We start from the raw sequence: 72,089 nt of genomic DNA on the forward strand, positions 1-72,089 counted from the left end.
GCGTCATGCTGTGCGGCACTGATCGCGCACTCGGTTATAACGTGTGCTAAATTCCTTGCCATAGAGATTGCATGCATCCCTATATAATGCAGTTTATACGTGCGTGCATGCGCGCTCATGCAAAATGGGCACTGTTTTGGCACTAATTCATGAATTGCAGAATTACTCTACCATATTGTTAGTCTTCATATACCTATAATATAGAGACCCAGAAGTAGTGGTGCACTTATTCAGAGTATCAAACCCAAATTATACGCCATTATACAACCCTTTTGTTGTAAACAACCCCCACTGAACAACAGCTCCTTTTTAAACAACTTTCTTTAAACAACCCAGTTGGTGTAAACAACCCCCACTGAACAACAGCTCCTTTTTAAACAACTTTCTTTAAACAACCCAGTTGGTGTAAACAACCCCCACTGAACAACAGCTCCTTTTTAAACAACTTTCTTTAAACAACCCAGTTGGTGTAAACAACCCCCACTGAACAACAGCTCCTTTTTAAACAACTTTCTTTAAACAACCCAGTTGGTGTAAACAACCCCCATTGAACAACAGCTCCTTTTTAAACAACTTTCTTTAAACAACCCAGTTGGTGTAAACAACTGAACAACAGCTCCTTTTTAAACAACTTTCTTTAAACAACCCAGTTGGTGTAAACAACCCCCATTGAACAACAGCTCTATTTTAAACAACCGTCTTTAAACAACACCAGTTGTTTAAATTGAGATTTTAAACAAGTTGTTCAAAATGTTGATCAACTAAGTGTTTAAACTTTAAACAACTCGAGATGCTTAACATTTTAAACAACTTTCAGATCAGGTCACCCGTTAATCAAGAGTTGTTTAAACTTTTAAACAACTTGTTCACAAAATTTTTAACTGTGTACATCCTTTGTTAAGTGGACGGCAATCAGGTTTAGACCCGGGCATCTAACTCTAACTTGCTTGACTGAAATAGTCGAAGTTCTACTTGACAATATGGACAAATGTCTGGTCACTGGAGCCATTTTTCATGACCTGAAAAAGGCGTTCGATGTTATACTACATCCATTGATTATTCAGGAAATTTTATTGTATGGTATTGGGGGAGTTGAACTTAAGTGGTTCGAATCCTATCTATGTAATAGGCAACAATGTGAATTCTTGCAAGGGACGAAGAGTAATTTTCTAACTGTGAAATCAGAAATTCACAAGGATCAATACTGGGGCCATTAATTGTTTGCCTCTATGTGAATGATATTTGTAACCTGCAACTCCATTCTAAGACAAAGATTATATACGGATGACGCGGCAGTGTTTCATCATGGAAAGGATTATACAGTTTGTGAATACAATCTCCGAAAAGACTTTCCAGTATCTTGAAATGGCTAAAATAAAATGGACTGTTTTTTAATGCAAATAAAACCAAAACAATACTTTTTGGTTCCAAAAGAGTAATTCAAAATAATAATATTTATATTGATTACAGTGACAATGTACTCGACTCAGTCGAAAGTATTAAATATCTAGGTGTAACACTAGACAAAAAACATGAGAGCTACATGTAAGAGAAGTTGTTTAGAAAGTATCGGGTACGATTGCCTACATTAGACTTATACGCCATTATATTTTCCGTAATAATCTGCTTACATTATACTATTTTCTTATTCTACCGCATTTAAACTGCTGTAATTCAGTACGGAGAAATACTTCTAAACAAAATCTAATAAAATTGCAAAATTTACAAAATAGATATGCACGATTAGTTTTTCGTGCCGAATATTTTACACCCCAAAATCTTTTAATGAGTAAATTGAAATGGCAATCAGTAGAGGAAAGAAAAAAATATCAGAAATGCATCTTGATTTTTAAAATCATACACGACCTATCACCACCAAATCTAAATATAAATCCATGTATAAGTAAAAGATCGGTATTATATTCTACTCGTTATGCTCTAAATAGTCCATTATTCATTACAAAATGTGAAACAATTTTTTAAATGAAAACCTTAGCGGTTTCAGGGGCGAAATTATACAATAAATTACCCTGTCATATTCAAAACTATAAGTCTCTGCAAAGTTTTTAAAAGAAAGTTCAAACTTTTCATTTTTTTTTGTAAACATCTTTCCACGTTAATTTGACCTTTATTAGTTACATTTCATTTAATTTTCTTAATTTTATAGTTGTATTTTCCCCTTATAATTGTTAATGTGTGTTTTTATGTTACCTATGTTTAATCTTTCTTTGTTTTCCCTTTCTCTTATCTACAGAGTGAGTCAGAAAAAATGTCCCACTGTTTAAAAGTTGTATTTTTTAAAGTATGAATATTTAATCATGGGTTTCATGATATGTCTCGATAGAGTTATCCTCCCAGTACATTAAGGTACCATTTTCATTGGAATCTCTGCATGCATGACTGAACATTAGGCAATCTTTACAAGACTGCCAGATCTCACTTGCGCGAAGTTGCTGGGTGAGGAATAAAATAGTGTTTTGGTGGTAGTTATTTTGCCTGACTGCTAAGAAAGCATAAATGCTTGTAATACTATGGTCACATTACCCAAAAGTAGCCTGCTCGGCGGCCGAGCGGCGAGTTTTTTAACCAAATCTGCCCGGCGGCTGCCCGGCCACCGAGCGGTGGCCGCCCAGGCACCGCTCGTTTTTAGGGCATCGCTCGGTCGCCGCTTAAGTTTTAGCGCGGAGTTAAAATTTGGGCGTTGCCTGCTCATTTTTCACTCGCCGCCCAAAATACGCTCGGTGTCCGGGCGGTCGCCGCCCGGGCATCGACCTAATCGCTGAGCGATGCTTAATTCCAGCAGCGACCGAGCAGGCTACTGATCGGTCGGTCTCTGCTCTGATTTGTGACCATAGCTTAAGCAGCCAGACGGCCGACGGCTTTAGGTCCTCCCCGAGGGTCCTGGTAACGAGGATTAATGCCCTACCAAAGGGCACTAGCGCATGGCCTTGGTTTCGAACCCAGGTCACCGGATTACAAGAACACTGCTCTACCGACTGAGCTATCGCGCCTCCTCAAGAAAGAACAAAGACAGCAAGGCAGACGAATATACACACACTTGCCGATACCTTGCGTTTGCCATAGTTTTTGTCAACAAGTTACGGGCGCCGCAGGGACGCCTTAAGGCGACCGTGCGTCATCACTTCAAAGGCCGTACGGCAGTCGCAGATTGTCTGTCTCTACAAATTCAAAATACGCCGTGCGGCTACCTTAACATATGTGACCGCTACCGTAACGTGATCGAAGGAATGCTGCGGCGGTCCTGTAATTGCTAGTGGCAGTAGATATTTTACACCGCACGGCCGCCGCAGCAAATGTGACCTAGGGATAAGTCACGAATCACTCTCCTTTTCATCACACAAACATTCTTTTCTATAGCATAAAGCTGTGTTTAAAGATAAAGTTGAGTTCTGGTCATGAGATTGCATTGTGAAAGAAACGTTGTGAAACGATCAAAAAAGGTTGATCATCTAGCATATAAGTATTGCTGTGTACTGCAAAGTTCTGGAATCATCAAAATGATAAGAAATTTGGCCCAATGTTGGTAAAGTTACAAGAACTGTACACAGTAAGATGTATATGGGACTACACGAACGTGTTGCATTAAATTCCGTCCCGATTTTTATGATGTTACAGGCCATATTTATAATATTAAGGCATTTGAAGAGCAATGCTTTTCAGGTAATATTTTTACTGTGATGTTCTTTCACACTTGCATATTATACAATAATAACACTCACAGATTATTGTTCACCTCTTCCCAGAACTCAACCTTCTCTTTAAGTCACTTATGATATTTTTAATTTAATTTTTTTCTATTCTCTTTTTCTTGTATGTTGTACACATTTAGTACATTGTATTGTTTCGAAATGTATCATGTATATGCTTATATTGGAACGGACAAAAAGTAAAATGGCAATGAAATCAAATCAGATACATGGTGGCCATTTTCATATGATTAAAATAAAAACATAAAATACTTACCATTTTACAGATCAATGTTCAAGGGCTTCCAAAAATGATCAAACAGCACGATGATAACCTAACGTCTTTCTCGGATAATAAAAATAACAAATCCGGAAGCGAAGAATAAAGTTGCTTGATTTACAGAGAGGCGGGAATTATTAACCGTAAGATTCGAATTGTAAGCTATAGCGATCGATCAACGGAGATCAATTGAAATCGGAAAAGACATGTGACTTGATATCTTCCTTCGACCAATTGTAAATGATAAATGATACGTTATTTTTCCTTTTTCGCGGGCGGTAAGCTCGTATGAGAACGGGATCGATATTAACAGACAGATTAAAAAAGGAAGAGTGGATCGAAATTATGGGATAGCATTAAAATATATATTTTTATACCATCCACCATTTGTGTTGTTGAAGTGCACGTTACGATAGAAACAAGCTGATTAATTTGATAGGTAATATACAAGGCAATCAGACTATTAATTTGATATCGATCCTTATCACATTAACCTTCACGTTAATGCTCCCGCTTTGGTAGAATAATGGATAATAATAATAATAATAGGCATTTGTATAGCGCCGTCTATCTAGACAATGCTATTCCGAGGCGCACAAGAAAAATAGAAAGAATGAGAAAGTTTGGACGAGAAAGTTTGGATGAGTGTCATAGTGCCAAGTACAGGTATTATTAAAAAAGATAATATTTCAGCTTGGATTTAAAGGTCTCTAAGGAAGTTATGATTCTCAAATTAAATGGTAAATTATTCCAAAGACAAGGTGCTGCAGATGAAAAAGCCCCTTCACCACAGGCTACTCGTGTCTTTGGGATCTTAAGAAGATGCTGGTGTGATGATCTTAGACTACATGTATGAGCTGGTGTATAAGGCATAACAAGGTTTTGTAAATAGTTTGGTGCTAATCCGTTTACAGCCTTCCATGTGAGGAGAAGGATTTTGAATTATATGCGCTTGCGGATTGGCAACCAGTGCAGTTTTTTGAGAACAGGAGAAATTTGATCATATTTAGATGTCCCTGATAAAACCCTGGCAGCTGCATTCTGAGCACGTTGAAGTTCGTCAAGATTGCGTGAAGTAATATTGAAAAGAAGAGCATTGCCAATATCTAATCGAGATAAAACAAATGCATGTATAAGCAAAGCAGCAGACTTTATATGGTCAATGACTTTTCGAATGCTACTAACATTATGGATGTTATAATAGTATACACTGATTGACAGATTTATTTCACGTGGGCATCCATGCACAGTTGATGTCAAATATAACACCGAGATTTCGAACTGATAGAGCAGCCCGAATCTGGGAGTTACCAATCTGTATATTACGGTCCTTGATCAAATGATGTTGCGACTTAGAAGTAACTATAAGCAACTCTGTTTTACTCTCATTTAATTTCAACCTATTTATGAGCATCCATGACGTCATATCTTCTACAGTAGCCTGTAGACGATGCCTGACATAAATTTCACTTGCAGGGTCGGATGGGTCGAAGGAAAAGTACAATAATCTGGCACCGTTTCGTTCCGAAGGTTGGTACTTTCAAAGGTTCGTTTATTCGAATTTTCAAAATGACTAAGGGTTCATTCTACTTTGAACCGAGGTTTGCAATTATTAAAATTAAAAGTTATCTCTTCGTTTCGGAAGAGAGAACCCTATATTTCATCTTTCGACTTATATCATCATTTGAAATGACGAGCATTCGGAATTATGAACTTCGGATTCAAGTGCGGAAGAAGAAAACATTCAGAAACGAAAATGGGCTATTCAATTCCCACGCCCACCCCTTCGGAGCAAAACACTTAGCTTTCGGAACAATGAACACACTGGTAAAAAAAAGGGTTAGGGTGTTCGTAATTATTCTTCCTCATACAAAGGACATACGAGTACCCCTGGCCGCTCCCAAACTGAAAAGACAAATAGCCAGTATGACATTGGTTGTCTTTGTGAAAGTTTTATTTACCATTTTGAAAGATGCAGTATCTACATTTAGCATAGTTTATTATCTCATCGCCATATACAGGAATGTTGACCCTAAAATGGACATCCTTTGCCATTTTAAAACAGCCATAGCTCTGTAATTTGTGGGTCAAATTCTTTGACTTTGACACATTTAGAACAGTTATTACGTGATATATCTTACAAGAAGGAGATGAAACTAGAGTAAACTTACATTGGGTGATACATAGATTGGTAAGAATCTGCGAGTTGTAAACGATATATTTTCCGTTTTTAATGAGAAAGATGCAGTAGCCAGCATAATTAACTATCTCATCGCCATATTTGAAAATAACGAAATAAATGATGCTCTCACCTGGAAAGATCAAAATTATTTCTTCTGGAACAATCAAAGAAATAGAGGAGTGTGCGAAGATAGCCACGAGATCCAAGATCCATCTCAAATATTGTTGTTGATATACTTTGCATATGTTTCTTATCAACCTACTCATTTGAATTAGACGCAGGTAGACTTGGTGCACTATAGAACTGATAAAGAAATTCACTGAACTTGATCGAGAGAAGCTGATTAATTGGTCACTTTTGGAAGGGTTTCTCTCCTCTCAGATGCAGGTACTTGCTGTTTAGTCTGTATTGGCCTTGAGTTTAAAGCTTTGAAGTGGCCATTAAAGAGTGGATCTGAACAAACTCAAGCTTTTGGGGGCAAAAATCTACACTGCAAAAATAGTACCAGTGAGAGCTGCGGGATGCAAAGGTGAATAAGATTCCCCTAATTTGGGATGAAATTTATTCACTGACTTGTGCATGTATAGTGCAGGTAATCGAACGCTTATCTATATGTAATTTAGTCACGGACTCGTGGTGTACTGTCATTTAGACATCAAATTCTACTTGAGACTGTAACGTTCATGCCCAGACGTTTCAATTATCGTCGTTATTATTTACCATTTCTTGCCATATTTGAAGTGGCATTTACAGTTCAAGCTTTGTAATATCAAGTAGATATTATATATGACCCGTGAAGTACTACAAAGATAGCTGCTAATAATGAGTATCATTTTACATATACCGAGTTGTATGACTCTAAAATAACGTTGTTCTTTGTAATATGTAGAATACAGTGGACACTTTCGTGTAATTGTATTGTTCGATCCCCGACACGGCACTAATGTCCTTTGGCAAGACGTTAATCTACATTTGCCACTCTCCACCCAGGTGTTCAATGGGTACCCGGTAGAATGCGAAACTTAAAGATAAAGACCAGTTATGTTCATGCGATTGCATTGTGAAAGAAACGTTGTGGAATCGATCAGAAAAGGTTGATCATCTAGCATCTAGCATCTGCAAGGTTCTGGAATCATCAAAATGATAAGAAATTTGGCCCATTCTTCGTAAAGTTACAAGCACTATACACAGAAAGATGTATATGGGACTATCCTATATCTCTCACAGTCCATGAGAGAAACAAATTTACCAAATATATGAATTAGTAGGCGGTTTCCCCGGCAAATATTTTATCATTATGTATTAGTCAAAACATATTCTTTCACATACTGGTCTTTACCTTGAATGTGGTTAGGGTACGTTTATGCTCAGTTTTGAAGGCAGAATGAGCGATTTGAAACGCTCATCGTAAACGCTCATCGTAATCGCATTTCTACGGTGTACTGTTTATGCTCACTTCTTTGGCTCCTCCAGGCAATTCTGGCTGGGTGGCCTTGCAGCTGGATTCGCAAACCTGCACTGCGCATGCTACGTAGACCCACTAGAGATCAGTGCGTTGACCCCATTTAAACGCGTTTATGCTTCCCCAAAATCGCTGATTTTGCAGAATCGACGATCGTAAACGCACCTTTTTGTGAGTTTACGATCGGCGATTATGATCGCCGTTTTTCGGTGAATCTACAAAAATGAGAAAGGACGCAACCGTGTTTTGAACTAAACGCATAACAGATGCCTCATTCTGGCCAGAAAAAGCTGAGCATAAACGTACCCTAAGATGAGCAAGTGTGCGTTTGTCAAAATGACGCCTGGCCGTAATGCTCCCAAGGGAGTGGAGAATCTGCATGCATTGTGTGCGGGTAAGACTGAATCCGATGACTAGGGTAATAATGTGTACTGCGCCTAGAAACAAAGTATTAGACGCATTATGAATGTAAGCTATTTTTAATATTATTTATATGTACTTTAAATATACCTACTCGCCTTAATTTTGTTTTTCTTGGCTATTAACATCGACACTTATATTTTATATGTGGTATGTGTTTAATTACGCTGCAACGGCTGGCTCAATGCGTTATTTTTGTTCAATGGTAATTGAGGAAGAAGAATGTAGTTTTTGAATCTTCAACCAAAAATCACAAAATGTATCATTTTATCAACATCATAGAAAGTGAAGTTTAGGTGGTATATACAACGATGTCTGCCTTGATGATATGTAAACGAGGGGACACCATTATTTGAGTATTTACTTAATTCAAGTTTTTTGGTACAATCAATTATTGCTTGTACCTATTTTATTTATTTGCCCAAAAATGTAAGAATACCTAAGTAAATAAATTGGTTTACCGAATTTTGGGTGCCACACATCTGCCCTATTGTTACATGTTTTGTTTGCAAGATTTTGTATTTCTATAAAATACTTTGCTCTTTTATGTGATTATATAGATTCATGTTAGTCAAAGCGTGCATTATTTACATTAACCTCTTATGTATGATAACAATTAAGTTGCAAAAAACAGTTTGATAACCTCTACTGTAAAATAATATGATTATTGACTTCTCTTTTTGTGTCAATCGGGTGTGCGGAAAAGGTGCGTGTCGAGGTGAGGGGTGAGTGACAGTGTGTGAGTTCGTGCTTATGTGCGTGTGGGGTTCGTGTATGGGGTTCGTGTATGTGTGGGCGTTCGTGCGTGTGCGTGTGCGTGTGTGACAATAATTAAACATTGACGCTGTTTTCACGAAATGACGGTAGTGAAAAAAAATGCATTCACTTTGCGTGACGATTTTCTACAATGACTGTCTACGTCACAGTCCAAACCAGAAATATGTGCCTTGAACGTAGCAGACGACACTTGATTGTGATTAAATAATTTGAGAAGGCATCACTTCATGTGAATTTTCTTGAATATTAACCCCAAAAAACTTATTCATATCATTAAACTCGTCACACATGCGTTATAATGGCAATATATAGCTGGTGATCTATTTTAACGAAGCTGAGGTTTCCAATTAAAAGGAATTTGATGTGATTTTCGTTTTAAAAAAATAAAAAAATAAAATTAATGATTGGTTTTGTACAAGTCAGTAAGCTAACACGTTATGGTGTGGGACTTCGCCAATAGGAGGCGCTGTCTAGTGAGACTAATCGTAGGTATAAAGCTTCTTTCATCTGTTCTTTCCGTTCATGGTAGAAAATACTAATTACCCTTTCCCAATGCTGGGTTGTATATAACGTGATAAAAGAAGTTCTTTAATTTCATTTTTATATCCGCACATTATCTCAGTCTATATATACATCACGTCTATTCAAATTCTCTCAATCATTTATACCACTTAATCTTGTGTAAAAGAAATTTAAAAAAATAAAATGTCTCTCCCGTTATCATCTTCTTCCAATCTGTTTACAATCTTTTTTTCTTCCATTCAAATCCATTTACCTTTTTAAATTTCTATGTCTTAAAAATCTCTTACTTTAATATCTTCTCACATTCTCTCACTCTTTTGTTTTCCTCTCTTTTAAATCATCTCACTCCCTTTCATTCACAAATTCTCTCTCTTTTAAATGATCTCACTCCCTTTCATTCACAGATTCTCTTCCTTTATAACCTTCTCATATTGTTGCAATCTTGATCTGAGTCTTCCTTTCAAATTATATCACTATTATACATCTCTTTCATGACAAATTTCTTTCATTTTAAATCAATATCTCCTCACATTCTTTCACTCTTTATCTCTTCCTTTCGAGTTCTCTTTCTAAATTATACATTTCTTTGTTTACAACTTCTCTCAATTTCTCCTCTCCACTCTTTCTTATGTACCGTGTATCTCTCTTCTTCTTACTCAAACAAACACAATTGACAGGATAGTAACTGAAAGTAGATTATTGCACGTCAAACAAACATTTATTCACTAATACTACTATTTCAATGACTTTAGATAATAAATCATCCTGTAAAATGGGCAACACCATTGTTTCAAGATTAACTTTAACATCAGCTTTACTTACGGCAAATATTACCATTAGTTTGAAAAATAACAGTTATAGTCCTAGCAATAGTCATGATAATAATACAAATAATAATGATAATAATGATAAAAATAATAAAATCAACAACACTCGTACGATTAATATTATTATCAAAATATAAAGCGCCCATCAAATTGTTTCTTGTTGTTTTAATATCGTTTAACCTGCTCTTTTAAAAACCTATGGCAGTTCTGAAATTGCAAAAACACTGTTCATTACAATTGCCCATTCACGAACTAAAATATAACCTCGTATCCTCACCATCGACAATATTTCCACAATGCATTATTTTATGATAAAGATGGCATTAATCTTGCCTTCATTATTAATAAAGCTCGATAAAATAATCTTCTCATTCGCTTTAAAAATATGTGTGTCTTTTAGGTCATGATCGGTCATGTTCGTGTTTGATACTAACGGTCTTACTCTTTCACACAAATCTGGCATAAGTGGATGTTGACGTGGCATTTCAGAAACAATGTTGCTCAGTGAAGCGTGTACAGATTAATGTAATCAATGTATCATTGGAAAGCATATTACTTCTTTTCTATGGAAGCAAGGCATCTTAAGCAGGGCTCCCACTTAGCCGAGTTGGAACCTCGAGTTGTGACGAGCTTGCGTGATCTTATGGCAAGCCGTTTTATTATTAATTGATATCAATAAATCAATTCTTGTTATCAAGAAATAAATTTATGTTGCAAAGCAATGGTAATTCTTAATATCAAGAATTCGATTTCGTGATATTAAGAATTGAATTCTTGATATCAAGAAATATGTTTTAATGATAAAACGGTTTGCCATTAGATCGCGCCAGCTCGCCACAACTCGAGGTTCCAACTCGGCTAAGTGGGAGCCCTGCTTTATGATACACCTCATTGATATTCATATGATCTATTTGTTTCGAGTTTCATCTTTTCTGGGATACAGCGTATAGTTAATAATTTATAAACAAGCGTCTTACTTGAGATTTTGACACCAAAACCATATTTGTTTTACCTTATGGCCCGGTCACACATAGACGACGCACGGCCGGCGCGTTTAAAATCGAGAAAAATCCATTCGTCGTCATTCGCTGTGTGCGTCGGGATTTTTTGTATGATCGAATCTCTTTGGTCCAGCGTTGGTCCAGCGCCCTCTAGGAACGAGTAACGAATGATGACGCACACTTAGCGAACACACACACGCACACTTAGCGAACGATAGCATACGTTTTATGCTGCGCAAAGATTCAATCAGTTTAATCTTGGCCATCACAAGAAGTGGGTTATTGATGTAGAAAAATGCTCATGTACCCTTTACAACTCTTTTCATGTATGTTATTACCAAAGAAGAAAAAAAAGCCAGTCAGTCACTCAATAGTGTCTGACAGTGAAGTCTAGCAAGAAAACTGGTTTCCTTGCATAATTTGAATATGAGAACACTGCTAACGTTTACATTTCACAGATAGGACATACATGACATATTAATAATTCCTGCAAAGTTCCACAGAATTTGAGGTTGGCTGCAAAAGGGACATAGTACCTTTAACGGCACGATCCAGTAAATTAAAACAGTAAAATGGCTCTTATTTTTAAATTACTCATTAAATAAAACCCAAAACTTCAGTGATATCAGACAAAATATGTTACATTTTACTAATACCTAAAAAAGATGTATAAACATTGTGAAAGTGTAGCATATTACGATAAAAAGACATCGATGTAGCGAAGATGACGTCATTAGAACTTGTTTGTGTGCGCTTGCAACAGGGAATTCAAGGTCCTAATGTCCTTTGGCAAGACATTGATCTACATTTGCCACTCTCCACCCAGGTGTTAAAATGGGTACCCAGTAGGATGCGAAAGCTAATGTGGTTTGATTAGCAAGTGGCGCTTGTAAAATGGCGACTGGCTGGAATGCTCCCCAGGGAGTGGAGAATGTGCATACCTTGTGTGCGGGTAAGCCTGAATCCGATGACCGGGGTAATAATAATATGTTGTAAAGCGCTGTGATACACATGTATGTCTGTAAGAGCGCTATATAAATGCCAATATTATTATTATTATTAAGGTCAAAAGGTCAATTCAGACGCTGATAAGTTATTGGTCAAGCCTCTTTGTTTCCTTTATTCCGACAAAAGTATACGATCAATTAAAACAAGTTTAATACCAGAAGAAAGCTAACGATTAGTATTTTCTTTAACTGCTTGCCCCAAAGTCGTTTGACCACAGTGAAATGAGTGAGAGCTTGCGAGAGCGGCCAAAGTGTGATGGAAACTCGCTATTTGCTCTTCTCCAACGCAAAAAGAGACGACATTGTGCCGGATAAATATATTTTTTCCTGACAAAAGTACAGAAAATTTGCATATGGTCTTTTTATATTATACTTTATGAAATGTTACCCGAGTGACTCCCGGCCCCCCCCCCCCCCCCCCCCCAGTGCCGGAAAGAAACGCACATTTTAGAAAACTTCACTTTTCCATGAAAAAAAATGTTTATTTGTTCTATGCACGCAAGTCAGATTGAGTGGATGATACAACGTTTCCATATGGTCGATTCGACAACTTATATTCGTTATTTTCCCACTTAAAGACATTTTCGAGCCCTCCCCTCCCCCTTTTTTTTAAGGGCAGTTCTAAACTAGTATTGTCTTTCAAATGCCGTTGGAATTTAACCTTTTCACCTTTAATATTGGCCTGCAAATGTGACATAGTACCTTTAAAGGAAAAAGCAACATAAAAACACAATGATAGTACAACAATATATATATACATATATATATATATTGTTTATGTACAGTACGATCCTATTCCCAAATCCAACCTTGTGGGAGACAGTGAGCATGGGATAACAATAAGTAAAGCTTTTTACAATACTAAATTTCAGCGAGATTAATAATGTAAAAAAAATACCAAAAATAAAAGAATAAAAAGGAAAAGAAGAAAACCAATCAATAATCTACTAATCTCATATTTGTTCGTATCTCTATATATTGCAAAGTCAACATATATTAATAGTGTAAAGATTAGCAGCAATGCAAATGAAAAAAGTTAGAAATTATGAGGTCAAACAACAAGACTTGAACTTTTACTTATACATGTAAATCATTATTATTATTATATAATCTGAAACAAAGTTACCCAATCCCGTTAATGAACTAATTCATACCGGGTATCCATTTACTTCACCTGGGTCAGTGGCAAAATAATGTAAAACTAATGTCTTGCCAAAGGACACTTGTGCTGTGACAGGGATTCGAACCCCGTACCTTGTGATTCAAGTCTGGAGGCCTAGCCAACAAACCACAACACCTCAACGATGTGTTTATACTCTACTAGCAATATTAGAAAATACTCCTACTTTTCAAAATGTAATAGCAATTAAAAAAAATTATAATAATGATAAGGATAATTATATTATTGATAATAATAATAATAAAATGATAATAACAATAATATATAATAACAGAGTAATGAATTATAACAATGATAATAATAGTCCACTCCAAATTTTATTAAATCGAAACGGAAATTCTTCTTGCCCAATTGATCGTGAGCCCGGCAGCCACTGAGCAGCGCCAGATCGACGTTGCTCTATCCCTTATTGTTGAACGCTTAACAAGGTAGCAACAACTCACATCTTTTAACGGCTTTTGGTATGACGCGGCCGGGGTTCGAACCCACGACCTCCCGGTTGTGAGGCGGACGCTCTACTGACTGAGCCAACACTCCGGTATTAATAAGCATGATGAGGATGATAATAATACTTATGAATAATGATAATATTATTATGATAATAGTAATAATATTAATGATGATATTAATTAAACAACATAGTTTTAAAACATAACACCCTTAAAATGTAGTAGAAGTCTACATGCTGTAAAACTTCCGTTTATTCAGGTATGCCAAGAATTTCATATCTCATGCCCTGGTGCCAAATCCACGTGAGTGGGTGTATTCTGACGTATCGAGCAGTGATTGGTCGAGGGAACAGTATGGTCTCGGGAGTGCTGCGATCGTAGTTTGCTGCGTAGATCTGAAGATTAAGAGGAAGAAATTATCATTTTAAGGACGTTGTATGAATTTTTCAGTTCAATTAAAAAAAAAAAATATAACACAATATCTTTCGCGGCATAAGTTCAATTGCAAATGTGAACTCACAAAGTAAAATAAAATTAGAAATACAAATACATGAGTTGTTATATAGAATACACTTGATATAATTGGGTAAAAACGATGCCAATGTAAGCTTGGTATAAGTATCGGATATGATGACATTTACATGTACGACGGAATACTTGCGAATAGTCACAACGTCTCCAAGGGGAGGGGTGGCCTCTTTTACCAAAATATCAACTTTATCGTTGACTTTCTGAATTGCGAAATGATCAAGCAAATTCGATTCTGACATTTATCAATCTGATGCAGTTTTGCCTCGAAACACATTAGATAAAACAAAACAATAGATGTTTTTCCAATAAAACAATCTCGCTGCCCGAATAGGCAACAACAGTGTAAAATTATTAGCAAGATCGTTGAATAAGTGTTTTTGTATACAGGGAGGGTAGGGGGTGGTGGCATATAAGATTCAAAACAACACCAGCAATAAAAGCTGCTTGTGAATTGTTACAATTCTACTTAGGCTGTTAATTATCAACCATCATTCATTTTTAAATGTCGCATCTACAAACTTTAACAAGTAAGCTGCCATTGCCATGTTTAAAGAAAAATTTAAGGTTTTCAGTTACAAACAATTCTACAAAAAAAATTCACAAACAAATTGCGGCTACGACACTAAAGGCCAAAGGCCCACGGGTGAAACATTAAAAGTCTGATTTCGACCTTCTCCTCTGCATTTTTTCGGTTAATTTTTTAAAAATCTTATCTCCACTTCCTTTCCTTGTATCTTTCTTCAATCTCTTTCTCTAAAGTTCTTCTCGAGCTTTCCTTTTGTATTTGTATTTCTTTAAATGTTTCTTTCACCTTCTCCTCATGTCTGTTCAAATGTTTGTTTTCGCTTTTCTTTTCTTTTCTTATCCAGATATTAAACTTATCTTCTTCAACATTTTTTATAATATTGCACTTGTGTTTATTAGAAGCTGGTTATTTTATGGGCTTTCCTATCACTGTTGTAGTGTATTTTCAATTGCGCCATCATTCGGTGAAGGCGTTCCTATACGCAAGCATCAACAACAACAAAATCACCTGCGCGTCATCAGTTTATGATGCCTTATGGGATATGGCTGTTTAGGAACTTTTGGTCTCGTGGATGCCATTCCACTGAGATGTCCTGAAAATTTAATATCATTTATACAGTCAGACATAATTTTGGAAAACCGAGCACAGGTAAATATGCCGAGAACGGCGTATAATGCACGATGAATATAGACTCTTTAAAGTTCAATGCGAGGCAGTCTGTACGAAAGGCATGGGGAAATCTTGCTAAGTTAACATGCACTTTATTTGTGCTTTAAGAAAAATGCTGTTGGTTATTAGTCCTTTAACGATTCGTCATATAATAAAATTTTATTTTAATGACCAACGCTTCGGAATAGACATATCCACAGCATAATTCTCTAGGGATTTGGTATCTTTGCCTAAGATTTCCAAAAAGAATCCTGGATTTAGCTCATGCTGCAATCATAGTTATAAGCCTTTATGTCAGTCAGGAATCCCATGACTTTTATAAGCCAATCGCCTGTCTGATTTTCATGATATTTATGATTGGAATTAGAAATGTCAACAACTGTTTGCCAAACAGCTGTGAACAAAAGTATTGGGGAAAATGAGTATGTTAAAACCGGTCACTCAAAGATTTTTACTTTTTTGACGCACTATATCTATATGATCATTTTGAATCGCTATTTTTTTTTTAGGGCTTCACTATTACACCATATCACAGACACTGATAACACGTAGGGCCATGCATCTCAGATTTGTAAAACTGGAAACATTGTTAAACAACGCCTTTAATATACATCAACAACAGGTCGACGGTGCAATATTTCCCGATCCCTTTTGCACACACAGTCTCGCACTGAACGATAAGGGCTATATACTGTACATAGTCTAAATGACATGTGCTCAGTTCTCCCAAGTTGGGTCTGAAATACATAATTCTAGTACTCACTTTTTGTTCACCACATTGTGGTCCCAAAGCATAAGGCCATGTCACGTCATCCAGCGAATAGGATACCTTGACAGAAGTAATCCATTGTTCCCACCCCCATCTGCCTTGTACGATAACACCAGTGACGGTAGAGGTCTTTCCAAGATCTATCTGACTCATCAATGCATTAATAGAAATAGGACTTAGCAAAAAGTTAAACTGATAAATAAATAAATATATATGCATATTATGAAATAACTTTGACAACGCAAAAAATTGGCAACTCTGTTGGAAATAAATACACATTTGTAATTAATGCAGGCGCGTAGCTCTATCAAAGTTTCCCATTGCTGTCCTTCCTTTTGTGATAGATTTAGAACAACAATGCTGCTTAACAACTAGACCAAGAGGACGGGCAAGTAGTTTCGGCGAAAGAAAATTACATTGCCTGACAGTTTGTCGAATGTTAAATCTTTATTGATCCTTTGTCGGGTGGGTGGAAAGCAGATGAGTTAAACGATGATAAGCCACGTACCTCAGTTGGATCCTAGCTTCGAGATTGAATACGTGCCAAGTCGTAATATATATTTATAATATACATATACATATACATGTGTGTGCGTGTATGTATGTGTGGGTGTGTATGTGCGCGTGTGTGTGTTGTGTATGACATGACGACGAAAACAAATTTGAAGAAAAAGAGGTTTCATGCTCTAAATCCCATGGTTTATATTAGTTCGCAACTTTCGCAATTTTGAAATTCCATATATACATCTTTATTAAGTGATCCGGATAAAAAAAAAAGAGTAGAAAAATTCTTTAAAGCCCCACTGTCCTACTTGTAGCTACTTGCTCCCTCTATATAGAAAACTTCCCAAATCGGAGCCTGTTGGTCCCCCATGATACCCTTTTGCTTATGTTAGTTGAGAGCTGAGTTAATGAGATAGCCACCTGTCAGTGACCTCGCTGTGTGGTCTTATCCCTTCTGACCCAGTAGTATTAACGGTCTTTAAATATACGATATCCCATTTGCAGGTCAAAAAATGAAAAGGTTAAATTCCATTTGAAAGACAATACTTATTTAGAACTTCCCTCAAAACGAAAGAGTTTGAAAATGGCTTTTTGTGGGTAAATAACGATCATTAGTTGTCGAATTGACATAAGTGATTGCTACTTCTTCTTCTTGATTTGATTTTGTTTGGCAATCAGTCACAGTTGACTATTTTTGCCACACACTATTTTATGAATTATTTATATATATATATACATATGTACAATTTCATGTCATAAATGACTTTTTTAGGAGTCTTTCTCTTTCCATCCCCTTTCCTTCTGCTTATTATATATATATATTTATTTTTTTTTGGAGAAAATTCAATAAATTAATAATTTTGGAAAGAGACGGCCTAGCAAGTTGTAATCACCTTACTAATAGTCTGATTTTCAGACCCTTATACCGAATGGTCGTACGTGTTGTGCTGCACAAAGATTTAATCAGTTTAATTTTGGCCAATGCAAGTAGTGGGTTATTGATGTAGACAAATGCTCATGTACCTGTTACAGCTCATTTTATGTATGTTATTACCAAATTAAAAAAGATGACAATTAGTCACCAATAGTGTCTGACAGTGCAGTCCAGAAAGTAAACGGGTTTCCTTGAATAAATTGAATACTAGGACACAGCTAACGTTTAAATTTCACAGATAGGACATACTTATTTAAACAAATTTATAATTCCTGCAAAGCTATATACATTTCATGTTGGCTGCAAAAGGGACATAATATCTGTAATAGAGGGTTTCCAACTGTTCAAGGCAATGCGATTTTTTTAATTAGAAGTAGGTAGATAATTACCAAGTAAATACTTGCTTTCAAAGCAGTAGGGCGAGGTAATATAAATCATCAATGATTAATACCATCTTTAGGGTTCGAGTGAGGGTTTCATTTGGACTTTACGTTACCGTTAATATTGGAGTTAGATAGTGCTAGAATTTACAAAGAACGGCATTTATGATGAATTTGCTTTCCAGGGGGATCACTATTATAATTTGTGTTATCGGACTCACCTTGACCCATTTATCCGTGTCACTATCCTTGGCAAGCCATGCTGTCTTTTCGTGTACAGCAACTCCGCCGTTCAATCTTCCATCTGATGCAGTGTGAAGATAATCAAAATCGGACGAGGAGGTGAGACTGGAGTCTGGGATTCGTCCATCTTCCACTCCCATTCCTTCCCCTCGGATAGGACATGAACAGCTAACCTCTTCCTGGTTCATCGCAGCTGAAGACAACAAACGTACAGACAAACGTTGTCAGTGTATAAAAGAGATCTATTAGGTCTTTTTTGTTTAGAAGTTAGTTGCTTATAGAGTTTTTCAGAAAACCAAAACTTTTTGAACTCATTTAAGTTCCACTATTGCAAACACACTACAGGCGTGCATAATAGCAAACTGGAAATGAACACAAGTGAACTTTTAGAATACCACCTCTTAACAACAGAACGAACAAGAAAATACGAATGGCCCCAAGTAGACCGTGGGCCGAGCGCGATTTTAGGGCTTAGTTTTCTTTTTTTGGACTGACTTTGTGGTACATAGTTTTTGGTAACCAGAAATTAGGATAAAAATACACAAGTCCCAAATCAGCTTATTCCTGCGAATGAATTCTTGTCGTTCGTATAAAACATAAGTTTCATTGACAAGTTATTTAAGAGAAATGTGCGTGAACGAGACCGCCAACTCTCCGTTCGTACACGTGTATAAACCATCGAAATCCAAGTAAGTAGAAGGATTTTCCGAGACCGCTGAATTGCACCGCCGTGCGCCATCTTGGATAGAACGAGCGTTGTGAAAGCGTACTGCGACTACGTGCTATGTGTATGCTCAACTTTCGTCTGCAAAATGCCATATTGTGCAGCTTTCAACTGCACCAATCGCCTTAAAAGAGGCTCTGGAATAACCTTTCATAGTTAAGTGATCACTTCTTTAAAAACATGGCAAAAATAAACAGTTTTGCATGATAATCCGAACGCATGAAGCCACAGACTAAAGCGTGTATTTGTACATCGGTCCCATCTATTCATTTCCATGTTTGTGAACTGTTTTCGCTCGAGTTCAATGACATCGGCTATGAACTATCAAAAATATTGAATTCCACAGAGCTGCAAAGTATTATAAACCGATAATATCGAATACATGATATCCAGAGAATACTGTACTGTTTTTTTTTTTGGGGGGGGGGATCATTGGGGCATAAGCAGGTCACTTTCTTTGTTTGACTTGGTGAAACTTGGTTCAAGTTACTTTGAAGATTAACTTGAACTTATGAACATGTTGCATCGCGGCGCTGGTATTAATAGTGACACAATTTCCCGTGAGTCGTCAGACTTTCAAGCATTATTGTAAGAAATTTACTGGAATTTACTCAAAATTTACACCTTAATTTTGGACATTTAGCCTAAATTGTTGTAAAACACAAGAAATTTTACTCATCAAAGTTGGTCATTGTGAAAGTTACGACCTGTCAGTCATGGCAGTTAAAGAAGCTACCTGCATGAACCTTCCTACATCCTCTAAAACTTACTCCTCAGATGAATATGTGTAGATTATGTAGTGATTTCATATGGCCTAGTAAAGCACAGCACTTGAAATACAAATCAAGACAAAAAAAAACACAAGGCAATATTTTGCGAAGCTCCCATTATTCTGGTACATGTATATCTTTAAAGACTTATACATTTTGAAATATTTGTAGTTGCAATGGTTGTATCCATGTTTACCAACTGAAAGAGCTTGAGCTAAATGAAAGTTGCAACTTTCATCTAGAGTAAAAATCTGTTTTAAAAGTTTTCACTGAAATCAGATGAATCCATATTACATTGCTTCATGAACAAACCAAAGAGAGGGAAATACTGATTCATATGTATTATATCTTGTTGATGTCTAGTTTTTTAATGAAGTATGTTCAAGTTTTGATTGCTAAAAGGGAGAAAATCTTGCCTTTTGTACATTGTAGTCAGTCAAATGCAATGTACATGTGAATATTTCTCTGTGTGTTAAAATGAATAAGAAATGTGCCGGTATAAACATAATGTGCCATGATTGCTTGCTTGAGGAACGTTTTTTCCACACCATTGAGGATTTTTTTTCCTTCATATCCACCATTGCAATAGTTCATGGATGTTTTGATATGTACTGTAAACATTCATGTAATACATAGCGCAATGCCAAGGTTAAAAAAAAACTTAATAAAGATGAAAGTATTCACAATTATGTGGAAAGACATGTGAATAGTTGCCACAATGTGTCATTACTTAACACTTCTTAGACAAATCTTTAATATGCCTATATGGGATGAAAATAATATCTGGCAGCTAAATGGTAGCCTCCCAAGGGAAAGAAAAGAAATAATATTAATATTCAGTGGGCCTACTTCTGCAGTGCCAAGAATCAAAGGGATAGAGAAAGAGAGAGGGGAGAGAGACAAAAAGAGAGAGGGGGAGAGTGAAAGAAAAAGGGGAGAGAAAAAGAGAAGGGGATAGAGAGAAAGAGAGAAAGAAAGGGAGAGTGAAAGAAAAAGAGAGGGAGAGAGAGAAGGGGATAGAGAGAAAGAGAGAGGGACTAGAGAAAGGGGTAGAGAGAAAGAAGGGGAGAGGGGGAGTGTGAAAGAAAAAGAGAGGGAGGGAGAGAAGGGGATAGAGAGAGGGGGAGTGGGAAGAGAAACACAAAGACTGAGAATTTACGAGTGTGTGTAAAGAGAAAGTGGGAGTGATTTATATAGATAGAGCCTAAATAATTTGATATATTCTTTCTATCACAGAAAGAGACAAAACTAGCCTAATACCACAAATGATATTTAACAGTCTAGCTCTTTTAGTCTTTATGAAAACCCCTAAAATTTCAACTCCCCTACTGTCCAAGCTGCCGCTCTTATTCCAATATTCAAGTCATCAAACATCTGTATGGGACTTGGAAAAGGGCATAAACAATATATGTAAAGATATTTTTTAACAAAAATAACAATAAAACCCTGGTTTCTGGACGTCCCTTCCTCCAATTGCAATAGGAGCTTGTACACAATACGTATGCGCAGGCGATTTCTTGTACTACGCAAAATGGCGGCGGGCGCACTCGAGCGGTGCCATTGCGCTGCGTGAAACGTGAACGGACACAATCCTTCTACTTGGTTTGAGTTCGTTGGTATAAACTCACCGTGCGACGAGAGTGAAACAGCACATTCTCCGTCTCCGTCGTACGAAGAAATTATGTAATCCATTCGAATATTTCACAAAGCCAATCACATTTGCTGATGTGAATAATATGATTTTGCAAATATGAACTGCGAAAACTAATGAAAACCTCGTCAGGGTGAAAATATTTCGAAAATAAGCGGTCATAGCTACCATGAAACAGACGAGAAATAGCGCGTTGCCAATTTGATATTATTGTAAGGATCGTATGCAATTCTCTTGAATGTACACTGATCTGTGAAGAGATCAGTGGCTCCGTACTGACAAGACTCGAGTAAGTTTTGTGTAATTAAAACTTTTGATGAAAACATTTCTTGTATTAGCAATGCAATGGTAGTTTGAGAATAGGCCTACAGAATTAGAGTCCCTAAATATTCATTGTAATTATAAAAAAAGATATATGTCTTTTTGTATTTCCAGTCCTGTAGTAGTTTTTACATGTTTTCAAATGTTTGATTTTTTTTTTTTTTTTTTTTTTTTTTTGGGGGGGGGGGGGGGACACCCTTAATAAGGTATACAGGATGTGGGTGACTTTTCTTTCCTGGAGGAAGACAAATGACAATGTTTATTCAAAATTACACTGCATTCACTGGCTTAAAAATTGATAACAAATACATGCTGAGGTATTATATGTGAAGTGTACAGAATGATGATGTATAATTTTATGTCGTCTGGATTTTGAAATCACGTGATGTTATTATAGTTCGTTTTGTTATGTTTTGATGAACGGAATGCCCATCTACATGAATGTGTGAAGAACCATTTACTGGATGAGAATGTGAAATGGAAGATAAATGTCAGTATGCAAAAGCTTCCACTTAACCCAAAATATATAAATATACTTGTATATATGAGACATTCATTTGAAGAAAAAAAATCCTCCTCCAAAGGGGATGGGCCGGGAAAATTCATTAAACACCTGAAAAGGCCAAGGACCTTTTATGTCGGGCTTATCCTTGATGTTTTCGGCTTGCTCGTCAGTGAATTTCTTCGATGCCTCTCCCCCCCCCCCCTTGGATCCACAGCTGCCAAATGATAAATTTATTGAAGTGTATATTCATTGAAGTGTTTCGGAAGTGATCCATATACCATTTCAGGAAAGTAAAAAGAAAAACAAAATGAGTAGAACTAAAACGTTTTTTGGTGACATGTGACAATTTATTTCTTCAATCATTTATTCATGTTCATCTTTAATAAATTCATTGGTTTCATTTCCTTTATAAAATATTTTATTTTTGGTTAACAAATTATGCCATGGGGTGGGGGTACTGACATTTTGGTTCCGACTGGGGTGTGCCGCTAACAACTGACACCTTGTCACCATTTGTTCAGTCAAAAATGTCATAAGTCCTGACAAAATGTATAAGGCCGACAACTAACCCGTACCTATATTTAATGGTCATTTAGGCAGAACGGGGGCCATTATTTAAAAGTTTTTTTTTGTATACTCCAGCGAAAAAATGAGCTAAAATATCCGATCTGAATTAGGCCTACAAAACCTTAACCCTTGTCAAGTGATTTTTTGTGAAAAAATCACGCATTCCGGCGGCACATGGTTCCCGTCCCGGATCCCCGTAAACCTTTATATATATATTTATTTATATTCATTTATTTTTGGTTAAGTGGAAGCCTAAACCTTCACATACCGACATTTATCTTTCATTTCACATTCTCATCCAGTAAATGGTTCTTAGCACATACATGTAGATGGGCATTCAGTTCATCAAAACATAACAAAACTAACAGAAAATTATGCTCTTAAATCTGTGTATTTTACTTATTAAACAATATTATTGAGTGTTTCTTGTTAGTATCGGCTTCTGGTAATCAGATCTGGCAGGAAGAGGGGAAAAAACATGGAAAAGGATATAAAACCTTGTCACCATTTGTTTAGTCAAAAATGTATAAGTCCTGACAAATAAAATTTCTGTAAACCAAACATGTATGAAAACATTCTGTATAACTATAATAACATCACATGATTTCAAAATCCAGACGACATAAAATTATACAGTATCATTCTGTACACTTCACATATATACCTCAGCATGTATCTGTTATCAATTTTTAAGCCAGTGAATGCAGTGTAATTTTGAATAAACATTGTCATATTTCTTCCTCCAGGAAAGAAAAGTCACCCACATCCCGTAAACCTTATTAAGCGTGTCCCCCTCCCCCCCCCCAAAAAAAAAACATCTAAAACTTCTAAAAAAATTCAAACATTTGAAAACATGTAAAAACTACTACAGGGCTGGAAATAAAAAAGACATATATCTTTTTTTTATAATTACAATGAATATTTAGGGAATCTAATTCTGTAGGCCTATTCTTAAACTACCATTGCATCGCTTATACAAGAATTTTTTTCATCAAAAGTTTTAATTACACAAAACTTACTCGAGGCTTGTCAGTACGGAGCCACTGATCTCTTCACAGATCAGTGTACATTCAAGAGAATTGCATACGATCCTTACAATAATATCAAATTGGCAACGCGCTATTTCTCGTCTGTTTCATGGTAGCTATGACCCCTCATTTTCGAAATATTTTCACCCTGACGAGGTTTTCATTAGTTTTCGCAGTTCATATTTGCAAAATCATATTATTTACATCAGCAAATGTGATTGGCTTTGGGAAATATTCAAATGGATTACATAATTTCTTCGTACGACGGAGACGGAGAATGTGCTGTTTCACTCTCGTCGCACGGTGAGTTTATACACGTGTACGAAAGGAGAGTTGGCGGTCTCGTTCACGCACATTTCTCTTAAATAACTTGTCAATTAAACTTATGTTTTATACAAACGACAAGGATTCATTCGCAGGAATAAGCTGATTTGGGATTTGTGTATTTTTATCTTTTTATTAACATTATCTAAATCTTGTACCGGAATCTATGCAACGAACTGGAAAGAAAATCGCGCTCGGCCCACGGTCTAAAGTTTTGAGTCGTTTTGAAGTCGATTTGACGATTAGCCTAGGTATTAGCGTCGTCAGTGCCGTTCTTGCTAATCGAATCCTCAATTTTCGCATCTCAAGCCGATTATTTAAACCGCTCTATTACATCACCTACATGGATACTAAGTGACATAGTGTGGTGGGATAAGCCCCCGGACAGAAAATGTCAGGGGCCGCAGTTCGATTCCCTGCCCGACACAAGTGTCTTATTAGCAAAACATTAATCTATACATTCCCAGGTGTGAATGGGTACCTGATCTTTTTTTCAGCGTTAGTTACTTTGGTGTATCAGCTCAGCTATACCAAGGGTAATAATAGCTAGCGCCGTGAGTGTCACAGCGTTACGTGACGGATAGGAGCGCTTTAAAAAAGTGGTACGTCCTTGTTTAAGTGGCCCAAACATGTGGATCAATGTTTGCAGCACTTTATAACTGCAAGGAAAGGCGCTTCATCAAATACCTTTTGGATTGGCTTGAAAAAGGAGATATTATTAACATTCCAATCCTTCTTTTGCTCCTGGGTCTTTTTAAGGATGCAGCCTTACCCACCTAATAAGTCATTGAGAGGTCCATAGCCAGTGAGTTCTAGCCTGAGGGCCCGGTGTACATGGGCCGTCTTTGGATGGATACGAAAAAATCGGCATTCGATCGGCCTACAGATGGTGTGCACCACAAGACTATTTGGGTCATAGTTTCCTGTGTAGACCTAAACGAGATAATACAACCATTTCACAATGAGATTAACTTGGGTTTGAAGTGTAGAATATATAATGATCAAACCAATTATGTTCCTTTTGAAATGGTCGGTTGACACAATTTTTGATAATAAAATGTCATTTGAAGTGAACGAATAATGAAAACTTGGATGAAGTTTTCTTTTAATAAGTTTTCTTTCTTTTATTTTAGATTCTCATCACGTCATGTGTTTTCTTTTTTTCGCCATACTATTAGGCAGTTAGGTTTTTATACTAAACGTAAACGCAGCAATTTGTGATTAGGACAAATATACTTTTACCGACAAGATTTAGAAAAAAACATGTTGTTGTTTCCGCAGTTAAATTTAAATAGGGCTTGCACATTTCAACTACTTTTTTAAAACTTCCGCCTTACAAAACCTATTTTCTGTGTAATTTTCTGTGTTTCTGGGTAATATCTTCCGCGTCTCTCCCCATCTCTCTCTCTCTCTCTCTCTCTAAAATAATAAGTTGATATGAGAGTGGAACAATAAACATCTAATAACGAAGTGAATTCTAGGGGATGTCATTTATGAATAACTGTATGGGGGCTGTATGGGGGCACACGGGGGAGCACGTGCCCCTTCGAATTACAAAGAAAAAAGAAAAAGAGGCAAATTATAAAAAAGAGGTGTTATAGCAAATAGAAAAATAGGAAAAGGATGTGGAACGTAGACAATAGTACCACATCCTAAGCAGTGGCCTTGTAAATCAGCATATCATTTTCCCCAATTAGACCGGTGCCCTCCCCCAATTATGCCAGTGCCTCTCAATATGTGGGCTCACACTTCGCCACTGATTATAATCATTTATTTCATTGAGATTTAAACTCTTATATGCCACACAAATAATCTTCCTGTGTCACATTGTATTTATCATTGGATAGATATACCAAAGGCTTCATGATTATTTAATTGTTTCCTGGGCAAGATCTATACCGGTTTTGGAATCTTGTTATTGGAGCTAATCACGATCGGACAAGGGTAATTTTGCAAACCCGCTGTGTTGCAGAGAGGCCAAGAAAGCAAACCACATGTTAATACCTTGACCGTGTTGGTGTTGATATCCTGGTAGTAGGTCCAAGATGCTCCGTCCATACTGGATGAAACTATGTACGATGTCACCCACTGTTCTGGACTATCTGCTCTGCCTTGCGTCATGATGGCGGTGATGACAAAAGCTGAAGCGAATTCGATCTGAAGCCAGGGGTCTTCGTCAGCAACATCGGGGAGCCACGCAGAAGGACTGTTCAGACGGGCGTTTGGTCCACCCAATGTATCATTATACCTACTCGAGATTGAAATAGCGCTGTTGGGAACCTTTCTAGAACCGCTTTCTAGACCGACTGGGCTACCTCGAGGTGTGCTACACAGGTTCACTGTTGAAAAACAATAAGGATGTACAAATAAAACAAACAGAGTGTCTTGATTTTCTAATGTCTGACGCTTCAAAACTACACAGAAGAGTTTTATAGATTAGAGAGCTTAAGAGAGGTTTGTACTGCGTAGCTAGCTAATTCCATAAATTAACCAGCACAGAAAATGAATGTGCAGTTGTAAATAATGTCAAAGTCTTTTTGAATTTCCATAGTTTCAACATAACGAATTTCTTTAGAAATAGTTCTGACGGATCCCAAATAAATTACTTTTATATTAAAAGGGTATTTCAACACCTTTTCGTCAATTGGATTTTTTTCATAAATTTCATCTGGTTATCGTAAAGGATGTCTGTATGAAATGAAACCAAACGACTTTATATTTTGGTATGTAAAATACAATCGTTGGTAAATATGGCATAGTTATGCAATAAAACGAATTTTGGTTTGCCGTTTCATGTCGTATTAGCTTAGGCTAACAATCTGTATGTTGTGACTCCATCTATTTAAAAATCTCCTGGTCAACACATTCTCATTATTCTGAAACACTTACCAGTACAGCAAACAACAGCTATACTCTCCTCCCTAGGATTGACCGCCGCCCTCTCTTCGTACCAGCAGTCAGTAATGTTAGTCACATCAACAGGGCATCTCACAGTCACAGCCTCAGAATTATTATCTAAGGAAATAATCTCGAAGAGATCTCCTCCCACTGTCGCATATACATCTTTTGGCATATAATCAGAAGGAACAAATAATTGGAAAGATCAATTAGAGAAAAAAAACTTATTTGCACTTCTAAGCCTAATTATGATTTGTCTGGATTATACAATAGTCTTAATTCCTCTAAGATATCGATGTGTTCTGGTCATAATCGGGAGCGCCAGGAGGGTCGAATCTGACTGACATGAGCGCTATACAAGAACCCACTATTATTATTTATTATTATGAGATTACATCATTTAAAAAAGTGTCTGGGAACAAGAAGGATTTTGTAGTACACAACAATGGATGTATACCCATTGAGGTAATGGAATCATCGAAAAAGTAGAGAATTTACTCAGTCTTGGTGGCAGATGTTTTTGAATTGTACAGACATATAACGTGACAGTAGGTCCAAATTTAACAGCCATTTCTAATCATATTTGTGATATGAAGGTATGTGAAGTATAAATTCCTTTCTAATCTGAAATTCATCCACGCGTTTCAGAAGTTATCGACGAAAATGCATTTATGACGGTTTCGTGAAACGATGCCATGAACATGAAGGAAATAATATAAAATATCTTTGAACGAAAAAATTATTTTAATAGGTCATGAAAAGAGAAATGAATCTTGTCAATCTTATTTTAAACTTCGCTCAGTTTATTATCTATAGAAACTATATTAGAGAATGCTTTGGAAGTTAAAAGCACAGGATACATGCTGTATATTTGATAAAAGAATTAAAGGTAGAAATGCGCACCTATCTCGATATGAAATGTAATCAAAAGAAATTCGATACAAACGAAGTTACACAAATGTTTTCATTATCTTAGTTATAGTGATAATGTCACATTAGTTTCATGTTTTGTACTATATATGATATATTACAATTACATGAATTTTGTATTATACACACTGTTGTAAATAGCTGTTATTTTATGATATGAACAAATGAAATCCCTCGAAAGAGGATAAATAGAAGAAAAAAATGACGGAAACGCTGCACTTGGTCTCCTTGGTGTGATTAAGCCCCCATTACACCAAACTAGTTCTCACTACGTTTTGGAACCGTTCTAGAAAATCGTAAAACGCATTGTGGTCGGAGTTGAATTTGTAAATAATGTCTATAATACGACCCGTAGTTCGTTCATAAACAGTCCTCAATACGTCCATCTCGTCTGTACCCCGTGCACAGTCAGTTCATATCAAGTTCAGATCGGGTAAAATTTGCCATTTCCAGGCAGTTCAAGCCAGTCCGTAGTCAGTTTATACCCGTTATTTACTACTTCTAACTCGTTCCCAATACGACCAAACCCATTCTAACAAGTTCAGAGACAGTTCCTCTCGTCCTCATCGCGTTCGAACGCGCTCCTCAAGCGTGTGGAAGCACGTCCTGGCTCAAGGGTTATAAAAACCCCAGCGTGTTCTTGCCATTCCGTATTTCCGTTCAACTTCAACGATTCTAGCTGTGCAAATCAAGACATTCAAGTGAAGCCCCAATCACACCAAACTAGTTCTCAAAACGTTCTGTAAAATGTTACCAATCGTGGTCAAACTGTGCGCGAACGGAGTGAACGTAGAAGCAACTGATTACGATCTGTTTAAGAATTCATGGACGGGCTCCTCGTTTAAGTACGTTGTCACTCCGTCTAATTGCAGGACGGGGACAATTTTGAACAGGCTCAAAGTTCCGGAGCACTCTCCCATATATCCAGCCTTAGCCCGTCCATGAAGTCCTTAAACAGCTCGTAAACAGTTGCTACTACGTTCAACTCAGTTCGCACACAGTTTGAGCCCGTTTGGCAACATTTTCCAGAACGTATTGAGAACTAGTTCGGTGTGATGGTGGCTTAAGGATTTAACTGACGAAGATAAGCAAACAGAATACAGGACTGTAAAGTGATTTACCTTCATATCCTAGATAAATGCAGACCAACCGTGAAGCGTTCCTGGACCAGTTTAATTGATGGATTAACATGTAGGTTGTAGGGCGAGAACGAGATGTGATAACTACTCTTCCTTCACTTTTACTTCCACCGACTAGTCTCACGGACTGGACGAGGGAGTCTTCATGCAATGAAATGAGCCAAAATACAAAACGTAATGATTCTGTTCCAAAAATATCAGCACCGACAAAGGATCGATCCCCGGACCATTCATATGAGAGTTATTAAAAGGAGCCTTCACCAATATTAAAGTATACCACCACGTACCACAATACTCCCCCCCCCCCCCAAAAAAAAACAAAAAAACAAAACAAAAAAACAAAAAAAACAACGACCAATAGCTTAAAACAATATCTCTTGAACTTATTATTTATTAATTTTCAGAGGTTGTTGTTGTGGAGTTAGTTCACCTCTCTCTTTCTCTTTCTATTTCTCTGCCTCTGTCCTGCTCTCTGTCTCCCTGTTTCTCCCTCTGTCTCTCAATCGCTCACTCTGTTGTCTCTCTTTCTCTTTATCTGTCTCTGGCTCTGTTTCTATTTGCCTATAATATGTCGCTCTTTCTCTCTCTCTCTCTCTCTCTGTCTATATCGCCGTTTCTTTTATCTCTCCCTTTCTCATGTAATTAGTTTCCTCCTCTTACCGTACTCGCATCTGTCTCCACAGTAGCCATCCAGGCAAGTGCAGTTAAATCCCTCATCCGTTTCCTCACAGGTTCCTCCATGTTGACAGGGGTTCGATACACACGCTGAAATTACACCACATAATATGCATGTAAGAAGTTGATATAACTGGACTCCATAACTCAATATTTTAAACTTTAAAACATCGTTCGGAGTAAATAAATAACATTAAAGAATTCAAGCAATTATTTATTTGTATTCTATATTCTAGGCATGAATAATACAAATAAAAAAATACATTAAAAAGCATACACATTCAAATGAAGTGCAAAAGAATAAAAAGACAAGAGACACATCATCCAACGAAGTACAAATTTCTTTCGAGACACCCTCATGTAATGTAACAATGAAATTGATTTTTTTTTAAATTAGATATCTGGAAGCTCTGAGAAATCTGAAAGCTACATTACGCCATTCGTTATAATCATTAATGTATAACCTTCGCTCGTCCCCCCCCCCCCTTCCATAAAAATAAAAATAAATGAAAACTGCAAAAAGCGTTGATTCTTTTTGATTAAATTTTCGCTCTTCTGAAAAAGGCAATGCCATAAAATTTGCGTATAATTGGAATTAATTCAAAGGATAACAATATGTATACCAATTCATAATTATGAAATTCACCAGAACTTATTTTACCAAAGTTTATTCCATCCTTGTTTCCTATTAAAGCTGCGCACCTACAGATCTTGCCATCAGGAAGGGCAACGTTGCATTTTGTTTCTTCTTCACAGAATGAGTAGTATTTCTAGTTTATCAAAGAGCAACCTTTCAATTATTGGACAGACCGGACTATCCTCTGGAAGAAGATGCATTCCTCAAAATGAAAACCATCTAACTCTGCTGTTGAACCCCCCCCCCCCAACCCCCTTCGTCGCCTGCTATACAGCGTTAACTCATATATGTGTGTTTATTTTTTAAATGAACGACCGTTTAAAAAAAACAAGAAATACCGTACCGGTCCACAGTTGTGTTTTTTTCTATACGTGTTTCTACGAAAGAGACTAATTTAGTTCATCTAAAATTACTTAAGCCATGCCGGTTAAGCCCCCATCACACCGAACTAGTTCTCACTACGTTTTGGAACCGTCCAAAAAATCGTAAAACGGATTGTGGTCGGAGTAGAATTTGTAAATAATGTCTATGACGCGCTCGGGTTTTATAACCCTTGAGCCAGGATGTGATTCCACACGCTCTAGGAGCGCGTTCGAACGCACCAAGTACGAGATGAGGACGAGCTGAACTGTCTCTGAACTTGTTAGAATGGGTATGGTTGTATTGGTAACAAGGTAGAACTAGTTAAAAACGGGTATAAACTGACTACGGACTGACTTGAACTGCCTGGAAATGGCAAATTTACCCGATCAGAACTTGATATGAACTGACTGTGGATGGGGTACAGACGAAGAAATTTGAGCTTCATGAAATATATGAACTGTATCAGTCTATTTATTTAATGAAGTAATAGAGTACCGAAGCTGTGACATCATACAAATCTATTTTTGGAATTTCTCCCCAATTTTTCTTCATTTTCCGAAAGAGCATGTCCAAATGTCGAAAACCAATTGAACATGTTAAGTATTGGCTGAGATATGACCATCTGAATAAATAGATTTCCTATAGGAACTCAGTTTTATTTGCTCTGGCTCGTTATGTTTTGAACCAGAGCAATATAACACTGAGAAAAGAAAGGAAAGGACTGAAAAATGGAGTCAGGTAAAGACCAAGAGAGAGGGAGAGAGAGAGGGAGAGAGAGAAAAAAGGGGTATATAGTGGCTAGACCCATTATGATAATGATAAAATGCATGACGTCATTTCCATGCTACTATTGCCAAGACATACCAAAGGTAGTGATGGTTTGGGAAGTCGTTGTGTCTGAGCGTTCCGTCATCGTAGTCGTAGGGTTCGTCGTAGGCTTATTCGTTGCTTCCTTCGTTGACTCTATGATCACTGAAAATAACAACAACATACAAACATAACTGACGTAAATGACAATGCATAACATTATTTTCATTGAAATATCTCCAGGCGCTCTTAGTCAGGGTACGGGGAAAGGATCAAGGAGGGGAGAAAAATAGAAATCGGAAAACACTTTTCGCGCGGGAATCCGTCAGTTCTATCAAAAAATTCCAAAAGAGGTATTTTCTTCTAAATCATCATCATCTTTTTTCTTCTTCTTCAGTTGCAGCACCGGCCACCGTCGTGTATTGCCGTACTGGTGAGGTGCAGTGCAGAATGTATGTACAATGTCTGATGAAAGATACAGCGAACTGCATGCAAGTATAAATAAATGTGGATATTTTGTTTACACCCTGTAAAATGTCTCTTCACGCTCTTTGTTAATAAATTGACCACTCCCTCCCCCCCCCCCCGATACGCCTATATAATTATTACACCTACTTTCATCGCAGTGTCTCCCTTGAAACCCACTTGAGCAGGTACAGTTGTAGCCTCCCATAGTCTCCTCACACCAGCCGTTTTTACAGAGGTTTTTGCCACAATCTGCAAAATAAGTAATAAACGGGATAAAACTCAATATTGATTAACAAATTATCATTACACTTTGTTCTGTTTGGTGTGAAAAGATATATTTTCGGGATTTTCACAAATTAACATAAAAAAGATAAGCAAGACTAATGATAATGCATTTTTACCAGGGCTTAAACATGTCAAACGCCACGGAGACCATACTCCATAGCCATCGGATACCCATTGCATTGGTGTCAGTGCCCATTCTCTAATTCACTGTTTTGCCTGGTGTAATTCACAGCCCTTGCCGACTATTTTTTTTAAATCCCCCGTTAATTGTTCCTGGCTTTATTTTGGCAAAGGTTTATGATTAAGGTAAGAGTTGCAATTGGCTTTAAGGTTAGGATTAGAGTTAGGGTCAGGTATAGTGTTTGTTACAGTTACAGACAAAACCCAATCATTAACAACAAAAAACTACTCTAAAAGAAAGCAGAAATATCAGAGAAGCAGACTAGTGAAAGTTCGAATGGAATCGGATAAAAAAATAAGAAATTTTGTTTAACACACAAAATGACTAAAATGTTAATTTTTCCAAATGTTTGACTCTGGAGGGCCTTTCCATTTGAGCGAACCGATAAAAATATGCTCTCCGAAATATATTTTGCCTACTGCCCCAAGGGAGATTGCAATTAAAATAAACAGAAATTAACCATTTTTATCGACGACAAATGGGAAAGTTATCCATGACTATGTCACAATCAATTGGAGATTGGCATATATTTAGTGATCTCATTTCAATCATTCATAACTCCCTTAAAGTTAATTCGATTTATTTTTCCAATCTTTTTCTCTTGCTTTTCTACTTTCATACAAATGAATATTCAACAAGATTTGGATTCCCCTTCAAGAATGCGGTTAGTGTCTAATAGAAATTAACGTGGAGCAATTTTCGTCAGAAACAAGTGTCGTACAACCTTGGCCTTTTTTAGATCTTCCTAAATACCTGTACTGTAATAAAAGAAATCGTGATATAGAAAAAGCGGCCTAAAAATAAAGAAATTATTTGAAACCGAGACCACAAAGTTTGCCACTGGTTTTTCTAGCACTTAACAATTACTTAAGCACATCCATTTAGACCTTAATTCAAGTGAGAAAATAATAATTATTTCACACTGTTTTCAAATTCTGGTACTTGATAGCGAAGGGAAAAACGAGAATATTATTTGGTGAATACTAATTCACAAATATTGTTGCTCGTCTCGCATCAGAATATTGTTTTGCTAGATAATTTGATGTTCCTTTCATTATTTTCGATAGATTTGACTAAACATCTAGAGAGGAATTTCAAATAGTAGTAGTAGTAGAATTCGTAGAAGTCGAAGGAGTAGTAGTAGTTGTAGTAGTAGTAGTAGTAGCAGTAGTAAAAGTGGTAGTTATAGTAGTAGTAGTAGTAGTAGTAGTAGTAGTAGTAGTAGTAGTAGTAATAGTAGTAGTAGTAGTTGCAGTGGTAGTAGTAATTGTAGTGGTAGTAATAGTAGTAAACATTTAGTAGTAGTAGTAGTCGTAGTAGTTGTATTTGTAGTAGCTGTAGTAGTGGTGGTAGACCTCTAGTAGTATTCGTATAGTATTGTTAGTAGTTTTAATGATAGTGGGATCCGATATTAAAATGTCAATTAAAAATGTATGATCTGTACTATTATTGATTGATTAGTTTTTTTTTTAAGGGATTTGATATTTTATAACAAAAATGAAACAAAGGATGCATGAGATTTACCCGGGATTCTGCATATTATGTGTTGGCCAGGAATTTTTCCAGCGAAGACGGCAGGGGTAGAGAAGAGTTTTGGGACGGTCTGCAACATGGTGCCATCGGGCAGTCGCACCATCTTACAATTAAAGGATGTCGGCAAGGTGCTTTGCTTGCTGAACTCGCCTGGACAAGATCTTTTCGTCAGCTTCGACGAATCCGATAAAGCGGGCAAGGCTGTGTGGAATTAAAAAAAAAAAAATCGCTAGTGAGCTCTTCCTCCTACTGCTCTCCCTCCTCCTATTCCCCTCCCCAATCCTTCCTCTTCCTCCTTGCCTCCCCTCCTCCTGCTCTTCCCGCTGTCCCTCCTCTTCTACCTCCCCCTTTCTCAGCCCTCCCTCATCGTCACCGCCTCCCCTCCCCCTCACCGCCTCCCCTCCTCCTCACCGCCTCCCCAATCCTCCCTTGCCTCCCCTCCTCCTTCTCTTCCCGCTGTTCCTCCTCTTCTACCTCCCCCTTCCTCAGCCCTCCCTCCTCCTCATCGCCTCCCCTCCTCCTCAGCCCTCCCTCTTCCACCCTCTTCCTCCTCCTCTTCCCGCTGTTCCTCCTCTTCTACCTCCCCCTTCCTCAGCCCTCCCTCCTCCTCACCGCCTCCCCTCCTCCTCCTTCTCCCGCTGTCCCTCCACTTTAACCTCCCCTACCCTTCCTCAGCCCTCCCTCCTCCTCACCGCCTCCCCTCCTCCTCCCCCATTTTCTTCTTCTTCTACCTCATCCGCTTCTACCTCTTCCTCTCCCCCGTTAGTATCATTCCCTTTCTCTCCTATTCCTCCTCATCCTCCTCCTCAATCTCCTCCTCTTCCTCCTCCTCATCCTCCTCCTCAATCTCCTCCTCTTCCTCCCCGTCACCTCTTAACATTTCTCCTTCCCTCCCCTTCCCCATCTCCTATTTATTCTTCCCCTCCCCTACCCCTTATGATTGAAATTTCCCTTTAAATAGTTTGAAACATTCATTAGGTGGCATTTTCCAAACGTCCAACTATTTATTTGAGATTCCACGTAGATTTTACACCTCGTTCCTATTTCGTTTCATTATGGTAATTTTATAAGCCAATTATTCTCACCAAAGGACAAACAGATTACGGTACCAAACAGCAACTTCCACATTACCCCGATCTTTTGGTCTTTAGGCTGTATTTATAAAAAAAATGTTAACATGGCATAAAGAAATGAGAACAAGAACAAAAATAACAACAACAGAAAGGTTAATGATGCTAATGGAATTATTAAAGATAGTAATAATGACAATTGTGATTATGATTATGGTGATGATAATGATTATATTTTTATAAATTTTTTGATAAAAGCAATTACGGTAACGTGTAGCACATGTCACTAACGTAACATAAACTGGATCGTTTTTAATATATAAATTGAATCGTATCATTCCAACAGACCATAAACAAATAATACTAGATAATGTAATATCTAAAATTGTGCATGTGTCACATGGGGTTCCTCAATGGTCACGTCTCGGCCCCCTCCTTTTTACACTCTTTACAATTAATCTGATCAACATCATTCAAAGGCGTTTCCCAAATGTTTCTTCTCATTTTTTTTTTTTTACCGATTACACAAAATTATAAATTTATTTCAGTTCTGATGATGGAGTTTCTCATTAGTGAAACATCCATACAAGTTACAAACTAGGTAATTACACAATTATATTAACAGTTAGAGAATCAGAAGTAAAACCGTCAAGCTCTGTGAGAAATCTTGGTGTATGGCTTGATTCTCGCTTACATTATAGCACACATCTTACACATGCAAATCTGCCTTTTATACAATCTCCATTACATTCGTATAGAAACTTAAACAGAAGCACAGAAAGTCTTGGTTATTGTAATGGACTATCGTTTGGCTTGCCATATTTACGAATAATCAAGGTGCAGCGTGTTCAGAATGCATGTGCAAGACTTGTGACCAATTTCTCAATTTTTTTGTTTCGGAAGCAGAATAAGATTCCATGGCGTGTAAATATATCAAAATATCAATAAAAGTGAACAAAGGTTAAACTAATGATAATTACTCATTGCGGATATAGTATCGAAAATAATGATATCGCTAGTGACATTCGTTTGTCTCGCAATGACAACTGACAACTCAGTCGTAGCCGAACATGCTTGGGATAACAAGCATCAGCCAGACTGGGACGGGGTTCAATGCCTTTCCCAACAACGACATCGGTACCCACGGAGGGTTATAGAAGCTATCAATTTCCGTCTCAATCCCATTATTAGGGACTTTCAGATTTACACGACGGCAGTGCCTTATTAAGGACGTCACATTAACGGGATACCACACGTAGAGGTCCACGTTCTCGTCGTGTAAATCTATAAGTCCCTAATTTCAACAGAGACAACGGGATCGATATCCGCGAATTTTGGATGCGTACGATACGCCGCCATGACATTCCCCGTCCAGCCGGCCTGCCCGCCCCGAGCCAGTGGCCCGTTGATTGGTTGAGCACGCTATTGTTCTCGCCCGGCAGAAAAAAAGATTATATAGAATTGGGTGTTAAATTCAGTGGCGGATCCACGGGGTGGGGGCACAGGGAGCACGTGCCCCCCGACCAAAAAAAATATGTAGAAATCAGCCCCAAATTCGCCAAAAATTTACTGGCAAACAGGGACGTGCCCCCCCCCCCGGCCAATTTTTTTTTTTTAAATGTGCTTACCCATCCCCCCCCCCCACCATCCCCGATTATTACGAAAGATGAGAACAGTTAAAGAAATTGAAGTAATTTCAATGAACTAAATGCTAAATTAGATGCTCAAAATTAGTTTGAATGTAAAAAGGGCAGGATTACGTGATCATGTCATTCTAAATTGTATGCAAGCTTGACGAAAAGCGTACATAAACCATGAATTTGAATGAGAAACATGTTAATTTGATTGAATCAAACGCGAATCTAAATGCACAGATAATGATTTTGTACTTTCGAATAGCAAGACTGGGACAAATCAATTTCGATTGAATGGATTTGAAATGTTGCGAAATTGGCCTGGAAAATCTATGTCTTCTCTTCTTTTCTGCTCTTTAACATTTTTCTTTTCTATTTTCTTCATCCTTATTCTTTTTTCTTCTTTTAGGCCTGATGCAGATCAAATATGGACGTTCAACTTAAAAGAGCATGAAATTTGCCCAATAGACCAGTTCGTAGTTAGCACATATTAAACATATTTTGTATCGAATGATTACTATAGGATTTTCCGGCCAAATTTATCATTTAAATTAATTTGTCTTAGTATTTGTGTATCCCTACTTTTCCGGGGTATATGAACACAGTCCGTGCAGAAATGCCATATCCCTTGATTTCGCCCCTCCTTTACCTAATTTCTGACTACACAAATATGCATTGTCCTCAAAATTAATAATTGAATAACAGAAAAGATCCTAATTATGGCAAATCATGCATTTAATTGCATTTTTTAAAAACTGTAAACGTGTGTTGCATTTCTTCCCTCTTAAACATTCCTAACTTGAATAAACATAATTCGAATACGAATGACAGGTGTTAATTGAACTGGAAAATTGAATGATAATTGGCATGGCATAGCCCAACTGCGCTAACTTAAATGCAAAGTAAATGAATTCGAATGACAAACTCGCGAATTTCGCCGGGAAATCCTATAATAATCAGGCACGTAGCCAGAGTTTAATGTTGGGGGGGGGGGGGGGGCACATACATGTAATCGATCGAGGTAAAAAAAAAAAAAGAGTTCTAAAAAAGTTCAACCGATCTTGGAAAAAATTTGGGTGGCATGTGCCCCCTTGCCCCCCCCCCCGTGCCCCCCTCCCCCCCCCCCCGTGGCTACGTGCCTGCTAATAAACAGACTCCAGTCTAATTCAAGCTTTTGCTTTCTTAGGCTGAAGTCTCATGTACAATCAGGGGTGTCGATTTGTATCCGTGGTTGGGGGGATGATAGGTGCCGAAATATTTTCGGCAATGGATCAAAGCAACCAAGAGGTAGAAGCGTGTGGCAGGTTGCACCCCTCTCTTCCAAGTTATTAACTTGTTCAAGTCACCCTCAATAAAGATAACATTTCAGAGAAAATGGGACCCATGTGGGTCCCACGTTGGCTTGCTACCTGGGTTATTACCCTCTCAAGCGCATACCCAGGATTTTATTTTAGGGGGCGGTAGTGAGCACGCGAAGCGCGCTCCCTAGGGAGGGGGGGGGGGGTGGGTGCAGGGAGGGGGAGTTTTCTCCTCCCGCGCGAACCGCGTAAGCTTTGCGGAAGCTTTGATGTTTCATTAAATTATTAGAGAAAGAAGACGATTCATTGTACCGTTCTCGACTCTTAATCCTTGCTTGAATCAAGTTCCCCTTCCTTCGCGCGTAGCGCGGAAGCTCTGACGTTTCATTAAATTATTTAAGAAAGAAGACGATTCGTTGTACCGTTCTTGACTCTTAATCCTTGTCTAAATTCAGTTCCTCACCCTTTCCCGCGCAATGCGCGGAAGCTTTGACGTTTCATTAAATTATTAGAGAAAGAAGGCGATTTGTTTTACAGTTCTCGACTCTTAACCCTTGTTTGAATCAAGTTTCCCTTCCTTCGCGCGTAGCGCTGAAGCTCTGACGTTTCATTAAATTATTAAAGAAAGAAGACTATTCGTTGTACCATTTTTTACTCTTAATCCTTGTCTGAATTCAGTTCCCCCTCCCGCGCAAAGCGCAGAAGCTTTGACGTTTCATTAAATTATTAGAGAAAGAAGACGATTCGTTGTACCATTCTCGTCTCTTAATCGTTGTCCGAATTCAGTTCCCCCCCCCCCCGCTCCCGCGCAAAGCGTGGAAGCTTTGACGTTTCATTAAATATTAGAGAAACAAGACGATTCGTTGTACCGTTTTCGACTCGTCCTCTTCCTTTCTTCTTTTTCTCTCTCTCTCTCTCGTTTTTTTTTAGTATTATTTTCATTACCAACACATTCATAGCTTAAAAAAACAATTTTAGCAACGACTTGAATTACAATAACAAATTGCGGGTAAATAACGAAACTATTTACAATCTTTGTAACGTAACATTAATAAATTGCATATTGCGCACAATTTAAAATAATATTCAGGAGAGTATATTTCTTGTTTCTATATTTCCTTACCTACACAACTAATATCTTTTGGCTGACTTGAAGTTCTACTTTGAATAAATAGAATATCAAATGATTTCCAAAACACAATCACATCTTTGCAATACAACAAAAGTGAAACCTTGAATCAACTTTTTCACAAGTGCATAAATTACTATACACCATTTGCGATTTAAAAACAGATCTTTTAAGGCATTAATCTTGTGAATCATCTTGAAGTTAAATTATTACGAATTTGCTTTAATTTAAATGAAAATACATCATTTCAAACAAAGTCATTATCTAAATCTAGAAAGGAATCATTATGCTTATATTGAAACGGGCATTTAGTAAAACGGCAATGAAATCAAATCAGGCTCATCATGGCCGTTTCCATATGATTGAAACAACAAAATAAGATACTTACCATTTTACAGATCAATCTTCAAGGGCCTTCAAAAGTGATCCAACAGCACGATGTTAACCTGACCTCTTTCTCGGATAAAACAAATGAACAAATTTGGCAACGAAGAAAACAGCTGCTTGAATACAGAAAGGCGGGAAATATAAACTGTAAGATTTAAACCGTAGGCTAAAGCTACTGATCAACGGAGATCAATTTAATCTCAGAAGACATATGACTTGATATCTTCCGTCGACAAATGGTAAATGGTAAATGGTACGTTTTTCCTTCTCTGCAGGCGGTGAGCTCATACGAGAACGGGATTGGTATGAACAGATAGATTAAACAGGAAATACCGTCAATTGGTATAGATCAAAATTATGATGATGATTGGTGGATCGATATTCATGGGACAGATGATTGGATAGCTCTGCAAGGGATGGAGCTAATGTGATGATTGTTTGGTTTTAGTTCTTGTTTGTAAAGTCACCCATTACTTAAGCAGCTTGTTGTATTGTGAACAGAATTCATGGGATAGCTTTTAACGCCGATTATTGTTGTTTCTTTGTTTTTTGTTTATTGCTTTTGTTTGAAAAAACGCTCGTTATCTCAGAAACATTATACCTTTGAATCGAGTTGAGGAATAGCTCCTTGAAATAGCTATCAGCGCCTATAATATTTGTTAGTCTTTTTTTTTTTTTTTTTTTTTTTTTGGGGGGGGGGGGGGGGCTTTTGTTTACACACGTTATCTCAGAAACATCCAAATTTTGGATCGAATTTAGGGGTTAGCTCTATTAGATAGGTATTAGCGCCGATGAACTTGTTCTGAGGGTTGGGACGTACATAATTTTGCTCGTGAAAATAATTGTTACGCTAATAACATGCTAAAAGTGAGAAAATTATGACTCAGCTTTATGGAATACTTTTCAGCGCCAATGATTTTTAGAGAGGTGGAGTTGTATTTTTTGTTTGGGGAAAACACAAGTTACCTTTGTTGACGTTACGATGGAAACAAGCTGATTAAATTGATAGGTATGATACAAGAAGAAGAAAAACCCGACCGTTATGCACAATCAGTCGATTGGATATCGAGCCTCATCATAATCAATAACACCGCCGCGTCACACTTTAATGCTTTCACTTCGGTAGAATAATGGATGGCCTAGTTTTTCTCCCAAACGTTTGTACTTTCAAAGTTTGTTTACTCGAATTCTGAGAATAAAATAGGGTTCATTACCCTGTACGAGGTTTGCAATTGTGAAATAGAAAAACTTTCCTTTTTCGGAAGAAAAAACATTTGAAATGACGAGCATCCGGAGAAACACACCTTGGAATTGTGAACCGTAGGAATAAAGAATCTTTCTGATTATTAAATCTTGGGAATTATGTATCTCCGAGATAATGAACTTTCGGAATCATAAAACTTCGACAAAAAACTAAATAAACTCGGTTTAGTAGGTTAATTTACCGAGAAGGTAACATTTAGGCTAACCAAGTTAATGAGTCATTTTAAACATCATGTTGGTCATCATATTGTCCCGACTAAAACTTTCTTCAAAATATAAAAACAAAAAATATCCTTGCTTACAAGGAGACAAATACAAATGAAATTTCTAATTTTAAACCTGAGTGTTGAATTTGGATTACTATCGGCACAAAGGTTTTTAGAGAAGTGGGGTTGTATTTTTTTTTTTTTTTTTTTTTTTTTTGGGGGGGGGGGGGGGGGGTGGCACACGTTTCCTTAGAAATATGTTGAGTGGAGTTAATTGATGGTTTAGCATGACAGGATGTATATTTATAGCTTCAACCATTTGTGTTGTCGAGATGGACTTTACGATAGAAACAAGCTGATTAAATTGAAGGCATGATACAAGAAAAAAAGGGAACCCAACCGTCATGCATAATCAGACAGTTTGATATCGAGCCTCAACTGCCCAACACATATTAATAACGCGTCACACTTTAATGCTCTCGCTTTGGTAGAATAATAGATGGCACAGTTTCCTCCCGAACGTTTGTACTTTCAAAGGTTCGTTTATTTGAATTCGGAGAATGAAATAGGGTTCACGTACTCTGAATCAGGTTTGCAATTGTGAAAATGAAAATTCTCTCTTCGTTTCCAGATTAAAAACCCTATTTCATCTTTCGACTTATCATTATAAGCCTTTGAAATGACGAGCGTTAGGATAAACAAACATCAGAATTATGAACTGTTAGAATAAAGAATCTTTCTGATTAATAAACCTTGGGAATTATGTTCTTTGAGATAATGAACTTTTGGAATTATAAACCTTCGACAAAAAAAAATAAATAAACTCGGTGTAGAAGATTAATTGTCCGACAAGGTTACATTCAGCATAACCAAATTAATGAGTCATCAAATTGTCCCGACTGAAACTTTCTTCAAAATAAACAAACAAATAATCATCATGTTTACAAGAAGACTAATGGAAATGAAATTTCTCATTCTACACCTAAATGTTAAATTTTGAGACATTTAGAAATTATGAGATTTGGAATACTTATCGGCCCCAATGGTTTTTGGAGAGGTGGGGTTTTATTTTGTTTGTTGGGGGGGGGGGACACATGTTACCTTAAAAACATGTTGAGTGGATCTAAATTATGGGATAGCAGTATTGGATGGATACTGATAGCGTCGACCATTTTGTTAGTACTTGCAAAAATTATCTCGAGTGTATAAACTGTGTTGTTATCAGTGGCGTCGATCGCTCGACGTTTCATAAAATTATTAGAGAAAGAAGACGATTCGTTGTACTGTTTACGACTCTTAATCCTTGTCTGAAAGCAAAGCGCGGAAGCCTCGCCGTTTCATTAAATGAATACTTTTAATCCTTGTCTGAATTCATTTTTCGCCCATCCCGTGTAAAGCGCGGAAGCTTTCATGTTAAATTATTAGAGAAAGATGACGATTCGTTGTATCGTGTCCTTGTCTGAATTCAGTTTCCATCAATCTGGTTTCCATTGTCAACACAAACTTACAATCATCACTGTACACATAGATTGGCATATTGCAAGCTTTGCATGGCACGCACACACACGAGCTGACTAGCCATCCGGGTAAGTTCAAAGTCCGACCAGACCCATGTACTATCAGCTGGTTACCACGCACCGCGCCGGTATCGAGTGTCGCGAGTATTATTGGGTCGCGTGCCAGCTAGGAATACATGCCTTACAGGATTTTGTTAAAGAAAGTTAAATATAAAAATAACACAAAAAAGCGTCATTTGTGGCTGTCGGTTGTGTGACAATTTCGTAAAAGAAACATAATGATGTACATTAAATATATCATACAAAAACAAATTTGTAGTGGGTGATGCAGCACCCCCAGCACCCCCCTCATCCCAGGGCCCTGCACATATGTATATATATATATATATACGTATATATATATATATATATATATATATATATATATAAACATACATATTAATGTCCAGATATCTCCTCGGAGATCGAGGAAAATACACAAGAATATAAGAAATAATAATGTTCCGTACACGCAGAAATTGTTTTAAAAATGTTCGCTCTTAAGGCTATGCAAAGGAATGATTTTATTTAACTTTCAAAAATATTATCGTTATGCATCAAAATATGCGCATCCTATCCCCATAAATGCGCCAAGGTCCAAGGAGAGGGGACACGAATAATTACGTCACAAAGAAATATGAAGGAGTTTCCAATGAAAAGGAGTTTGATGTGATTTCTGTTATAAAAAATATGTAAATAAAATTAATGGTTGTTTTTGTACAAGTCAATATGTATTATGCTGCGGGACTTTGCCACTAGGAGGCGCTGTCCAGTGAGACTAATCGTAGGTATAAGCTTCTTTCCTTAGTTACCTTTGTTGACGTTACGATGGAAACAAGCTGATTAAATTGATAGGTATGATACAAGAAGAAGAAAAACCCGACCGTTATGCACAATCAGTCGATTGGATATCGAGCCTCATCATAATCAATAACACCGCCGCGTCACACTTTAATGCTTTCACTTCGGTAGAATAATGGATGGCCTAGTTTTTCTCCCAAACGTTTGTACTTTCAAAGTTTGTTTACTCGAATTCTGAGAATAAAATAGGGTTCATTACCCTGTACGAGGTTTGCAATTGTGAAATAGAAAAACTTTCCCTTTTTCGGAAGAAAAAACATTTGAAATGACGAGCATCCGGAGAAACACACCTTGGAATTGTGAACCGTAGGAATAAAGAATCTTTCTGATTATTAAATCTTGGGAATTATGTATCTCCGAGATAATGAACTTTCGGAATCATAAAACTTCGACAAAAAACTAAATAAACTCGGTTTAGTAGGTTAATTTACCGAGAAGGTAACATTTAGGCTAACCAAGTTAATGAGTCATTTTAAACATCATGTTGGTCATCATATTGTCCCGACTAAAACTTTCTTCAAAATATAAAAACAAAAAATATCCTTGCTTACAAGGAGACAAATACAAATGAAATTTCTAATTTTAAACCTGAGTGTTGAATTTTGGATTACTATCGGCACAAAGGTTTTTAGAGAAGTGGGGTTGTATTTTTTTTTTTTTTTTTTTTTTTTTTTGGGGGGGGGGGGGTGGCACACGTTTCCTTAGAAATATGTTGAGTGGAGTTAATTGATGGTTTAGCATGACAGGATGTATATTTATAGCTTCAACCATTTGTGTTGTCGAGATGGACTTTACGATAGAAACAAGCTGATTAAATTGAAGGCATGATACAAGAAAAAAAGGGAACCCAACCGTCATGCATAATCAGACAGTTTGATATCGAGCCTCAACTGCCCAACACATATTAATAACGCGTCACACTTTAATGCTCTCGCTTTGGTAGAATAATAGATGGCACAGTTTCCTCCCGAACGTTTGTACTTTCAAAGGTTCGTTTATTTGAATTCGGAGAATGAAATAGGGTTCACGTACTCTGAATCAGGTTTGCAATTGTGAAAATGAAAATTCTCTCTTCGTTTCCAGATTAAAAACCCTATTTCATCTTTCGACTTATCATTATAAGCCTTTGAAATGACGAGCGTTAGGATAAACAAACATCAGAATTATGAACTGTTAGAATAAAGAATCTTTCTGATTAATAAACCTTGGGAATTATGTTCTTTGAGATAATGAACTTTTGGAATTATAAACCTTCGACAAAAAAAAAAAAATAAACTCGGTGTAGAAGATTAATTGTCCGACAAGGTTACATTCAGCATAACCAAATTAATGAGTCATCAAATTGTCCCGACTGAAACTTTCTTCAAAATAAACAAACAAATAATCATCATGTTTACAAGAAGACTAATGGAAATGAAATTTCTCATTCTACACCTAAATGTTAAATTTTGAGACATTTAGAAATTATGAGATTTGGAATACTTATCGGCCCCAATGGTTTTTGGAGAGGTGGGGTTTTATTTTGTTTGTTGGGGGGGGGGGACACATGTTACCTTAAAAACATGTTGAGTGGATCTAAATTATGGGATAGCAGTATTGGATGGATACTGATAGCGTCGACCATTTTGTTAGTACTTGCAAAAATTATCTCGAGTGTATAAACTGTGTTGTTATCAGTGGCGTCGATCGCTCGACGTTTCATAAAATTATTAGAGAAAGAAGACGATTCGTTGTACTGTTTACGACTCTTAATCCTTGTCTGAAAGCAAAGCGCGGAAGCCTCGCCGTTTCATTAAATGAATACTTTTAATCCTTGTCTGAATTCATTTTTCGCCCATCCCGTGTAAAGCGCGGAAGCTTTCATGTTAAATTATTAGAGAAAGATGACGATTCGTTGTATCGTGTCCTTGTCTGAATTCAGTTTCCATCAATCTGGTTTCCATTGTCAACACAAACTTACAATCATCACTGTACACATAGATTGGCATATTGCAAGCTTTGCATGGCACGCACACACACGAGCTGACTAGCCATCCGGGTAAGTTCAAAGTCCGACCAGACCCATGTACTATCAGCTGGTTACCACGCACCGCGCCGGTATCGAGTGTCGCGAGTATTATTAAGTCGCGTGCCAGCTAGGAATACATGCCTTACAGGATTTTGTTAAAGAAAGTTAAATATAAAAATAACACAAAAAAGCGTCATTTGTGGCTGTCGGTTGTGTGACAATTTCGTAAAAGAAACATAATGATGTACATTAAATATATCATACAAAAACAAATTTGTAGTGGGTGATGCAGCACCCCCAGCACCCCCCTCATCCCAGGGCCCTGCACATATGTATATATATATATATATATATATATAAACATACATATTAATGTCCAGATATCTCCTCGGAGATCGAGGAAAATACACAAGAATATAAGAAATAATAATGTTCCGTACATGCAGAAATTGTTTTAAAAATGTTCGCTCTTAAGGCTATGCAAAGGAATGATTTTATTTAACTTTCAAAAATATTATCGTTATGCATCAAAATATGCGCATCCTATCCCCATAAATGCGCCAAGGTCCAAGGAGAGGGGACACGAATAATTACGTCACAAAGAAATATGAAGGAGTTTCCAATGAAAAGGAGTTTGATGTGATTTCTGTTATAAAAAATATGTAAATAAAATTAATGGTTGTTTTTGTACAAGTCAATATGTATTATGCTGCGGGACTTTGCCACTAGGAGGCGCTGTCCAGTGAGACTAATCGTAGGTATAAGCTTCTTTCCTCTGTTCTTTCCGTTCATAGTAGAAAATACTAATCACCCTTTCCCGATGCTGGGTTGTATATAACGTGATAAAAGAAGTTCTCTAATTTCAATTTTATATCCGCACATTCTCTCAGTCTATATGTACATCACGTCTATTCAAATTATCTCAATCATGTATACCGCTTATTATCATTTTTTAGATACATCATTTAAAATGTCTCTGCCTTTACCAGCTTTTTACAATATGTTACTTTTTATTTCTTCCATTCAAATCCATTTACCTTTTGTATTTCTATGTCTTAAAAGTCTGTCACTTTATTATCTTCTCATATTCTCTCACTCTTTTGTGTTTCTCTCTTTCAAATCATCTCACTCCCTTTCATTAAGCAATTCGCTCCCTTTACCACCTTCGCTTATTCTTGTAATCTTTATCTGAGTCTTCCTTTCAAATTATATCACTCTATCATACATCTCTTTCATGACAAATTTCTCTCACTTTACATCAATATCTTCTCACTTTCTCTCACTCTTTATCTCTTTTTTTCGAGTTCTCTCACAAAATTATACATCTCTTTCATTGCAACTTCTCTCAATTTCTCCTTTCCACACGTTCTTATGTACCGTGTATCTCTCTTCTTCTTACTCAAACAAAAACAATAGACAAGATAGTAATTGAAACTAGATTATTGCACGTCAAACAAACATTTAATCACTAATGCTACTATTTTAATTACTTTAAAAAATGAATCATCCTGTAACATGGCAACTCCCATCGTATCAAGTTTGTATATTTACATCGGCTTTACTTACAATAAGTATAATGATTAACTTGTAAAATAATAGTTATATTCACAGCAATAGTAATAATAATGATAATGATAATAATAATAACAGCAATACTGATACAATAAATATTATTATCAAAATGTAAGGCACCCATCAATTGATTCTTGTTTTTTAAATATCTTTTAACTTGCTCTTTTTTCAATTGCAGACCCATTCACTAACTAAAGTATGCCCTTTTACCCTCATCATCGACGATATTTCCACGATGCATTATTTCATGATAAAGATGGTACATATTAATCTTGCCTTCATTATTAATAAAGCTCTATTTTATTTATTTATTTATTTATTTATTTATTCGGTTTAAAAACATCAACACGTCAAGTTCAGGAACTCATAATGGTTGATTTACAATGAAATTGAATAGTGTAAACAAAATTGAACCAACAAATATACACTTAAGAAGAACATATTGTTTCACACACAATGAAAATATGGTTACAATACAATATACAACGGCTGGCTAGATGTGGCTAGACCAAGGCGAGATATGACAAGGTAATCGAAAAGAAGATAAATGACTAAAAAGAGAGAGGGAGAGAGAGAGAGAGAGAGAGAGAGAGAGAAGAAGAAGTGGTGAGAGAGAAAAAGAGGGACAAGAAAGGGGAGGGTAGAAAGAAAAAGAGAGAGGTAGAGGGAAAGAGAGGTGAGGGGAGATACGGAGGGGAAGTGAGGGAGAGAGAAGGAAGAGAGAGGAAGATAGAGGAAGGTAGAAAGAGAGAGAGAAGAGAGAGGGAGAGAGTGAGGTATAGAAAGAGAGAGCGAGAGAGAGGAGAGAGGAGAGAGGAGAGAGAGAAGAGAGAGAAAAGAGGGGAGAGAGAAGGGGATATAAGAGAAAGAGAGAGAGAGAGGGAGGAGAGAAAAAGTGAGACATGGAGAGGGAGGGAGGGAGAGAGAGAGAGAGAGAGAGAGAGAGAGGAGATCTTTAAAAGGCAAATTAAGAAACAAGGTAGATAAACGTAGCATTAAAACATTAATACATTTCTTATACACATCTACACAGGAGAAGGCGCACCGGAGCGTTCAGAGAAGACAACAATGGATTGGCCTGCAACGCATCGTTGCGTCCGCTCCGAAGGCCACGGTGCGCCTGCACATGATGGTCAACATTTCAGCATTTTCAAGAAATTTAGAGTAGCTAGAATGTACAGGCCAGGCGCGGATCCAGGATTTCTTAGGGGAGGGGGCCCAACTTTTTTTTTTTTGCTCCCGAAAATTTGAAAATCGCGCCGGCCGAAAAGTCGCTCAGGGGGGGGGGGGGGGGGGGGGGGGGGGGGGGGGGGGGGGGGGGGGGGGGGGGTAAAGAGCAAATTTTTATATTTTTTTTGCTCCCGAAAATTTGAAAATTTGAAAATTTTTCAATTTGCACCCCCCCCCCCCTTGAGCGCCAGGGGGGGGGGGGGGGGGCCCAACCCCCAAAAAAGGTAAAAATCACGTGATTTTACATGATTTTTGTTCTCAAGGGGGGGGGGGCCCGGGCCCCCCCCCCCCCCCCCCCCCCTGGATCTGCCATTGGTACAGGCAATTTGGCAGTAAATAGTAAGGATATATTGACTGCTTTGAGAGGCATAGTGGTTTCTATAGGGTCAAGGGAAACTCACAACCTGCTATGACCCCAAGGCGCTTGCGCCGCGGGGTCATAGCAGGTTGTGAGTTTCCCGAGACCCTATAGAAACAACTATGCCTCGAATATTAAAAGCAGTCAATATATATTTTATATACCGAATGTCATCCATAAGTTGAAATCTTGGCATAGCTGTGTCCTCCATTTTGCCTCTATATTGACAAAAAATTGGAAACAAAAAACCCCAGTATTTTGCGATCGAGACTAGTACACAAAATGGCGATCGGTCGTCTGCGCTGCGTGGATTGGTAGATTCGTCGCCTGAATGCAGCGACCAAAATCGAATTGCACTCAAACACCGTTAACGGTATTGCGCATCGGTCATCGCACAAAAGAAACTTATACGGTAACACGTAAACCAAAATGGGGATCGCAGCAAAATGACGTCACGTTTCACAGCCATGGAAAAAGTGCTATGAAAAATGGATATAAACCGGTAGAGCCGGGAAAAATGACTATGAATTTCAATTAGCGGGCATGGTTAAGAACATGACTGCATTTTCAACCAATCAGAAGACAGGATTAGTAAAGAATCTTAAAATGAGGTATATAACAAAATATAATCAATACCCTTCCCGACAATGTTGTGTAAAACATGTAAAGCTAATTGTTAAAGAGTTGACACCTCTATTAATTAATGGAAAAAACCTGCATTTCTTTAATATTCTGGATCAGAAAAATACAGCTATAATAAAGTATTGCACCTTGTAGTGGTTCTAAAGAGTCACAACTAGGATGTGAAGCTAATCGCTAAGTTGACACCTCTATTAATGGAAAACCCGCATATCTTCAATTTAACGAATTAGAACATACGGCTATAATAAAGTATTGCACCTTGTACATGTATCAGGTCTAAAGATTCTATAAAATATTCTTCGCATTCGCTTTTAAAATGTGTGTTTCTTCCAGGTCATGATCGGTCATGTTCACGTTTGATATTTTGATACTAACGGTTTTACTCTTTTACACAAATCTGGCACAAGTGGATGTTGACATGGCATTGCAAAACAATGTTGCTCAGTGAAGCGTGTATAGATTAATGTAATCAATGTATCATTAGAAAGCTTATTACTTCTACTCTGTGGAAGCAAGGAATCCTATTATACACCTATATTTAATCACAATATCTATTTGTTTTCGAGTTTCATCTTTTCTGGGACGCGGTGTATAGTTAATAATTTATAAACCGAGCATATTACTTTAAATTATCTCATATTTTACACTACATCCATATTCATTTTACCTTAAGTTTGGAAGATAAAATATTAACTTTTGTCTTTCGTTATTCGTTTGCCTTGTCTTGAAATACTTATATGACACGATGTATTGTATATAGTTTTAATGGAAAAAATGCATTTATTCATTGTATTCTATTTATTTAGGTTATGATTGTATATTATAGAATAAAATTAACTTGAAACTTAAAACAAGTAAATAAAGTCATAAACTGCCGTGTGTTTTGACACATTGACGTTACAATATTTGTTTTCGTTATCCACTAGTTCTAGTCGTATCTGAAGTATAAGCTCATTACTCGAGACCACAGACAGATATGTATTATGCATATGTATATGTGTATGTGTATTTACATGTACATGTATAAGTAAGTATAATTATGTATACAGGTATGTATACTTGTATCATGGACCCTATAAATACTTTACTACACAAACTGCGCTTTTATGTTGTAATCTTTTTTTTGTAATTTGTTGACGTCTCATCATTTCGTGAAGCCCTAACTATTATTATACAATGAAGTTTGAACAAAGTCTCTTGGTAATAAAAATGAGATTCTATAAAACACAAAAAGAACAAACCGCCACTGATTCTAGTCATTAATATGATTATTTTCGAATTGCTTGAATGTAAAGATGAAAAGTGCTCCGTCTTTTAAACACCATAAATCAACACCTTTAACAATGGTTTCAGTGCTCTTTGTGTGAAAATTAGTGCATGGAACGGCAAATACCACAAACTCGAACATTCCTAAAGCTCCGATAGACTTATGCAAACAATGACAAAAGAACGAAAACCCGATTTTTTTTCTTTCTGGGAGGGGGGGGGGGTGGGGTATTCCCTTGCCCCCAACCAATCTCCATTTAGGTTTTCAGACGCAATCAGTGGTGCAACCAGGTGGTATGAAAAATTGAAATAAACAAATCCAATTTTTATATCCCCACTTCTTTCTCGCATATGAATCTAAATCGTCTGGAGCAATCCCTATCATGCCAAGTACTATATTGACCCTGACGCTTAATACGAAAACAGCTTACATTCTCATTGAACGAATCCTGGTTAAAATTGCTATATGTAAGACTTGATCCGTCTAGCCACCTTGCCTCACTGAGACTTGAGCCGGTTAGCCCGATCCAGTAATCAGTCTCCCTGGTATACCGGTAGTACTCAACATGCCGCGCGATGAAGTCCTCTTCCTCTTGCGACTCGATGAAGACCAGATGGGATCCGTATTGGGAACAAGCTGAAACCGCAGAAGCATGATTCATCTCGCAAGTGCTGAAATTGTAGAATGACCCGCCGAATTCACAATCCACCGGAGGGGATGAGCATGCTGAAAAGATGAAAATACAATATGTAAATTACTCAATTTTAAGAAAGTAGACAAAGTGGTTATTTGGGTAGAAACTGAAATATTTAAAGAAAAATAGATAATGATGATGATGATGACGAAAATAATAATAATAATAAAAGTCGATGCAAAGACATGAACAAAATTACAGCTATAAAAATCAATACCTACAGGAACTTTGCTCACCATCGCAGATAGCAATGGTATTTCATACAGTTATTTTTGTTTTTATGAATGAAACATAGGGGAGGAGGAGGGAAGGGAGAGAGCGAGAGCGAGAGAAAGAGAGAGAGTGAGAGAGGCAGACAGACAGACAGAGAGATAGAGAGAAGGGGAAAGTGGTAGTGGCAAGACCCATTATAATGATGATCAAATGCATGACGCCACTGTATTGTTTCTATTACTCAGAGTCAGATAAAGACTGAAAGAGTGACAATAATACTCTATTCCGAGGCGCACTAATTATTACACTGGCTTTAGCCTAGCTGCCATTACGGTGCTCCAGTATTTCAAGGATTTAATTCCTATATATACCAAGTACCGATTTACCTCACATGGGTCGAGTGTGGCAAATGAAGATTAGCTGCCATTACGGCGCTCTAGTATTTCAAGGAATTAATTCCGATAGGTTCCCATTTATCTCATCGGGGTCGAGTGTGGCAAATGGAGATTAATGCCTTGCCAAAGGAAATTAATGCCGTGTTGGGGATCGAACCACGACCTTTGAGTTTCAAGTCAGTACTTAAACCACTCGAATGAGACACGTCTTCTACAAAGATGAAGAGAGAACGAAATAGGGATGGAGGGGAGTGGTCGGTGAATAGGGAGGGGTAAAAGAGGGAGAGAGAGAAAGAGAGAGAGATATAGAGAGAGGGGGAGAGAAAGAGAGAGAAGGGGGTAGTGGCTAGACAAAATATAATGATGATCAAAAGCATGACATCATTTCATTATTTCTCTTACTTACTGGAGGTAATTTTGTCTTGCGTCGTTGTGTCTGACATGGTGGTCGAAGGGCTCGTCATGGGCTTGCTCGTTGCGTCCGAAGTCGATAATCCTGCTGACTCTGAAACGTTTGAAGGTTGTTACAAATGAAACCATACTTCCAAAGCAATGGGATCATGAATGACAACTAAACATGATTATATAAGGCCAAAACAAAGAAAATTCTGCTACATGACAACATATAAATTGTATCAGTCTATTTATTTCATGTGGTATTATTTGTGTTTGTAGATTTAGTGGTGCTTTGTCAAAGCCCAAGTAAATTTTTACCAAATAATTTATCTAAATGTGTTTGTTGTCATTAAACTCGTGGGCGAAGAAATAAGACGGAAACCCTCCCCTTAAAAAAGATTTTAGCGACGCCCGTGGCAGGAAAGGGATAAAGAGAGAGAAATAGAGAGAGAGAGAGAAAGAGAGAGAGAGAGAGAGAGAGAGAGAGAGAGAGAGAGAGAAAGAAAGAGAGAGAGAGAGAGAGAGAGGGAGAGAGAGAAAGAGAGAGGGTGAAGTGGGAGAGAGAGGGGAAAGTTGTTTCTCTTACTGGAAATTGTGGTTTCTTGCGATGTCGTTGCCTCTGATCGTTCCGGCATCGTGGTCGAAGGGCTTGCCGCAGACTTGGTTTTCGCTTCCGTTGTCACCGACTCTGAACGGAATATTAAAAAAATATCAAATGAGTGGGGGGAAAAGGAGCCGGAGCCAGTGAATGATATAAGGAAACAGACAGACACAGACAAAGAAAGTGCGAAGAGGGAAGAAGAAGAACAACAACAGCAAGAACGTTGTCGTTAAACTTACAGGCAAAATATTATTTTTTCATTATTATTTATAAAAAACTAATGGGCACTAGCTGCCCCCTCTTTAAAGTCTTCTAGCGACGCTCATGAAAGAAGTACAAAGAAAAATGAGACTATCTATAATAATAATACGCTAAGGCTCCGCGGGGGGCGCGACGTCTCGGCGAGCCTTTGTATTCTATTGTTTTTTAATGAGATCGCCGACCGAAGTTGGTGAGGCTATCTCCTCCTGAACCCTCCCCTCGGGGTACCCGTGCCCGGTGCCATCGTCCGCGGGAGAGTCTACTCTGTGGAATTGGCTATACTCCGCCCGAGGTCCTCCTCCGTGTCGACGTCCAGGGCGAAAACAGACGCGATATGCATAATGCAGGATATGCGTGACGACAGAGATACCTCATGGATATTCAACATTGCATCCGTAGACACACAAAATTGTATACACAAAAATCGGTCGTAAAAAAACTCGAACCATATTCCATACCTTACCTGGCTTACCATGTCGCACGCAAGTACGCCAAAACACGTACATTTTCGCAGTTGCGAGATCGAGACGGAGCGTAGGGCTCGAGTTTTTGGCGGTCGATTTTGTTTTGGTAGAAGCTGAATCTAGACCATGAACCACTAAACATCGCGAAACTGCAATCAATTTCCATCACGAATTCACGATTGCTGCAATATTATAAAGTTTCCATAAATAGAGGTATGAAATTAAAGCCTATTTTGTGATGTTCTCGCCATGTTTACGTAATTTTGATAATCATTTCTTCAAAGTAAAGAAAATCAGACAAAATCACCGTAACTGACAGTGCATTGCCACTGTGTAGTGTGTGTGAGATGAGCTGAGTTGCAGTTGAAAGTGTGTGAGTTGAATTCGAGTCGAAGAGATTTGACACTTTGAAATTGTTATCTGTTGGTTTGCATCATTATTGCCGCGATTTCAATATAGTTTCGTGAATAGATTTACGAAACCTGAGCTTAGAATTAGTAAAAGTATTACTAGACTCTAATGTCTACGTTTTTAAAAGACTGTTTGATTTTCCTGTGAAAATTTTACTTTGAAAAATGATTATCGAAATTCATGGTCAGAAATAATCACAATCTAGGGTCTATTATGTTACAGTTCTTGCATCAAATCAATGCATGAAAACTTAGTTATTGAACTAGAAAAATGTTTTTTTTTTTTTTAAATAGGCAATTATGAAGTAGGAAGCCTGAAACCTAATTGCCTACTAAACAAATCTCAACAAAGTGTAGGCCTATCCTTATATGAAATTAATGAAAAAGTAGCCCCAGAAAAAAGAACCCCAGAAAATTTCCCTAAAATTTGAAATGGAGCCCCCGAAATGAAAAACTTAATTTTTTGCCTGCGCACCCCCTCTAGAATCCCGCGGATTTCCGCGGGTCCTGAGTTGAGTGTATATATAATATAGGCGTGGGGTCCACGGGTTTCAAGGGGCCATAAACCCCCAAAAGCTCGGGGGTTACGTTTTTCAAAGTTGGGGGGGGGGGGGGGGGGGAGAGATCAGATCGCAGCGAGTTGAGTGTATATATAATATAGGCGTGGGGTCCACGGGTTTCAAGGGGCCATAAACCCCCGAAAGCTCGGGGGTTTAGGCGTATAGGGTCAGATGAGCATATTTTTAATACTTTATTTGTGACACTTGCGGGTCACTAATTGGCGTGGGGTCAATACGTAGAGTTGCGTAGTGTTGCGTAACAACTACGCTGGCCTACGTTACTATATGCTGAGGGACGGAAAGGGGTACGCAAGATGAACGAAAACAATTCAACCTGTTTAATTTTTTTCGCCAGCCTACGCATAACCTACGCAGGGACTATTTCCCCATTAATACGCAGCCTAATTTCTGCGTAGTCGGTACGCCACACTACGGAACTCTACGCAGTTCCAGTGGCTTAAAGAATAACTACCGGTACAGTTGGATCGTTTTTTTAATTTTTATATAAGGCCAAATTAAAAAAAAAACATGTTTAGCTTCCTGTTTTTTCGAAAATGGAAGGAGGAGGCCCTTTTTTTTCTTTTTATTTTCTTTCAAAATGGCCGCTCCGTACATTTTTCCTGACATTCAGGCTATTTTTCAAGATGGCGGCCGACAATTTTTTTTTTTTTTTAAAATCAGAAATACATTTTAGCAGTGCTTTTCATGTTTTTTTTCTTTCAAAAAAAAAAAAAAAAAAAAAAAAAAAAAAACTTTTCAAAAAATTTCAAAAAAAAAAATAGGAGGCGGCCCCCAAAAAGGAAGCGGGCGGGGACGCTTAACATGTATATTTCTTAATGGCCTGAATGGCAAATAAAGTTCTTGGTGGTTTTAATTTAGACAGTCTCTATATATCTATTTACACCCCCCGCCCCCTCTAGGATCCCGCGGATTTCCGCGGGTCCTGCTAGTATATATATAAAAAAAAAGAATTAGACGGTCACTTCCTCCTTTAAAAAAAGTATTTTAGCGACGCCCGGATAGACCGACAGAGAGAGAGAGAGAGAGAGAGAGAGAGAGAGAAGGGGTATACAGTTGCTAGACTCATTATGATAATGATCAAATGCATGACATAATTTCCATGATACTATTGCCTAGACATACCAGAGGTAGTGGTGTTTTGGGAAGTCGTTGTGTATGAGCGTTCCGAAATCGTAGTCGTAATGTTCGTCGTAGGCTTGGTCGTCAGTTCCGTCGTTGACTGTATGATCACTGAAAACAACAGCAACAGACAAACATAGCTGAGGTAAATGACGATGTATAACATTATTTTCCTTTCAAATTATGTCCCTGCCGGCTGTCTTCAGGCGCTCTTAGTCAGGGAAGGGGGATACGATCAAGAGGGGGAGGGGGGGGGGGGGGGCTGATAGAAATCAGAGAAATACTTTTCCTGTGGGAATCCCAATTCTATCAAAAAGTTCCGAAAGAGGGCAGTGATGTACTTCTTTGTAATCATCATCATCATCTTCTTCTTCTCCTTTTTCTTCTTCTTCTTCTTCTCCTTTTTCTTCTTCTTCTCTTTCTTCTCCTTCTTCTTATTCTTCTTCTTCTTCTTCGGTACCGGCCAGCGTCTTGTATTGTCGAACTGGTGTATGTACAATGTCCCCATGTCTGATAAGATACAGCAAAATTGCGTATAAGTAAACAAATAACTGCGATTTTTTTTTTGTTACACCCTGTGGAAAGTCTTTTCATGCTGTTTGCTCACTAATTGGCCATTCATTAATTGCTCATTAATTGGCCAGATACGCCTATTATATTACACTTACTTTCATCGCAGTGTCTCCCTTGAAACCCACTTGAGCAGGTACAGTTGTAGCCTACCATAGTCTCCTCACACCAGCCGTTGTTACAGAGGTTTTCGTCACAATCTGTGAAATAAGAAATAAACGGGATCAAACTAATTATTTTATAAATAAGGCTTCCAAGTGGTACAATGAATCAGTTTATTTAATATCTTTAGCGTAGTACCCGGAAGACAGATCAATATATGACAGATAATAATAATAATAATGTTTTTTTTTCTTTTTCGTGTGATACAAGAAATATATTGCTCTCGCTATTACAATATTGGAATCGTTTGCGACTCATCGAATATTGTCATAGCGAAAGCAATATATCGACGAGTCCAATATTTTAAACTCGCCAGCCGTTCCACCGATACCAAACGAAATACCAACCAATTAAATTATAAACCATCAATAATTAGTACTCAAATCACCCAGCAGCCTGAAATTAAATATCAATGAATTTGCTATTAATGGATTGCCAGTCAGTCTTCTCGCTCTTTTGAATAGTCTTCTAAATAAACGACAGTTGTTACTTTTCGGCTGGAACGATTCATTTTCACAATCTAAATAGGTTTTACAAATTAGGATGGCATTGTCACTGGGTCGAAAAGAGTTTTAGTTCCCTGAAATATCTTCGACATTCGATTGAGTTAAAACAGAACAAAAATATAAGATATTCTTCTTGTCATGATGGGACAATAATTTTGTCACATACATTTTTTATTATCATTATCATAATTACTATTATTGTTGTTCTTCATATCATTAATGTTAGCATAATAATCATTATCATTATTATATTATTTTATCATCATTGTTACTAATATTAATATTATAATCATACGTATTCATATTATCATCATCTTCATTACTATTATCATATTTTTTTCATCGTTATTATTACTATTACATATTATCATAATTGTTATTGTTAGTAGTAGTAGTCATCGTAGTGTAAGTATTAATATACGTAGCAGTAGTAGTAGTAGTAGTAGTAGTAGTAGTAGTAGTAGTAGTAGTAGAAGTAGTAGTAGAAGTAGTAGTACAAGTAGTAGTAATAGTAGTTGTAGTAATAATAGTAGTAGCAGTAGTAGCAGTAGTATAAGTAGTAGAAGTAGTCAGTAGTAGTAGAAGTAGTAGTAGTGGTAGTAGTAGTAGTAGTAGTAGTAGTAGTAGTAGTAGTAGTAGTAGTAGTAGTAGGAGTAGTAGTAGTAGTAGTAGTAGTAGTAGTATTGTTAGTAGTAGTAGTAGTAGTAGTAGTAGTAGTAGTAGTAGTAGTAGTAGTAGTAGTAGTAGTAGTAATAGTAGTAGTAGTAGTAGTATTAGTATTAGTAGTAGTAGTAGTAGTAGTAATAGTAGTAGTAGAGGTAGCATTAGTAGTGGGGTAGAGGAAATAACAGAAAAAGTAGTAGTAGTAGTAGTAGTAGTAGTAGTAGTATTAGTAGTTGTAGTAGAAGTAGTATTGTTAGCAGTAGTAGCAGTAGAAGTAGTAGTAGTAGTAGTAGTAGTAGTAGTAGGAGTAGTAGTAGTAGTAGTAGTAGTAGTAGTAGTAGTAGTAGTATTGTTAGTAGTAGTAGTAGTAGTAGTAGTAGTAGTAGTAGTAGTAATAGTAGTAGTAGTAGTAGTATTAGTATTAGTAGTAGTAGTAGTAGTAGTAATAGTAGTAGTAGAGGTAGCATTAGTAGTGGGGTAGAGGAAATAACAGAAGTAGTAGTAGTAGTAGTAGTAGTAGTAGTAGTAGTAGTAGTATTAGTAGTTGTAGTAGAAGTAGTAGTAATAGTAGTAGTAGTAGTAGTAGTAGTAGTAGTAGTAGTAGTAGTAGTGGGGTAGAGGTAATAACAGAAGTTGTAGTAGTAGTAGTAGTAGTAGTAGTAGTAGTAGTAGAAGAAGTTAGGAGTTGATATCAAACTTTAATGATATCACTGAAGTCCGTGTTATCTGCATGTAGATTTATTGATTAAACAAAGAAACGAATATGACATATGAGAATAAACATGAATACAAAATGAAACCTACACGGGATTCTGCATATTCTATGCCCGCCCGGGATCCCTTCTTTACTCTTCCTTTGGTGGCACCCGCCGATGACAGAAGGGAAAGGGATGAGTTTGGGGATGCTCTGCACCATGCTGCCATCCTGGAGTCGCATCATCTTACACTTTTGGAACATGGGCAAAGTGTAATTCAGGCCGTACCAGTCTGAACAAGATGTCCTATCCGATAACACAGGCAAGGCTGTGAAGAATATATTAGAAAATTAATTGCTAGTTGTTTTCTTTCTCCTCCTATGCGTCTTCTCCTCCTGCCTCACCTCCTTCTTAATGTCCTTCTCTACCTCCCCCTTCATCTTGCTCCTCCTCCTCCTCCATATCCTCCTTCTCCTACCCGCCCTGCTACTTCTCTCCACCCCCTCCTCGTTCTTGTCTTCCTCCCCATTCCTCCTCTCATATACTCATCCTCATATAGCCCTCCTCGAGCCTAATCATCATTCCCTTCCCTCCCTTACCTCCCCTTACCGCTCCTCCTCGTCGTTGCCTTACACCCTCTTTTCAATCTTGAGGATGCAGGTTTTCTTAAAATATTTTGAAACATTTATTAGAAAGACTTTTTTCGGATGTGTTTTTTGGTTTGAGATGCCATGATTATTAGATCAAGTTTGAGGGCATAAATTCTTGTCAATGGTTGTTTAATAGTGTCTGCAAAATGTGATCATACAATATTATTGGCTGTGCATACTTAAGCTGCTTGTTTTGACACATCCGGAAGCAGGCAGATCTACGCTCTGCCCAATGATTTAGGAATTGTGATAAAGTGTCAAATTACAGTCTGTGCTTGTAGACTAACGTACTTTTTTCACCTCGCTCTTATTTCGCTTCGTTGTATAATTTTCAAAGCCAACTCTTTTCCAGAAATATTTAACAAAATATGATGTTAAGTCAAAATAATACTTACCGAAGGACAAGCAGGTTACGGTACCAAACAGCAACTTCCCAAATACACCTATCTTTGGGTCTTTAGCCTGTTTTTAGAAAAAAATATGAATATTGTTTAAATCAGCAAGAACAATAACAACAACTGAAGAAAAAAGTGTGATGAGCATATAGATACGGACGATAATGTAAGTGATGATGATGATTATCACGACGGTATGTTTAAGAGCAATTACCGTTACTTATACAACACATACATGTTCCACTAACGTAATTGTTGAGACTTTCACATCTGTCAACGAGATTTTATAAAGGTTTTCTTGGCCAATTTTTTAGTTTTTCCAGCAAGTTTGGTAAAACATTCGTTCAATTTAGGGTAAACACTATTTTTGGTGGAGACTGTCATTTACTTTAGGGGATCGGGCAGGTTTTAAAAAACATATTTACCCAGGGAGGAGGGGGGGGGGGGGATCAGGTTTTAAGACATGGAATGATATTAAAGGTCGGTGTGTACCAACGTTTTCAGGGACCTCCCTGCACAATTTCTAAGTAGACTATCTTGAAAATATGCTGCTGGAAACAAAAAGGCGGCCATATTCCAAAATTACTGTTGAACTATTCTTTCAGATTACTTTTTAGAAGAACATCATTTACCATGTGTGAGATGTCATTTTATGAATAATATTTTTTGATACTTATCATCATATGTGATATTTTTTGCATTGGGTTTCGTTACCTTTGAGTTTTCAAAGGTTACGAAACTAATATTAGATATAAACACCTTATGCTTATGCTCCTTACGTACACTGTCGCTCATATAGTTGGAATATTTTTGTTTTACCACAATTTATGGAATTATTTTAAAAATAATTTAAAAATAATAGATCTAGATAATAGTATACATTCTCAGATTTCATTGAATAAATATTGGACAATGTGTGTTTTGCGTGACTGCTAAAGCATGTGTATGCTACTTTGCTTATCAACTAGGAGATCTACGCCCTTAAGTCATAAATGACAGTAATGAGGATTAATGCCCCCACAAAAGGGCACTAATATAGCACATCGACACGGTATTGATCCTGGGTCCTCACAGTTACGAGGCCATTGCTTTGTCACTGAACCATAACTGTTCGCAGCGGGGGCTAGGGTAGGGGGCAGTTTCCATAAATTAAAACAAACAAAAACAGAAAATGCAATAAATTTTCAATAATTTATTGCATTTTACCCCGGTTCCAAACATTAAAAAAAAATCGTCTGGACGGCCATGCATTATGGCTCAAGGCATGGGCACACAGAGGATTTTTTTATATTGGGAATCGGGGTAAAATGCAATAAATTATTGAAAATTAATTGCATTTTCTTTGAGAAATGGCGCAGCAGACAGAATCTACATAATCATGAGACAAGAAGTTTAGTAGACTGTTCAAAACAACAAAAGGGTTATCCTATGAATTGAAACAAGATACTGTGAAAGCTTAAATTCATTGCATCATTTTAAACAATGAAGCACCAAATCACGAGGCAAAATTTAACTTTTAAAAGGATTTAAGACCGAAAAAGCATAATTATGCATATGGCCTGACCCAAATTAGTTCCATCAGCCCAAACTTAGTACATGGCGATTTTGACAAAACTTTTTAAAGACCCTGGTGCTCAGTCGCTGTGAGAGAAATATTATAGATAGGCTACCATTTGACAGAAAATTACTTACTACTCATCAGGAAAAAAATGAAGTCATATTGGTTACGAATTTGTATTAGGAGCTACCAAAGTTGTTTACACTTTTTTATATGCACTGTACACTAAAACGGGAGTTACAGAGTGTTTCAGTCCACGATCAGAGACACGGTTCAGGACTTATATGTGATTATGCACCAGGATTTATATGTGATTATGCACTGATTGAACCCATACTATCAGTGATGTCCTGGACAAGCTAAAGCCCGTTAGAGGTGATAATATTAGTTACAAACTCCACACACTCTTGCAAGCACCAAAGATTCTTAAGCACATTGTGAAAAGTGGAAAAGGTAAATTCATGAGAAAATTTCAAATGCGATCCCCTTCACAACTGCCTCCGAACAGCTGCTAAATGACCAGATACCACAATAAAGTGGAGGTGAAAGAGACATTGTATAGGTAGCAGCAGAGGATTCTATCATCAGGCATCAGCAATGTTTATTTAATTTAGAAGAAAGAATAGGGGCGGAATACAAAATCAGAACCCAGGGCCCCGTCTAATAGACAGTTGGGTTGTATCCAAACTTATCTAAACCAACTTTACATAAAAATCAATTCATAAATCTGTATAAACAGTGACGTATATGGATTATGGCGCCGAGAGCAATCGATAAAACTGCGACCCCCCCCCCCCCAACTTTACCTACGTAACTGTGCAAGCGAGGGAGCAAGGCGACCGGCTAAGGAAGTAAGCGCAGCGATCGAGTAGTATCAAAGATGTACGCATTTTGAACATAAAAAGTTGGTTTTCTATTCATTCCTCATTAAGTGTTGAACACAATTAATGAATGAATGAGGGATTTAGCAAGGTAACCAAAATAAAATGTTTTTTTTCAAAAGTTGAATCGCATTTAAGAAATTTAATTATTTTGATGTCAAATTTGGAACCATTTGAAAACGCTATCCCCTCCCCCAATAAACTATCCATATTTTGGGCATAAATTACGAGATCCTGTGCAACATTGTTAGGTCGGGACAATCTACTCATATTGGCCCTTCCACAACTCGGAATTATATTGATATATAATGAAAATCAAGACGATTTGGTTACCTTTTGATCCGATTCTTCGTTTATTATTCTCAACTCAAGAAAACCTGTCAAAATTAGCATATTCATCAATCATCTAATTTGCATATTCGTAACATATCTCCCCCCATAAAAGAAAGTTTCTATCAGTAGTTAGAACTTTCTTCTGAACAATAATCGTAAGATCTAAAGGTGATAAATTAACCACACAAAAGTATTTAAAAGCTAGCATGAAGATCATCTTTCTAATATCGAAGACAGACTGATTAGTCCTTTCATTCCAACATTTAATAACAAAACACAAACTGCAGAAAAATGAAAACAACTTTGATAGATAACATTATATGTTCTCTTCCTGAAACCTGTAAGTAAGTACCAGGACATTAATCAAACACAATGCCTGTGTTTAGTAAAGAACCACCAACTGTAGTGGTCGGAACACGTCTCTACACATCACACATAATGAATATATGAATATATATGAGCGTAATGAGCATGCGCGATAAATGAAACACTGAATATTCAGCAAAGACGCAGATATCCCACACGCGCAAAACACAATTTGCATAACAAATGATTGCATATTCATATAATGAACGCGTACAACGTAGTCACGTGATGCGTCGCTATGACGACACCTTATTACTATGTCGGAATGCAGTGTCTCATTAAATGTGTGGGTCAACAGAAGCAATATGTTATGATGATCCACATAACTGTGCACAGCTCGATTTGAAATATTTCTGACATTAAATGCAAGAGTAAGGGTACATACATGTACATATTCTGTGTACATATTACATGAGAAACATAATCTGTTGAGTTACTGCTGCAAGCTATAAATTTAAACTTGTTTAAATACAAACAAATGAGCAAGACTTATCAAGTCAAATCACAAACACATACATATGCAATACTTGCAGTCAATAATCTTTGAAATCTGTGTAACAACATTACGCAAGTTGTGATGCTACAATGTACACCTTTGTTTTACTTTCAATTTGTTTTACACCTGTAACATTGATAACAGTTGCCTTTTATGCAAATATTATTATAATTATTTTGTTGTTGTTATGAAATGGTAAATGCATTAAGCTTTGCGTTGCATAGCTAACAATGCTGGGTATAAACAATAACTGTTCTCTTTTGATCAAAAGAAAACTATTCTAAATAACGTACAAACAGAATCAAGAAAAGACATGAAATCATTATACATGTAGGCACAGATAAGGAAACAATGACATATGGTGCACATTCTCCACAGAATATAGTCCTCTGTCCATACTGGCGTCTCCCTGTAAATAGGTGAAATGTTCATACATGATCATTCATATCACTGTTCAAAATTAATGAACTGTCTGATCCATCAGTTCACAGCATTTAAGTAAGTGTACAGATACAAAGCAATAAATCATGTGTAGATTCCTTATGACGAATTAAGACAAAATATTAAAGTTCTAGTTTCTTCACAATTTGTCAAATGTTCAGTAGGTTTGCTTAAGCTCTAGAAAGCGTATCTGCGATTATATTGTCCTTTCCTTTGATATGAGTAACTTTCAGTCCATAAGGCTGGAGATCATGCTCCGCTGACACAGTCTCTGATTTTCATTTCTGAAGCGCTCAAGAAGAGTCAATGGATTATGATCTGTGAATATAGTCACCACTGAAGAGTTGCTCAGGTACCCGTCGAAGCGCTGAACTGGCAAGACGAGACCAAGGCACTCCTCTATAGTAGAACATCTTCGCTGGTGGGGGTTGAGCTTCTTGGAAAAGTAGCTAATGGGTTCCAGGAGACCCATGTCATCCATCTGTAGGAGAACAGCATCAACTCCTACATCACTGGCGTCAGCGGCAAGCTGAAAAGGCTTCTGGAAGTTTGGAGCGTCCAGCACTGGTTTTGACATCAGCACACCACATTTTGTGGAAGAACACTGCAACACTTTTTTAGCTTCTCCTGCTGGTAGAGCAACATCACACAACTTCTTCAAGTCCTCTGCTGCTTTCTGAGCCTCAATCAAGGCAGGCTGACTAAAGATAGTCGTAGCATGACTCTGGTCATCTTGGCCCTCCTCCAATGTTCTGGAAAAAGTGTCACCCAAATTGACGTCACCATCCTTGTCATCTTCTTCCTTTTTCATAGCTTGGGCTCCAGTAACTACACACGAAGGGGAAAAACCAGGAAGTTCACTTTCCAATTTCTCTGCCTCAAAATTCACCACAGGAGTGTCACACACAACTGGCGATGGCGACACTTTACTTACGGCTAAATCATTGCCAAGCAACATCGAAATTCCCCTCATTGGCAACTTAGTAACAATGCCAACAATTACTGGTCCAGAAACGAATCCACTGCTAAGCTCGATAGTATATAATGGAACCGGTTTCAAACCATCATTCACATCCTGAATCAAAACTTTCTTGCCAGTGAAATTCTTTGTGTCCAAGGACGACTCATCAGCAATAAGCAACGTTTTCACAGAACCAGTGTCCCTTAATATCGTGATAGGACACTCCTTATCATCAACACTGAACCTAACCGTGCCATAAGAAACAAAATCTAGAAATCCTTCATCAATCTTCTCATCACTTCTAACATCTCTTACTTGATCACTTCTTTCTGTTTCATTGTGATCATTCATTACACGTTCTTGCATGCCGACTGCTGCTATGCGCACAAAGCCACTAGGCTGTGTAATTTCGTGTTCAAGATTTTTTTCTTTTACTTTTAGTCTTGGACATTGCGTCTTAAGGTGGCCCTCTTTCTTACAGTAGGCACAGAGAAGTCTGCCTTCACTTCTCGCTTGGGGTGCGAGAGGTCCCGGGTTCGACTCCCGGACGAGCCCCCAATCTGTTAGGTCGGGACAATCTACTCATATTGGCCCTTCCACAACTCGGAATTATATTGATATATAATGAAAATCAAGACGATTTGGTTACCTTTTGATCCGATTCTTCGTTTATTATTCTCAACTCAAGAAAACCTGTCAAAATTAGCATATTCATCAATCATCTAATTTGCATATTCGTAACAACATAATTATGCGAGATGCGACCGAGCTTGAGAAAATGTTCTATTTCTAATGTATTTTACCTTGCGTATTGGGGCGCATTTATTAATAAGGATCAATAGTTTTCTTCCTTTTCGCCGCCCACGTATCTCTCTTTTACATTTTTGCTCTCTAAAAATTCACGTGTCACGTCGTCAGGAGAGGATAGTCAACCTGTTCGAAACGTCGAGCCAACTCCCGCCGCTCATCTTCTCCAAGCGCTATAGTTCTCCTTAAAACTATAAGCTATAGAAAGATAACCAACAGCCTTTTTCAAGACTATGTACCAACTGTCCTTTTCAGGACTAACAAACCCTCAAGAAAGATTACCGAATCTTTCGTCTACGGCTGATTGTCAACGAAACGGAGTTAGGTCTTTTGTTAATTCTGTTTGTTAATTCTGTTTGTTGCTACGGCCGGGAGCCATTGAAAACGAATTCGTTTGATAAAATTATGGAAATGCAAGCACTATTTTAAAGGTACTATAGTCTATAACAGCTAATAGTCGTTATTTTCCCACTTGAAGACTTTTTCAAGCCCCCCTTTTTTAGGGAAGTTCTAAATTAATATTATCTATCAAATGCCGTTGGAATTTAACCTTTTCATTTTTTGGCCTGCAAATGGGACATAGTACCTTTAAACAAACAGAACTTTGTTATTCCTAGCTCATCTTTCCTGACTGAGGTGTCATATGAAAGGGCAGGAACTCAACTTTTTAGAAATGTGATTTTCTCTTTGAAATTCAGATACAGTTCGCCAAATGGCTTTTGGGTTTCCTCTCTTCAAATTCATTTTAATCCCTCATGCGTAAAATATGCATCATATGACTTGCATCAAATGAAAGACGACGATCTAAGCTTTCCAAATATGTGTCATTTATTAATTATAAATGTGACTAAGTTATGATAAAACACTGTATAATAGTTATACATGGCGGCCAATTTAAGAGCAGCATACTTTCAAGCGAGTCCACCTAAAAATAATTTTTTTTTAAAGGGTTTGCCCCGTCTTGCACATGTGCCATGCGAGTTTCATTAAAATTCATCGAAGAAACTGAATAATTTTAATGAACGAAATGCTAAGTCGGTTGCTCAAAATGATTTTGAATGTATGAAGGACAGGATTACGTAATCATGTCATTCTAACATGTATGTACGCCTGACGAAAAACGTAAATCACCCACGAATTAGAATGAGGAACATTATAATTTGATTTAATCAAACGCGAATTTAAATGCACAGATCATGAATTTATACTTTTGAATAGCAAGACTGGGACAAATCATTTTTCTATTGAATGAATTTTAAAAGTTGCGAAATTGGCCGCGAAGATCTATACTTTCTCTTTTCTTCTGTTCTTTTAATTTGTTAAATGTTCTTCTGTTTGTATTCTTCTTCTCCTCATCTCTTTTTATTTTCTATTTTCTTCATCATTTTCTTCATTTCATCCTATATTCTTCTTTCTTCTTTTAGGCCTGATGTAGATCAAATATGGACGTTCAACTAAAAAGAGCATGAAATTTGCCCAATAGACCAGTTCGTAGTTAGTGTATATTAAACATTTATTCACGAAGACTCCAGTCTAACTCAAGCTTTTGCTTTCTTTGGCTGAAGTCTCATGTGCAATTATATTTCTTTAAACTTGAACCACACAGCTATTATTCATTTAGTAATGATTCACTCTCCTTTTCATCATATGAACATTGATTCCTATATCATGCCTCTCTGTTTGAGTCATTTATGAAATGTTTAATTTAAAAAAACAAATCTATTCTCTTTATCTTGTTTGTTTTACACATTCATTACCTTCTATCATTTCGATCTGTATCATATTTTTTTTCTCTTTTCCTCAAGCGAGGTCTTTATTTCCATAATTTTAATACATATTTACATTAATTACTATATAATTGAATGGAGAAAAACACTGGCTAAAAATTAAAGTATGTTCAACAATTCTTACAGCTTAGTATTATTTTCTTTGCCCACACGTTCATAGCTTTAAAAAGCAATTTTAGCAACGACTTGAATTAAAATAACAAAGTATGCGGGTACATAGCAGAACCATTTACAACATTTTTAACGTAACATTTATAAATTGCATATTGCGCACAATTTAAAATGATGTACAGGATAGTATATTTCTTGTTTCTATATTTCCTTACCTACAACTAGTATCTTTTGGCTGACTTGAAGTTCTACTTTGAATAGGTAGAATATCAAATGATAAATTATTTTCCAACAAATAATCACATCTTTGCAATACAACAAAAGTGAAACCTTGAATCAACTTTTTCACAAGTGCATAAAGTACTATACACCATTTGCGATTTAAAAACAGATCTTTTAAGGCATTAATCTTGTGAATCATCTTGAAGTTAAATTATTACGAATTTGCTTTAATTTAAATGAAAATACATCATTTCAAACAAAGTCATTATCTAAATCTAGAAAGGAATCATTATGCTTATAATGAAACGGGCATTTAGTAAAACGGCAATGAAATCAAATCAGGCTCATCATGGCCGTTTCCATATGATTGAAACAACAAAATAAGATACTTACCATTTTACAGATCAATCTTCAAGGGCCTTCAAAAGTGATCCAACAGCACGATGTTAACCTGACCTCTTTCTCGGATAAAACAAATGAACAAATTTGGCAACGAAGAAAACAGCTGCTTGAATACAGAAAGGCGGGAAATATAAACTGTAAGATTTAAACCGTAGGCTAAAGCTACTGATCAACGGAGATCCATTTAATCGCAGAAGACATATGACTTGATATCTTCCGTCGACAAATGGTAAATGGTAAATGGTACGTTTTTCCTTCTCTGCAGGCGGTGAGCTCATACGAGAACGGGATTGGTATGAACAGATAGATTAAACAGGAAATACCGTCAATTGGTATAGATCAAAATTATGATGATGATTGGTGGATTGATATTCATGGGACAGATGATTGGATAGCTCTGCAAGGGATGGAGCTAATGTGATGATTGTTTGGTTTTAGTTCTTGTTTGTAAAGTCACCCATTACTTAAGCAGCTTGTTGTATTGTGAACAGAATTCATGGGATAGCTTTTAACGCCGATTATTGTTGTTTCTTTGTTGTTTGTTTATTGCTTTTGTTTGAAAAAACGCTCGTTATCTCAGAAACATTATACCTTTGAATCGAGTTGGGGAATAGCTCCTTGAAATAGCTATCAGCGCCTATAATATTTGTTAGTCTTTTGGGGGGGGGGGGGGCTTTTGTTTACACACGTTATCTCAGAAACATCCAAATTTTGGATGGAATTTAGGGGTTAGCTCTATTAGATAGGTATTAGCGCCGATGAACTTGTTCTGAGGGTTGGGACGTACATAATTTTGCTCGTGAAAATAATTGTTACGCTAATAACATGCTAAAAGTGAGAAAATTATGAGTCAGCTTTATGGAATACTTTTCAGCGCCAATGATTTTTAGAGAGGTGGAGTTGTATTTTTTGTTTGGGGAAAACACAAGTTACCTTTGTTGACGTTACGATGGAAACAAGCTGATTAAATTGATATGTATGATACAAGAAGAAGAAAAACCCGACCGTTATGCACAATCAGTCGATTGGATATCGAGCCTCATCACAATCAATAACACCGCCGCGTCACACTTTAATGCTTTCACTTCGGTAGAATAATGGATGGCATAGTTTTTCTCCCAAACGTTTGTACTTTCAAAGTTTGTTTACTCGAATTCTGAGAATAAAATAGGGTTCATTACCCTGGACGAGGTTTGCAATTGTGAAATAGAAAAACTCTCCCTTTTTCGGAAGAAAGAACCCTATTTCATCTCCCGACTTATCATGAAAAACATTTGAAATGACGAGCATCCGGAGAAACACACCTTGGAATTGTGAACCGTAGGAATAAAGAATCTTTCTGATTATTAAATCTTGGGAATCATGTATCTCCGAGATAATGAACTTTCGGAATCATAAAACTTCGACAAAAAACTAAATAAACTCGGTTTAGTAGGTTAATTTACCGAGAAGGTAACATTTAGGCTAACCAAGTTAATGAGTCATTTTAAACATCATGTTGGTCATCATATTGTCCCGACTAAAACTTTCTTCAAAATATAAAAACAAAAAATATCCTTGCTTACAAGGAGACAAATACAAATGAAATTTCTAATTTTAAACCTGAGTGTTGAATTTTGGATTACTATCGGCACAAAGGTTTTTAGAGAAGTGGGGTTGTATTTTTTTTTTTGGGGGGGGGGGGGGTGGCACACGTTACCTTAGAAATATGTTGAGGGAGTTAATTGATGGTTTAGCATGACAGGATGTATATTTATAGCTTCAACCATTTGTGTTGTCGAGATGGACTTTACGATAGAAACAAGCTGATTAAATTGAAGGCATGATACAAGAAAAAAAGGGAACCCAACCGTCATGCATAATCAGACAGTTTGATATCGAGCCTCAAATGCCCAACACATATTAATAACGCGTCACACTTTAATGCTCTCGCTTTGGTAGAATAATAGATGGCACAGTTTCCTCCCGAACGTTTGTACTTTCAAATGTTCGTTTATTTGAATTCGGAGAATGAAATAGGGTTCACGTACTCTGAATCAGGTTTGCAATTTTGAAAATGTAAATTCTCTCTTCGTTTCCAGATTAAAAACCCTATTTCATCTTTCGACTTATCATTATAAGCCTTTGAAATGACGAGCGTTAGGATAAACAAACATCAGAATTATGAACTGTTAGAATAAAGAATCTTTCTGATTAATAAACCTTGGGAATTATGAACCTTGGGAATTATGTTCTTTGAGATAATGAACTTTTGGAATTATAAACCTTCGACAAAAAATAAAAAATAAACTCGGTGTAGAAGATTAATTGTCCGACAAGGTTACATTCAGCATAACCAAATTAATGAGTCATTTTAAACATCATGTTGGTCATCATATTGTCCCGACTGAAACTTTCTTCAAAATAAACAAACAAATAATCATCATGTTTACAAGAAGACTAATGGAAATGAAATTTCTCATTCTACACCTAAATGTTAAATTTTGAGACATTTAGAAATTATGAGATTTGGAATACTTATCGGCCCCAAAGGTTTTTGGAGAAGTGGGGTTTTATTTTGTTTGTTGGGGGGGGGGGACACATGTTACCTTAAAAACATGTTGAGTGGATCTAAATTATGGGATAGCAGTATTGGATAGATACTGATAGCGTCGACCATTTTGTTAGTACTTGCAAAAATTATCTCGAGTGTATAAACTGTGTTGTTATCAGTGGCGTCGATCACTCGACGTTTCATAAAATTATTAGAGAAAGAAGACGATTCGTTGTACTGTTTTCGCCCATCCCGTGCAAAGCGCGGAAGCTTTCATGTTAAATTATTAGAGAGAGATGACGATTCGTTGTATCGTGTCCTTGTCTGAATTCAGTTTCCAGCAATCTGGTTTCCATTGTCAACACAAACTTACAATCATCACTGTACACATAGATTGGCATATTGCAAGCTTTGCATGGCACGCACACACACGAGCTGACTAGCCATCCGGGTAAGTTCAAAGTCCGACCAGACCCATGTACTATCAGCTGGTTACCACGCACCGCGCCGGTATCGAGTGTCGCGAGTATTATTGGGTCGCGTGCCAGCTAGAAATACATGCCTTACAGGATTTTGTGAAAGAAAGTTAAATATAAAAATAACACAAAAAAGCGTCATTTGTGGCTGTCGGTTGTGTGACAATTTCGTAAAAGAAACATAATGATGTACATTAAATAAATCATACAAAAACAAATTTGTAGTGGGTGATGCAGCACCCCCAGCACCCCCCTCATCCCAGGGCCCTGCACTTTCAAAAATATTATCGTTATGCATCAAAATATGCGCATCCTATCCCCATAAATGCGCCAAGGTGCAAGGAGAAGGGACACGAATAATTACGTCATGAAGAAATATGAAGGAGTTTCAAATGAAAAGGAGGTTGATGTGATTTCTGTTATAAAAAATATATAAATAAAATGAATGATTGTTTTTGTACAAGTCAATATGTATTATGCTGCGGGACTTCGCCACTAGGAGGCGCTGTCCAGTGAGTCTAATCGTCAGGCGCGCCGGAAGCAGTTTGGGATTGGGGGGGGGGGGGGCAAACATTCCAGGGGGCTCACCTTCCGAGGGCAGTGACGTAATGAGAAAAAACGTTCGGAAGGGGGGGGGGGCAGACGAAAAATCTGCATCACCACCAGTCTTACACGTTACATGCAGGTCCCGCGGAACGTTTTTCAAAGTGAAGTATTAACGATCAGGTAGAGCGTAAATTGGCGTGGGGTCCAGCCTCGGCAGGGTGTCAAGGGGCTGAGCCCCCGGAAGCTCAGGGATTTTAGGTATTTAATTACGGTTAGATGAGCATCCAGGGGCCTCTTTAAGGCCATTGACGTGTTCCAGAGGGGGGGGGGGGAGCCCCCAGAAGCTCAGAGGTTTTAATATTTAACTACGGTCAGATGAGCAACCAGGGGCCGCCCTAGGGCACTTGGTGGGGTCCAGGGGGCAGGGCCCCCGGAAGCTCAGGGGTTTTAGGTATTGAATAATGGTCAGATGAGCATCCAGGGGCCCGCCTTATAGGGCCCTTGGTGGGGTCCAGGGGGCAGAGCCCCCGGAAGCTCAGGGGTTTTAGGTATTTAATAATGGTCAGATGAGCATCCAGGGGCCCGCCTTATAGGGCCCTTGGTGGGGTCCAGGGGGCAGAGCCCCCGGAAGCTCAGGGGTTTTAGGTATTTAACTACGGTCAGATGAGCAACCAGGGGCCGCCCTAGGGCACTTGGTGGGGTCCAGGGGGCAGGGCCCCCGGAAGCTCAGGGGTTTT

The 72,089-nt window shown here is 37.4% G+C and overlaps 1 protein-coding gene across 1 annotated transcript; it reads right to left on the bottom strand.

Annotated features, from left to right (window-relative positions):
• Window positions 1-14,065: 14,065 nt before the first annotated feature.
• LOC115923264 (lactadherin-like) lies at window positions 14,066-34,443 on the bottom strand. Its single transcript, XM_030983677.1, has 11 exons — window positions 34,168-34,443; window positions 32,325-32,426; window positions 31,767-31,874; window positions 29,888-29,992; window positions 29,210-29,368; window positions 27,150-27,323; window positions 26,265-26,599; window positions 25,037-25,193; window positions 18,349-18,563; window positions 16,304-16,453; window positions 14,066-14,209 (listed from the first exon to the last, which is right to left on the bottom strand). Exons 1-11 carry the CDS (start codon window positions 34,277-34,279, stop codon window positions 14,066-14,068), a joined length of 1,761 nt encoding a protein of 586 aa, XP_030839537.1. The 5' UTR covers window positions 34,280-34,443.
• Window positions 34,444-72,089: the final 37,646 nt, after the last annotated feature.

This window comes from Strongylocentrotus purpuratus, unplaced genomic scaffold, assembly GCF_000002235.5.
Source record: "Strongylocentrotus purpuratus isolate Spur 01 unplaced genomic scaffold, Spur_5.0 spur5_scaffold_13, whole genome shotgun sequence".
Classification (NCBI taxonomy): domain Eukaryota; kingdom Metazoa; phylum Echinodermata; class Echinoidea; order Camarodonta; family Strongylocentrotidae; genus Strongylocentrotus; species Strongylocentrotus purpuratus.

Excerpts from the sequence above, each read along its gene's own strand:
- LOC115923264 (XM_030983677.1), bottom strand. The coding sequence starts at position 34,279 with ATGGTGCGACTGCCCGATGGCACCATGTTGCAGACCGTCCCAAAACTC. Across the intron at positions 29,993-31,766 it reads CCAAACCATCACTACCTTTG|CGTGTGTATCGAACCCCTGT; the intron begins GTATGTCTTGGC and ends GTGTAATTTCAG. Across the intron at positions 16,454-18,348 it reads ACACGGATAAATGGGTCAAG|ATAGATCTTGGAAAGACCTC; the intron begins GTGAGTCCGATA and ends TTGATGAGTCAG.